At 43.1% G+C, this 72,089-nt stretch overlaps 3 protein-coding genes, 1 non-coding gene and 1 pseudogene across 12 annotated transcripts; 2 read left to right on the top strand and 3 right to left on the bottom strand.

The window, feature by feature from the left end:
- Positions 1-10,151: 10,151 nt before the first annotated feature.
- On the bottom strand, positions 10,152-10,257 carry LOC120962203 (small nucleolar RNA Z279/snoR105/snoR108). The gene has a single exon (XR_005753046.1). It is a non-coding gene; the product is annotated as a small nucleolar RNA Z279/snoR105/snoR108 (small nucleolar RNA).
- A 9,101-nt stretch (positions 10,258-19,358) lies between these two features.
- On the top strand, positions 19,359-20,560 carry LOC109769998 (uncharacterized; annotated as a pseudogene).
- A 779-nt stretch (positions 20,561-21,339) lies between these two features.
- Positions 21,340-23,547, bottom strand: LOC109769997 (uncharacterized protein At3g49055). Its single transcript, XM_020328701.4, has 5 exons — positions 22,917-23,547; positions 22,586-22,662; positions 22,364-22,475; positions 22,155-22,271; positions 21,340-21,825 (listed from the first exon to the last, which is right to left on the bottom strand). The coding sequence occupies exons 1-5, from the start codon at positions 23,457-23,459 to the stop codon at positions 21,451-21,453; spliced, it is 1,224 nt and encodes a 407-aa protein (XP_020184290.1). The 5' UTR covers positions 23,460-23,547; the 3' UTR covers positions 21,340-21,450.
- Positions 23,548-42,468: 18,921 nt separating this feature from the next.
- On the top strand, positions 42,469-44,253 carry LOC109769984 (GDSL esterase/lipase APG). Its single transcript, XM_020328691.4, has 4 exons — positions 42,469-42,918; positions 42,996-43,126; positions 43,252-43,485; positions 43,588-44,253. Exons 1-4 carry the CDS (start codon positions 42,660-42,662, stop codon positions 44,047-44,049), a joined length of 1,086 nt encoding a protein of 361 aa, XP_020184280.3. The 5' UTR covers positions 42,469-42,659; the 3' UTR covers positions 44,050-44,253.
- A 4,503-nt stretch (positions 44,254-48,756) lies between these two features.
- On the bottom strand, positions 48,757-54,061 carry LOC109770012 (uncharacterized). 9 transcript variants are annotated; one of them, XR_012205601.1, is made up of 6 exons: positions 53,449-54,029; positions 53,179-53,371; positions 52,165-52,368; positions 51,296-51,643; positions 50,122-51,205; positions 48,757-49,412 (listed from the first exon to the last, which is right to left on the bottom strand). XR_012205601.1 is itself a non-coding variant. In XM_073511060.1 (5 exons), the coding sequence occupies exons 3-5, from the start codon at positions 52,314-52,316 to the stop codon at positions 50,236-50,238; spliced, it is 1,428 nt and encodes a 475-aa protein (XP_073367161.1). In that variant the 5' UTR covers positions 52,317-52,368; positions 53,179-53,371; positions 53,449-54,031; the 3' UTR covers positions 49,763-50,235. The 9 variants fall into 9 exon arrangements, 7 of the variants coding, with proteins under 7 accessions (XP_073367161.1, XP_073367160.1, XP_073367162.1 ...); XM_073511060.1 differs by lacking the exon at positions 48,757-49,412 and having other exon boundaries at positions 49,763-51,163; positions 53,449-54,031; XM_073511059.1 differs by lacking the exon at positions 48,757-49,412 and having other exon boundaries at positions 49,763-51,205.
- Positions 54,062-72,089: the final 18,028 nt, after the last annotated feature.

Genomic DNA, 72,089 nt, shown 5'->3' on the forward strand with positions numbered 1-72,089 from the left:
TCTAACTCCGAGATGCTTGCTCTAGTCCATGGAAGGATCGCTGGAGCTAGCATACCTTTTAGCATCCTTAGGACAAAACCTTTCTGATTGTATCACATACAACCTTTCCGTACGAAAACTGGTAAGGAAACTTGTTTTTGACATCCATCTGCCAGATTTCATAAATGCAGCTAATGCTAACATGATTCCGACGGACTTAAGCATCGCTACGGATGAGAAAATCTCATCGTAGTCAACTCCTTGAACTTGTGAAAATACTCTTTGCCACAAGTCGAGCTTCATAGACGGTAACATTACCGTCCACATCCGTCTTCTTCTTAAAGATCCATTTATCTCAATGGCTTGCCGATCATCGGGCAAGTTCACCAAAGTCCATGCTTTGTTCTGATACATGGATCCTATCTCGGATTTCATGGCTTCTAACCATTTGTCGGAATATGGGCCCACCATCGCTTCTCCATAGCTCGTAGGTTTAGTATTGTCTAACAACATGATATCTAAGACAGGATCACGTACCACTCTGAAGTAGTACGCATCCTCGTCGTCCTACGAGGTTTGGTAGTGACTTGATCCGATATCAAGTCTCCACCATCCTCCCACTCAATTCTTTCGAGAGAAACTTTTCCTCGAGAAAGGACTCGTTTCTAGAAGCAATTACTTTTGCTTCCAGATCTGAAATAGGAGGTATACCCAACTGTTTTGGGTATTCTTATGAAGATGCATTTATCCGCTTTGGGTTCGAGCTTATCAGCCTGAAACTTTTTCACATAAGCATCGCAGCCCCAAACTTCTAAGAAACAACAACTTAGGTTTCTCTAAACGGAGTCATCTCAACGGAATTGCGTGGTGCCCCTTTTAAAGTGAATGCGGTTATCTCTAATGCCTAACCCATAAACGATAGTGGTAATTCGATAAGAGACATCATGGTATGCACCATATCCAATGATGTTCGGACACACCATCACACTGTGGTGTTCCAGGCGGTATTAATTGTGAAACACTTTCCACAATGTCTTAATTGTGTGCCAAACTCGTAACTCAGATACTCATCTCTATGATCATATCACAGACATTTTATCCTCTTGTCACGACGATCTTCAACTTCACTCTGAAATTACTTGAACCTTTCAATAATTCAGACTTGTGTTTCATCAAGTAAATACACTCAGCATCTACTCAAATCATCTGTGAAGTAAGAACATAACGATATCCACTGCATGCCTCAGCACTCATTGGACTGCATACATCAAAATGTATTACTTCCAACAAGTTGCTCTCTTGTTCCATCTTACTGAAAATGAGGCCTTTCAGTCATCTTGCCCATGTGGTATGATTTGCATGTCTCAAGTGATTCAAAATCAAGTGAGTCCAAACGATCCATCTGCATGGAGTTTCTTCATACCAATAGACATGGTTCGCATGTCTCAATCTTTTCAAAAACGAGTGAGTCCAAAGATCCATCTAGATGGAGCTTCTTCATGCGTTCTATACCAATATGACTCAAATGGCAGTGCCACAAGTATGTGGTACTATCATTGTTGGGGAACGTAGTAATTTCAAAAAAATTCCTACGCACACGCAAGATCATGGTGATGCATAGCAACGAGAGGGGAGAGTGTTGTCCACGTACCCTCGTAGACCGACAGCGGAAGCGTTATCACAACGCGGTTGATGTAGTCGTACGTCTTCACGATCCGACCGATCAAGTACCGAACGTATGGCACCTCCGAGTTCTACACACGTTCAGCTCGATGACGTCCCTCGAACTCCGATCCAGCCGAGTGTTGAGGGAGAGTTTCGTCAGCACGACGGCGTGGTGACAATGATGATGTTCTACCAACGCAGGGCTTCGCCTAAGCTCCGCAACGATATTATCGAGGTGTAATTTGGTGGAGGGGGGCACCGCACACGGCTAAAAGATCTCAAGGATCAATTGTTGTGTCTCTGGGGTGCCCCCCTGCCCCCGTATATAAAGGAGCAAGGGGGAGGCAGCCGGCCAAGGGGAGAGGCGCGCCACCGGGAGTAGGACTCCTCCTTTCCTTGTGGGAGTAGGAGAAGGGAAGGGGGAAGGAGAAAGAAGGAAGGGTGCGCCCCCCTTCCCTAGTCCAATTCGGACCAGACCATGGGGAGGGGTGCGGCCACCTTTTGAGGCCTTTCTCTCCTTTCCCGTATGGCCCATTAAGGCCCAATACGAATTCCCGTAACTCTCCAGTACTCCGAAAAATCCCGAATCACTCGGAACCTTTCCGAAGTCCGAATATAGTCATCCAATATATCGATTTTTACGTCTCGACCATTTCGAGACTCCTCGTCATATCCCCGATCTCATCCGGGACTCCGAACTCCTTTGATACATCAAAACTCAATAAAACTGTCATCGTAACGTTAAGCGTGCGGACCCTACGGGTTCGAGAACTATGTAGACATGACCGAGACACGTCTCCGGTCAATAACCAATAGCGGGACCTGGATGCCCATATTGGCTCCCACATATTCTACGAAGATCTTTATCGGTCAGACCGCATAACAACATACGTTGTTCCCTTTGTCACCGGTATGTTACTTGCCCGAGATTTGATCGTCGGTATCTCGATACCTAGTTCAATCTCGTTACCAGCAAGTCTCTTTACTCGTTCCGTAACACATCATCCCGCAACTAACTCATTAGTCACAATGCTTGCAAGGCTTATAGTGATGTGCATTACCGAGTGGGCCCAGAGATACCTCTCCGACAATTGGAGTGACAAATCCTAATCTCGAAATACGCCAACCCAACAAGTACCTTTGGAGACACCTGTAGAGCACCTTTATAATCACCCATTTACGTTGTGACGTTTGGTAGCACACAAAGTGTTCCTCCGGTAAACGGGAGTTGCATAATCTCATAGTCATAGGAACATGTATAAGTCATGAAGAAAGCAATAGCAACATACTAAACGATCAAGTGCTAAGCTAACGGAATGGGTCAATTCAATCACGTCATTCTCCTAATGAGGTGATCCCGTTAATCAAATGACAACTCATGTCTATGGCTAGGAAACATAACCATCTTTGATTAACGAGCTAGTCAAGTAGAGGCATACTAGTGACACTCTGTTTGTCTATGTATTCACACATGTATTATGTTTCCGGTTAATACAATTCTAGCATGAATAATAAACATTTATCATGATATAAGGAAATAAATAATAACTTTATTATTGCCTCTAGGGCATATTTCCTTCAGTCTCCCACTTGCACTAGAGTCAATAATCTAGTTCACATCGCCATGTGATTTAACATGAATAGTTCACATCACCATGTGATTAACACCCATGGTTCACATCGTCATGTGACCATCACCCAAAGGGTTTACTAGAGTCAGTAATCTAGTTCACATCGCTATGTGATTAACACCCAAAGAGTACTAAGGTGTGATCATGTTTTGCTTGTGAGATAATTTTAGTCAACGGGTCTGTCACATTCAGATCCGTAAGTATTTTGCAAATTTCTATGTCTACAATGCTCTGCATGGAGCTACTCTAGCTAATTGCTCCCACTTTCAATATGTATCTAGACCGAGACTTAGAGTCATCTAGATTAGTGTCAAAACTTGCATCGACGTAACCTTTTACGACGAGCCTTTTGTCACTTCCATAATCGAGAAACATATCCTTATTCCAGTAAGGATAATTTTGACCGCTGTCCAGTGATCTACTCCTAGATCACTATTGTACTCCCTTGCCAAAATCAGTGTAGGGTATACAATAGATCTGGTACACAGCATGGCATAATTTATAGAACCTATGGCCGAGGCATAGGGAATGACTTTCATTCTTTTTCTATCTTCTGCCGTGGTCGGGTTTTGAGTCTTACTCAATTTCACACCTTGTAACACAGGCAAGAAACTCTTTCTTTGACTGTTCTATTTTGAACTACTTCAAAATCTTGTTAAGGTATGTACTCATTGAAAAAACTTATCAAGCGTTTTGATCTATCTCTATAGATCTTGATGCTCAATATGTAAGCAGCTTCACCGAGGTCTTTCTTTGAAAAACTTCTTTCAAACACTCCTTTATGCTTTGCAGAATAATTCTACATTATTTCCGATCAACAATATGTCATTCACATATACTTATCAGAAATGCTGTAGTGCTCCCACTCACTTTCTTGTAAATACAGGCTTCACCGCAAGTCTGTATAAAACTATATCCTTTGATCAACTTATCAAAGTGTATATTCCAACTCCGAGATGCTTGCACCAGTCCATAGATGGATCGCTGGAGCTTGCATATTTTGTTAGCACCTTTAGGATTGACAAAACCTTCTGGTTGCATCATATACAACTCTTTTTTAATAAATCCATTAAGGAATGCAGTTTTGTTTATCCATTTGCCAGATTTCATAAAATGCGGCAATTGCTAACATGATTCGGACAGAGTTAAGCATAGATACGAGTGAGAAACTCTCATCGTAGTCAACACCTTAAACTTGTCGAAAACCTTTTGCAACAATTCTAGCTTTGTAGATAGTAACACTACTATCAGCGTCCGTCTTCCTCTTGAAGATCCATTTAATCTCAATGGCTCGCCGATCATTTGGCAAGTCAATCAAAGTCCATACTTTATTCTCATACATGGATCTCATCTCAGATTTCATGGCCTCAAGCCATTTTGCGGAATCTGGGCTATCCATCGCTTCTTCATAGTTCGTAGGTTCGTCATGGTCTAGTAACATAACTTCCAGAACAGGATTACCGTACCACACTGGTGCGGATCTTACTCTGGTTGATCTACGAGGTTCAGTAATAACTTGATCTGAAGTTTCATGATCATCATCATTAACTTCTTCACTAATTGGTGTAGGTGTCTCAGAAACTGGTTTCTGTGATGAACTACTTTCCAATAAGGGAGCAGGTATAGTTACCTCATCAAGTTCTACTTTCCTCCCACTCACTTCTTTCGAGAGAAACTCCTTCTCTAGAAAGGATCCATTCTTAGCAACGAATGTCTTGCCTTCGGATCTGTGATAGAAGGTGTACCCAACTGTCTCCTTTGGGTATCCTATGAAGACACATTTCTCCGATTTGGGTTTGAGCTTATCAGGATGAAACCTTTTCACATAAGCATCGCAACCCCAAACTTTAAGAAACGACAACTTGGGTTTCTTGCCAAACCACCAAATAACAATTATTTAGGTTTAACACCAATCTCGATGGTAGAGGGAGCATGCGATGCTTGATCACATCAACCTTGGAAACACTTCCAATACATATCGTCATCTCACCTTTAGCTAGTCTCCGTTTATTCCGCAGCTTTTATTTCGAGTTACTAACACTTAGCAACCGAACCGGTATCTAATACCCTGGTGCTGCTAGGAGTACTAGTAAAGTACACATTCATATAATGTATATCCAATATACTTCTGTCGACCCTGTCTGCCTTCTCATCTACCAAGTATCTAGGATAGTTCTGCTTCAGTGACTGTTCCCCTCATTACAGAAGCACTTAGTCTCGGGTTTGGGTTTAATCTTAGGATTCTTCACTAGAGCAGCAAATGATTTGCTGTTTCATGAGGTATCCCTTTTGCCCCTGCCCTTCTTGAAACTAGTGGTTTTACTAACCATCAACAATTGATGCTCCTATTTGATTTCTACCTTCGCGGTGTCAAACATCGCGAATAGCTCAAGGATCATCATATCTATCCCTGATAGGTTATAGTTCATCACGAAGCTCTAATAGCTTGGTGGCAGTGACTATGGAGAACCATCACTATCTCATCTGGAAGATTAACTCCCACTCGATTCAAGTGATTGTAGTACTCAGACAATCTGAGCACATGCTCAACGATTGAGCTTTTCTCCCTTAGTTTGTAGGCTTAAGAAACTTGTCAGAGGTCTCATACCTCTTGACGTGGGCACTAGTCTGAAATCCCAATTTCAGTCTTCGGAACATCTCATATGTTCTGCGACGTTTCAAAAACGTCTTCGGTGCCACAATTCTAAACCGTTAGCATTACGCACTGGACTATCACGTAGTCATCAAAACGTGTATGTCAGATGTTTCGCAACATCTACAGACGACGCTGAGGTTCAGCACACCGAGCGGTGCATTAAGGACATAAGCCTTCTGTGCAGCAATGAGGACAATCCTCAGTTTACGGACCCAGTCCGCATAATTGCTACTATTAACTTTGAACTAAATTTTCTCTAGGAACATATCTTAAACAGTAGAACTAAAGCGTAAGCTATGACATAATTTGTAAAGACCTTTTGACTATGTTCATGATAATTAAGTTCATCTGATTATTTAATGAACTCCCACTCAGATAGACATCCCTCTAGTCATCTAAGTGATACATGATCCAAGTCAAACTAGGCCGTGTCTGATCATCACGTGAGACGGACTAGTCATCATCGGTGAACATCTCCATGCTGATCGTATCTACTATACGACTCATGTTCGACCTTTCGGTCTCTTGTGTTCCGAGGCCATGTCTGTACATGCTAGGCTCGTCAAGTCAACCTAAGTGTTTCGCATGTGTTCCGAGGCCATGTCTGTACATGCTAGGCTCGTCAACACCCGTTGTATTCGAACGTTAGAATCTATCACACCCGATCATCACGTGGTGCTTCGAAACAACGAACCTTCGCAACGGTGCACAGTTAGGGGGAACACTTCTCTTGAAATTTTAGTGAGGGATCATCTTATTTATGCTACCGTCGTTCTAAGAAAATAAGTTGTAAACATGACAAACATCACATGCAAATCATAAAGTGACGTGATATGGCCAATATCATCTTGCGCCTTAGATCTCCATCTTCGAGGCGCGGCATGATCACCTTCGTCACCGGCATGACACCATGATCTCCATCATCATGATCTCCATCATCGTGTCTTCATGAAGTTGTCTCGCCAACTATTACTTCTACTACTATGGCTAACGGTTAGCAATAAAGTAAAGTAATTACATGGCGTTTTCATTGACACGCAGGTCATACAATAAATTAAGACAACTCCTATGGCTCCTGCCGGTTGTCATACTCATCGACATGCAAGTCGTGATTCCTATTACAAGAACATGATCAATCTCATACATCACATATATCATTCATCACATCCTTTTGGCCATATCACATCACATAGCATACCCTGCAAAAACAAGTTAGACGTCCTCTAATTGTTGTTGCATGTTTTACGTGGCTGCTATGGGATTCTAGCAAGAACGTTTCTTACCTACACAAAAGCCACAACGTGATATGCCAATTTCTATTTACCCTTCATAAGGACCCTTTTCATCGAATCCGATCCGACTAAAGTGGGAGAGACAGACACCCGCTAGCCACCTTATGCAACTAGTGCATGTCAGTCGGTGGAACCTGACTCACTTAAGAGTACGTGTAAGGTCGGTCCGGGCCGCTTCATCCCACGATGCCACCGAATCAAGATAAGACTAGTAACGGCAAGTAAATTGACAAAATCGACGCCCACAACTACTTTGTGTTCTACTCGTGCATAGAAACTACGCATAGACCTAGCTCATGATGCCACTGTTGGGGAACGTAGCAGAAATTCAAAATTTTCTACGCATCACCAAGATCAATCTATGGAGTTTACTAGCAACGAGAGGGAAGGAGTGCATCTACATACCCTTGTAGATCGCGAGCGGAAGCGTTCAAGAGAACGGGGTTGATGGAGTCGTACTCGTCGTGATCCAAATCACCGATGATCCTAGCGCCGAACGGATGGCACCTCCGCGTTCAACACACGTACGGAGCAGCGACGTCTCCTCCTTCTTGATCCGGCAAGGGGGGAGGAGAGGTTGATGGAGATCCAGCAGCACGACGGCGTGGTGGTGGAAGTAGCGGGATTCCAACAGGGCTTCGCCAAGCGCTGCGGGAGGAGGGAGATGTGTCACGGGAGGGAGAGGGAGGCGCCAGGGCTTGGATATTGCTGCCCTCCCTCCCCCCCACTATATATAGGGCCAAGGGAGAGGGGGGCGCAGCCTTGGCCCTTCCTCCAAGGAAGGGTGCGGCCAGGGAGGAGTCCATCCTCCCCAAGGCACCTCGGAGGTGCCTACCCCCTTTAGGACTCTCCCTTTCCCTTATCTCTTGGCGCATGGGCCTCTTGGGGCTGGTGCCCTTGGCCCATATAGGCCAAGGCGCACACCCCTACAGCCCATGTGGCCCCCCGGGGCTGGTGGACCCCCTTGGTGGACCCCCGGACCCCTTTCGGCACTCCCGGTACAATACCGATAATGCGCGAAACTTTTCCGCCGACCAAAATAAGACTTCCTATATATAATTCTTCACCTCCGGACCATTCCGGAACTCCTCGTGACGTCCGGGATCTCATCCGGAACTCCGAACAACTTTCGGGTTACCGCATACTAGTATCTCTACAACCCTAGCGTCACCGAACCTTAAGTGGACCCTACGGGTTCGGGAGACATGCAGACATGACCGAGAAGACTCTCCGGTCAATAACCAACAGCGGGATCTGGATACCCATGTTGGCTCCCACATGTTCCACAATGATCTCATCGGATGAACCACGATGTCGAGGATTCAATCAATCCCGTATACAATTCCCTTTGTCAATCGGTACGTTACTTGCCCGAGATTCGATCGTCGGTATCCCAATACCTTGTTCAATCTCGTTACCGGCAAGTCACTTTACTCGTACCGTAATGCATGATCCCGTGACCAAACACTTGGTCACATTGAGCTCATTATGATGATGCATTACCGAGTGGGCCCAGAGATACCTCTCCGTCATACGGAGTGACAAATCCCAGTCTCGATTCGTGCCAACCCAACAGACACTTTCGGAGATACTCGTAGTGCACCTTTATAGCCACCCAGTTACGTTGTGACGTTTGGCACACCCAAAGCACTCCTATGGTATCCGGGAGTTGCACAATCTCATGGTCTAAGAAAATGATACTTGACATTTGGAAAAGCTCTAGCAAACGAACTACACGATCTTGTGCTATGCTTAGGATTGGGTCTTGTCCATCACATCATTCTCCTAATGATATGATCCCGTTATCAATGACATCCAATGTCCATAGTCAGGAAACCATGAGTATCTGTTGATCAACGAGCTAGTCAACTAGAGGCTCACTAGGGACATGTTGTGGTCTATGTATTCACACATGTATTACGATTTCCGGATAACACAATTATAGCATGAACAATAGACAATTATCATGAACAAGGAAATATAATAACAACCATTTTATTATTGCCTCTAGGGCATATTTCCAACATCGTCATGTCGGAGTCGCAACCCCGGTTGATAGTAGAAGAGTATAACATGTACGGACAACAAATCATCATATGTGACAAGAGTCAGGACGACATGGCACCAGTGCCGGGACAACATGCTAGCGAGGAGGAACCGACAAATCCTATTTGATGGCCCATGGTGTCGATCGGGTCATGGAAAGCCCATTTTGAAAGAGATCTTCTTTCGCCAGTGCTATATCTCGCTTAGTGCGAGATGCACAATAGCTTCTCCAACAAGGTCAATCAAGTGGTCTGATCCAATAAGCAGTTTTGGGAAGCTTCTAAAGACCGGTTCGCGGAATCTTCCGCCCAGTTTTGGCTTGTTTTGGGAAGTTCCACCTAGTTTTATTCTTCTTTTCTTTGGTTATCTCTATCCCCTTTCTCCGACCTTGATAAAGCTGTGAATTCACTAAATTAGGGTGGTACCCTCTGCTATCTCGCGACCTCTACTGTAATCAAAAGACTGAAGGACCTTATGGAAGATGAAAAAAGCAAGGACTAAAATGAGAAAGGAAGGAGTTCAGGTATCATCTTCTTTGTTTTTTCTTATGTTTTTTTCTTTTTTTTCTCAAATACATGCGGCTTTTTATTGAACACACATTGACCATTTTTTATACAGGTCAAACATTTTTTAGATACATGTTAAACACTTGTCAACTACACATTGAACATTTTTTTAAAACATAGTGAACATTTTACAAAACATTTTTAAACACGCGCGCCCAGGAGTGCTCCATGGACTTGCTGCAGGAGGAGGGAGGAAGCGGAACGACACGCGCTGGATCAGCCGACTGTTCCTAAGCTTTTCCCCAAAACAAAACCAAGAAAAGCAGATAAAAAAACAAAGGAAAGAAGTTCAAAATAAAAAAAGAATTGTGCATTCAGGATCAGATGGTAAATCACAGGGATACCCTAGTGTCGTAACAGGCTTATCGGGGCGGGCACCCCTCTCGCATAATTAAGCGAGCCTATACCACTCCTCATTTCCCTTTGCTGCCTGAAGGATCATGCTTTCTACAGGACGCACCCCGTCCCATCTTAAAGACCTCGCATCCATGCGCTCGCTCCCTCGGACCGAGGTGGGACTAATATGTTGCTGAACCTGCCACGGACAAACAGGCCTATACAAGTGGGCTCGCCATCCGAAATCACAGATTGTCCCATCGTGATTAGGCTTGCCTTCCAGAAGCAAGTGTTAAGCAATATAAACAAAACGGGGATGTAGCTCAAATGGCAGAGTGCCCGCTTTGCATGCGGGAGGCACAGGGTTCGATCCCCCGCATTTCCATATATCTTCTAATCTTTTTTATGTATTTTGCCATGTATTTTTAGGCCACAGTCAAGTTTTTTCATAGCGCCCTTATATTATTTTTCCTATCTATTTCATCATGACACCATTCAATTTCTTTTTCTACATCGTTTCATGATGCCTCACAATCTCTCTTTTCTCATTCTCTTCTTCTTTGAGAGTGATGTTCTCACCATTATATTTTCCTTATCTATTTTGTCATGTGTGATGCCATCATTAGGTTTATTTTTTTCCCATCTATTATGTCCTATATTTTCATGCCACCATTAAGTCTCCTTTTTTCCTAGTTATTGTTGTCATCGTCGATTTTCTCGTGCTCTTCCTATTTGAGAGCGGATGTTTCCAAGTTTGATGGCTCCAACAGTTTTCCTTGGGAGGTCCTAATGGCAAGCATGATCTATTATCTCTTCATCATGACATCCTGCATTGATACATAGGGTCTATAGAAAAGAGATCAATCCACTTACATAAAGAACATATGTTATATATTGTCTACACAGGGGCGAATCTACTAGGGGGGCTTTAATAGGCTCAAGCCCCCCCCCCCCCCCCCTCCATTGCTGTAAAATTTGCATTTACTACTAGTTTTAAGGCCCAGCCCAGCTACTTGCAGGCCCAATCCAACACATATTTGCATGACCCAGGCAGCCCAGCCCCCCCTCCATTATTTTCTAGATTCGCCACTGGTCTACACCATCAAATGAAGTTTCTCATTTCTTATGTTTGTATGCCATCATTAAGTTTATTTTCCCATCTATGATGTCCTATATTTTCAAGCCTCCATTAAGTCCCTTTTTCCTCTTGGCGCAAAAAAAAACTTGTTTTTTCCTAGTTATTGATATCAACATCAGTTTTCTCATTTTCTTCCTCTTTGAGAGCACATTCTTTCCATGGTTGATGGCTCCAAAATTTTACTTGGGAGCTCCCAATGGCAAGAGCTATTCTTCCTATTCTTTCTCATCATCATAGCATCTTGCATTTATACATAGGGTTTGTAGAAAAGTTATATGTTTGTGTACCACCATCAACACTACTCATAGCCCGGAGAAACTAATGTCTAAACAGGTCACTCCAGAACGCTCAACTTTGACTACATCAACATGAGTGAGAAAGTTATCTCATTCTCCAACCACTTCAAATGACTGGTGGTTTCATTCCTTATTGTTTTTCATTTAAGCATAGTTTATATGGAAGCTAACATTGCACTCAGTATTGTATGTTTGTCATCTCTGATGATTGTTCATGCAATGAACGTCACGACTAGCATGGGATATCCCTTCGTAACTATGGGTGCTTTATGTGTAGCACTTTTTGAATCGTGCTTTACTAGAGATGTTGGTAACATTATCACATCACCAACTTGTGCCATGACCCATGGGGAGCGCTTGTATCTCATGGTGACAGATTACAAAGCTCTATCGATTGTTTATTTTCTGTCTACCCCATGCGTTCATGTTGTATACTCCATAAGCACGCTCCCGCTATCGCGGCGGACAAGTTTGACCGTACCACTTCTCATGATGTTGTCAATCGGTCAATCGCTACCCCATGGCTCAACTGTAACCTCCACATGAACCCGCATGATGTGGACCTAGAATGACTGCCACAACCATGTTAGGTTGCATTGTCTCCTTCCCTCATATGCTTCCTTTTAGACATCATGAGTGTTTTAACTTGAAGTGGCAATAGCATGTTGTGGAGGCCAAAAAGGCAAAAACTAAGGCACTTACTAATTTTATATTAGGTCGAGCTGATATGCTAGCTCATATCCTTGGGACAACCATGAAAAAAAATAGTACTCAAGTAGTTGCCTCCAAAATGTTTCAGTGTAGTACTCCCTGTTTTGTTGGACTCCGGTACAAATCTGACGTCGGATTTTTTTACCATGGCAAATCGAACGTTTTTCATGGCAAATTATGTTCTTGAACAATAACAAGTTTAGTTGGCTAGCATGGCAAATCCGTCTCAGTTCATATCTTTTTTTTTGGCAAGAAAAACCGTGCTTGCAAACTAAATTGCCATCATGGCGACAATATAAATTTCCCTAAAAACGTTGGATTTTTCATGCTTAAAAATCTGGCATCAGATTTTGGTGTTTTCGTTTCTTTTTTACTTTGTGTATATGGTTTGTCTGAAATCAAACTTCATAAGGTTTGATCAAATTTGTATTGAATATTATCAATATTAGACAAATACTTCCTCCATCCTAAAATATAAAACCATTTTTAACACTACATAGTGTAAAAAATGGTCTTACATTTTAGGACGGAGAGAGTGTAATATAAAAGTATATTTCATGATGGATCTAGATATTGATTTTGTATTGTGAATGTTAATAATCTTTTTATAAACTTTCCATGTGCTTTTACTTACTTGAGACAAAATTAATATGTGAAGTTTGCGCCGGAGCTCCGAGTCGACACCGATTCCAACCGGAGTCCGATTGGCCCTGATCGTGTCCGACTCGGTTCATGTCTCCACCGAACCGTCTGTGAAATTAAGCCTGTGTCCGTGTTTCCTTGTTTGATAGCCATTGCCTAATAGGATTGGAAATAATACTCGTGTAGGTTAGCCTAATATGTTTCCTGTCCCGGAGCCCCGCCGCTCCGGCCGACGACGGCGCCAACAACGGCGACTTCCTCCCCGTGGACGAGCTGCGGGAGGTGTTTCTGCGGCTGCCGTCAAAGTCTCTCGGCCGCCTACGCACGGTCTGCCGGTCGTGGCGGTCCATGCTCTCCAACCCGCTCTTCGTCGCCGCACACGCGTCCCGCTCCCGCGCGGACTCCATCTTCGCCGTCGCCGTCCACTACCCTGGCCACGACCAGGCCCGGCCCGGATGGGGGGGCAGGGGGGGCGGCTGCCCCGGGCCCCCGAAATCCAGGGGCCCCCTCCCAGATGTGGTACGAATATAGCCCATAGGCCCATATCATTTCCTGAAATGAAATTAGCTCAAACAAAGGAAAGAGGTAGCAGCCTAGGCGCAAGTACGCAATCAGGAATTCATTACTTTCTTCTCCCGAAACGAATTAGCTCAAGTAAACAAAACTAGGCCCACATTGATGTACGCACGCAATCACGGCGTAACTCTTGCGACGTGAGATCGCATCCCTAATCCACTGCCCTATTCTCTGTTCCCTGGTCCCGAATTTTAGATCAAAAGTCGCTGGCCACCGGCAGCTCGAGTACATGGACGCAGCCACGCAGGACTTTATTTTAAGAGACAAGATCTTATATATATTGTTCTCCTTGACTTGCTTAGTCGTTCTGTAGCCTAGTTATTCGAATGTTTCTCAAGATAAACGGATGTCTAACATGTTTCGCCTACAGAAGAATGACTGATCTCTTGACACGAATCATGGCCTTACTACTAGGTTCCGGATGGCCAGCGGGATTCTAGAAGAAACTTCTAGAATAATATGTAGAAAGTATTGAACGAAAATAGTATCAAAATTGGTTGCATTAAAGTATTACTGGTTATATATATTAGGGGGGCCCCAATTTTTTGTCTTGCCCCGGGCCCCCAAAATCTCAGGACCGGCCCTGGCCACGACCGAGTCGGCGTCAACCTCGTGGACGTGTCCACCGGCGCCGTGCTGAGGTGCATGGACGGGCTAGCCCTAACCAGGCGTCGATTCTGCGTGGGCGGCGAGCTCCTCTGTTTCGTGGACCCTAGACCTGGTGGCGGCGCAGGCGCAGTCCAGGTGCTCGACCCGGCCACAGGCGCCACCACCAACGTCCTCCAATACGGCGAAACCACGACGCCAGAAAATGACATTGGCTGCGGCGCCTCGTTGTACTTGGTCGGGCACGTGCGTTCCACCGGAGAGCACAAGGTGCTCCACATCACGGACGTCAGCGGCAAGCAGCCGTGCGAGGTCTTCACCATCGGCGCCGGCCGCGACAGCAGCCGACAATGCCAGCGCTGGAGGCCAGCGCAGAGCCCTCCGATGCGCGTCGACTCGATCCCCCGGCGCATAGCGGTTCAACGGCGTGGCCTACTTCCTGCCCTCCCACAAGAGCGGGCGCCGCCTGCCGGACTACGACAATGTCGCCGCGTTCGACCTCGACAAGGAGGAGTGGAGGCCCACTGAGCAGCGAGGACCCGGGCCACCGTGGCCAACTCCTGCATTTCAGCCTGGCCGAGCTGAATGGCCGCCTCATCATGGTCCATCACAACTACCAATGCAAAACCATCGACATGTACTCCCTCTCCCTAACGGACACGGGGGAGGGGGTAGAGTGGTCGAGGGGGCCATCTCTGTGTCTCGACTCAGTTCTCAACCGTAACTGTAAAGGGGAAATTCTGGCACAACCATTGATGGAGCTCGACGACGGGAGGATCATACTCTTTGTACCAGGGACAGAGCACAGCGTCGTGCGGGTGTATGATCCAAGAAAGGAGACTAGGACGGACGTGATGGAGATGCCTATGGGTCATATTATTGTCGGGTGCTACAAAGGTAGCCTCCTTCCGTTTCATGGGGTGTGTAAAGCCGGGTGTGTTTGTGGATGAACTTGCACTCCAATTTGGTTGTACTTCAGTTTAGATGAAGCTTTAGTTTGACATTTGGTTCGTCCGCATCCAATTTATGTGAGGCCACGTGTGACTTCTCCTAGTGAAATTCTTAAATCCATTGTCAAAAATCAATAATCATGAGTAACAGTTATTTTCTTTGGGTGTTTAATTTTTACATGAGTTGCACACAAAAATCAAAAAAGAAAACACAAAATATAAAAATAAAAAGAAAGAGAACAAAATAGAAAATGAAAATAGTAATAATAAAACCATAAAGGCGAACACAAGAACGTGAAAACTGGACATAAAGCGCAACAACTGGGACATGGAAAGCTCGTGGATTTAACGAAGAAAAAAACCCAAGGAAACCGGGTAAACCGCCTAAGCTGCCCCGCTATTGGGCCTTGGCCCATATCGGGTGCCGGTGGCTGTGGGCGATTGCCATGCCATATATTTTGTCTAAAAAAATTAGTTAAGGGTTAAAGGTCACTTCCCACCTTCTCAGACATTGTTTTTTTCTTTGCAATATGGGAGTTACTCATTGTAAACATCTTATCTCTTGAACCATGCGCCCAAATCCTGAACCATTTTTACCGTTTGATTTTCTCTAATAGATGTCTTCCAAATCAGATCACATGACATTTGATTCCTCCACATCTAATTTCTGTGAGGCCGCATGAAACTTCTTATAGTGAATTTCTTAAATCTGTTGTCAAGAATCAATAATCACTAGAAGGGTCACACTTCGCTGAGCCGTTGGTGTTGTTGGGTTTCTTAAAAATAATTAGTCACTGTGTTTTAAAATATAAGGTGTATTACTTTTAAAAATTCCTAACATTTTTAGTTTGATTAAATTTGTAGAGAAATATATATAAATTCATAATACCAAATCGGTATGATTAGATTCATCATGAAATGCATTTCCATAACTTCAATCAGTATGACCCAATCCCAATTGGAAACTTCAATTGAATGTGAGCTTTTTTTAAACTAGGAAGCGTAGTGTTATAGAGGATGAGTAACATTTGTTTTTGGGTGTTTAATTTTTCAACCAGTTGCACACAAAAAGAAAAAAACACAAAATATAAATATAAAGAAAGATAAAAAATAGTAAATGAAAAGAAAAAAAAATAAAACATGGAAGACTAACGCAAGAACCTGAAAACTGGACACGTGGAAAAAAATTAAGAAATAACCAAGGATGCCCGTGGCTCATATCGGGTGCCCGTAGGCGATTGCCTTGCTATATATATTGTGTGAAAAATTAGTTAAGGGTTACTTTGTCTCAAAGAAAACCTACTTAAGGGTTATCTTTGCAAAGGTCACTTCCTCATCTTCATAGACATTGACAAATGGTGCACTGCATGTGCTTCACTCGTTGCAACCTGAGAGTTTTTTTTTGTATATTCGTTTATTTCAAACTTTTTATCTCTTGAACTGTGCGTCCAAATCTCGAACCATTTTCACCGTTGGATTTCTCGCGTCGAGATCTTCGAAAATAGATCCCATATTAATTGGTTGCGACAGTTTTTTTCACGAAAACTCCGGGAAAAATCAGATAATGAGAAAAACCGGAAACATAAAACGAATACGGAAACAACCCAAAAAAGTGAAAATAAAAAAGGCAAACAAAAAAACGAAGAAAAAATTCGGAGTCGGGAAGCACCATTCCTGGTTTTTTCTTTTTCTCTTTTTCGGGAAGCACAACTGCGCTTGCCACGAAAACAAATATGTGCTTCTTGTAGAAGCATAATTTTTTTATTGAATAGCACATCGAGAAGCAAATATGTGCTTCCATGAGAAGCAAGTATGTGCCTCCCGTGGAAGCATAATTGTTTTTCCTTTTCGAGAAGCACAGTTGTGCTTCTCATGGAAGCAAATATATGCTTCCATGAGAATCAAATATGTGCTTATCGTGGAAGCACTGGCTTTTCTTGAAGAAGCATAACTTTGCTTCTCGCGGAAGCAAATATGTGTACTTCTCATGGAAGAACATTTTTTTTCAAGAAGTGCAATTGTGCTTCTCGCGATTTTTCTCCTTTTCAAGAAGCACAGTGCTTCGCAAAAAACAATTTTTTTTCTGCAAAACTAGGGGAAACCATGCGAAACTCAAAAGTTGAAAAAACCCCAAATGAACCATATAAATCCTGAAAACACGTAAAAAGATCAAAATCTAAAAGAAGCGCCTAGCATGCGACACATGGCAACGCCTGACCGCACCACTTGGCACGCTGCAAGGCCACAAAAGTGGGTGGGTGGGGGGGGGGGGGGGGGGTCTCACCTGTATGACTGGTTTTCCCACCGCATTTAAGCCCACACTATATAACACTATCACTTCAACAAAAATATTCTTTCATAAAAGAATATCGCTCTTATATTTCTTTAGAGAGGGAGTACTACGTAATGTATTACACGGTGTAAAACTGTAGCCCAATAGGTAAAACAACAGCCCATTTGGCCGTGTACACCCATAATTTCTATTCCGTTCGCATGTCTGGGATAACCCAATGTGGGAAAGACAGTTTTCTTTTTCCATTTTAAGTTTTTTTGTTTGATTTTACTATTTCCTTTTATTTTTGGATCAAGCAATGTCTAATTTTTTATTCGTGCCTGTTTTTTTGTGCATTTCGTTTTTATGTCTTTTCTTTTTTCACATTTTTGTTCTTTTTTTTTCTATAGCTTCATCGTTTTTCTCTTTGATATATATAGCATGTACCACACATTCATGGACACGTTTTTCATTCTAAAAGCTTTTTTCCAAATATATGGATTTTTTCCAATATGTGATAGACATTTTTTAAATACATAATAAGAATTTGTATACATGTAATGAACAATTTTTGCAATACATGATGAACACTTTCACATGCGTTGTGAACATTCTGAATACGCGATGCACATATTGCAGATACGGGATGCATATTTGTAAATACCATACAGATTTATACAAGCCATGAGCGTAAACATTTTTTTGTTTCTACAATACTCGCTCCAATTCATAATAAGTGTCACCGTTTTTAACTGACGTTGAACTAACTTAGTTCAAAACTGCGACAGTTATTTTGAATCCGGAGGGAGTATCTGTTTTTTCCATTATTGGACTGTTTAATGAGACCTCCTATGTGACGCGCTCTGCGTCGAGTTGTTGCCGTTTCGCTCACACAGGGGGAACTTCGACTGGGCCGGCCCATGAAGACAGCAACAACAACAGAAATCGAATGCACTGTAGCTAAAAAAAATATACGCGTTGGCGGGGATTCAAACACGCGATGCTCTGCTATAGAGCATGTCTTCCTGCCAACTGAGATAGCGTTTGTAGCTGATCAAACAGCTAGCATCAAACTTAAAGAACAAACAAGCCGCGCAAATCCGAATTAGTTTAGGAATTTCGGAAGCAATATTAAAAAAAACGGAATGTTCCGTGAAACGCAAACACTTACCAAATTTGTGAACAAATTTAAAAAAGCTATAAAAATTTCGAAAAAGAAGAAGATTTTTTGAAAATCTTGAACAATTTTTTTGAAACCAGAACATTTTTACAAATTGCAAAACAAATTTGGAAAGGTGAAAATATTTTGAAATCCCTGAAAAAAATCCTAACATGATTTTTTAAAAACTTGTGAACAATTTTTTAAACTGGAACACTTTTTGAAACTTCTGAAAAAATGAAACATGAACAATTTTTTAAAACAGGAACATTTTCCAAAAATTGTGATTTTTTTTGAACAAAAACATTCCGAACAAATTTTGTAAAAACAAGAACATTTTTTGAAATGCCCGAAAACTATTGAAAAATGCAAACATTTGTTGAATTTTGAACAATCTTTTAAACACGAACATTTTTTGAAATTTGGAACTTTTTTGGAAACACGAACAAATTTTGGACTTTCTGAACAATTTTCGAAAGAAACAGAAAAAAAGGAAAAACAAACGGAAAAGAGAAAAAAAGAAAGATAAAAACGGAAAAAACAAAAAAAAAGAACAAAAAACGAAAAACGAAAAACCCAAAGAAGAGAAAACGGTCAAAAAAGAAAAACGGTTCAAGGAACCTTCTAGAGGTTTCCTAAAACCGGATGACTAGCTCTGTTTTAATGGGCCGGCCCATTGCTAGCGATGCGGGGTATTGCCTGTGGGTTCTGTCGACAATTTGACGCAACGAGCGGCGCATAGGGTTTTCCTTGTTTAATTTTGTATTCTTTTAAATGTATATAAAATAAAAAATCCGAGTTGGGTCGCGGCCCACTGACGCTGGGGTGCGCGTTAGCGCTCCAATATCTCGCGCCATACGCGCGGAATAGGAGGTCTTGGTCGTCGTGGGAAGGAATCTCGTCGCCGCCACGCCGGCTCGCCGCCGCAGCCGCCGCCGCCGCCTCCTCGCCCTGACGCTTGTAGCGCCTCGCGCTCGCACCGCGCCGCCGCCCTGTCGCAGCTTGGTAGCTCCCGACCCGAGTCCTCTTTCGGCGCGCTTCGTGTCCAGCTTAGCTCCTGAGCCGGCGATGGCAGCGGAGCAGCCGTCAGGGAAGAAGAATCCGCCGCCGGAGAAGAAGGCCCCGCTCCCGAAGGTGGTCACGCTCAACAGGCCCTCAAACTGGTGAGCTCCGCATCCCCCGACCCTCGGTTCCTCCTCCTCCTGTTACCCTTCTCTGTTCATGTTTCCTCCTGTCCAAGATGTGTTCGATGCAAATCCTCTGCGCTAAGATTAGTCACATCCTGGCAAATGCATATTGTACACGGAGCTGCTATGTCTCCGAAGCAACCGATGCTGCGCCGAGAAGCGTCCGCGGCCATGGCCCCGATGCTAGATAGGTTTTCGTTAGTGCATTTGATGAGTGATTGATAGGATTGTGTCATACTAAACCCATTGCATATGTAATTTTCAGGCCCAGACATGGGTGGACAAAATGAGTGCGCTAGAGCCGGATGAACTGGATGATAAGGATTTTGAGGGTCGGCCTTCAGGGTATACATTTTTTTTATCCTTCTTGTTAGCATTAATGGGTAATTGGTTTATGGGGCTTATAAATTTGGTTGTAGGCTTGGCCTTGGTGCTAGAGTGGCGCCAAACGCGAAGCGGGCAGCTCCCACCGATCCAGTGGAGAGGAGGTTGCTCGGGAAGGTGAATGCGCAGAAGAGGAAGTCTGCAGAGGAGGAGAAAACAAATACTCAGGAGGTGAATGAGGCGAGTGATGATGATAGCGGCGAGCCTCAAGGTAGAACCAGTGCTTGTAGCAAAAAGAGGGAATTGCCTTCAGTTACTTCAATGCCATTAGGGAAGAAGACCAAGTGACAGTTTGTATGCATGGAACCATCTGAATATTCATACATGGCTTGATGTTCAAGTCAGATTTTGACAAACCCCAAGGCGATTCTATTTTACCAGCTTACACCCTACAGTGGGTATTTGTTAAATGTAAGGGCATAGCTGGGCTGGATATTCTTAATGCTTATTGATAACTCAATTTGAGCAGTTCCAGTGTTGTCCATCTGAAGTTGAATAGAGCCTGATTTTCCATTTGATTCCCTGAAATTTCTGCTTCATTCATTCCAACTTCATGTCAGACTTGCTCTTACTTTATATATCCTAGAATTGTATTTCTATTGACAAAATTTGTTTAGATGTTGCCTTATTGTATAGGGGAAAGAAATAAACCCTTGTTTCTCAAGACCAAATGTTTAAAGGTGCATCCAGTATTCGTTATTATGACTGTTTAAGGAACATAGTTTGTAAGGTGTTTCTTAAAATTGTTTTTCCGCTACCAATCTCATTTCCTAAAAGGGGAACCCATGTGGAAATGAAGGATGAATGGTTCCTTCAAAGTGGACACCTCCTACAGGTTAGTAGTTTCCGAACCTTCTTGATGCAGTATTGTGGCTGGGGACCACAGGATGCTAGAGAACCCCTACGAGTACATTAGCAGATGGCCCTCTTAAGGCTACCAGTGCAAGGTTTCTGAATGTTTTGAGTTTTGACATTATGTATGAGTGTCAGGCTTCAAATTAACGGATGAGTCCATGCTGCTGCGCCGCACAACGCCAACCCTGTAAGTATCCCATGATGTTATATTTTCTTGTCCATTTCATAAGCTGCCCAACATCCTGGTTTCTCTGCACTGTTCCATTAATGCATTTCATTTATTTTTATTTTAGAAGGGGGGGGGGGGGGGGGGGGGCTATTCACACTCAAAAGAGCTGCAAGTTGAATGACTTCTCCAGATGGCAGTAGGCAGACAAACTAGATTCAGTGAGTAGTGAGAAGACCATATGAATTTATTGCAAAAACCTTAGGTGCATGCTTACATAGAGAAAATAGGGGAACAGGGAGGGATATGTCTAGTCTGGGAAATTGTGAGAACTTAGTCAGATCCTTATTTGAAGTAGTGCTTCTGTCCTTGGTAACAATCTTCCGTTCTGATCAACAAACCATGTCCTAGCACGAGAGGATGCTGATATGACTTGAAGTTGCTGCCATGGCCAGCAGGCGTATCTTATTCTTCTTCGAGCACTGTCTCTCCCTTTTCTTGCTTGTGTATCTTCTTGCTCTATCTGCCTTGTCAACTCTTCTATTCTCTGTTGTAACCCAGCAGATCTACTGTCAGCAAGCTTAAGGCATGCATCTGCAGCAGCTTGCGCTGCCATTGCACTGGCAGCTAATTTCTCTTTTAGCTGTATCTTGCTGTTTGCAGCATCTGAATCTGCTTTTACTCTTCGCAGTTCTTCTCTGAGCAAGGTCACCTGAAAAGGTAGCTCGTTAGAGCTCCTCTCATGAATGACTAAATGAGAGTATGAGATCGTCCGCACTAGAGATGTTTTCCTCTTGCATTTACTGCAAAGTGCAAACTCAAGGATTTCAAACTTGCAATTTTTGAATTAATAAAAGTTGGACATGCTTATATCTTTCAATTTTGTTCTAATTACTTTGAAGGAGCATCATATAGTCATATCAATTCTCTAATGACGTTATGCTCAATTAATTGTCATTTATCAGTCTGAGAAGCGCATTTCTTGACCTCAAGAGGTTCATTTCAATGAAGCTTAGGTCAAACTTATTCCTCTTGGGTTACCTCCTGGTTTAGTTCTTTAATGGCAGCTTTTCCAGCTTCCACCTCCAACGCACATGCCTCTTTCCATCGTGCAGCTTCCTGTTCTACTTCCTTTACCCTGACATTGAGCTCTTCCACCTTAGGTATGAGAAAGAGACTTCAGATCCTTGTCAATTACAGGGCTAGAAAATAAAAGAATGTACATAAATAAATAATAGATATTGTTATACACTTTGAAGTAGGAGAATTTCCCGTTCTCTCAGATCCTGTATGTGCGACTCATATTTGATTATCTTCTGAGCCTGTTGAGCAGCGAGAAGTTGCAAATGATCGCAGTCTGACCTGTTGGAGCAGTTTAATATTATCAGTTAGCACATATTTCAGGAAGGCCCTTTGGTGATTTATCAAAAAAAATATCGTAGACATCTTTGGTCGATGACTTAATAGTTTACCTGGACTCGTCTAAGGCCTGTCTGAGGTCATTGATCTCATGATGCAGGTTTTTCAGTATCTTACCAACTATTGAAGCCTGAAAGGAAACAGCTTGAAGTAGTTTATTAGCTGACAAGTTTTCCAATGCATGACGATTTCGGTGGACAACTTCTAAACATAACAAGATCAATAGTTTCTAGCTGCATTGCGTGCATAATCATAAAATAGGGATTAAATGACAATTACTTCACAAATAACAACTATGTACTGTATTTTGTAGTTGGCGCTTGGGGCTATTATCTAAACAACAGAAACATGGCGGCTACGGAGGAGTGATGTAGAAATACTTACCAGACTGTCAACCACTTGTTTACTTTCTCTTCCATTAGATGCTGCACTGGCACTGGAGCTGCTCATCTCATCTCCTTCTGATTCTCCACTTATCACCTCCATGATGAAGCCAAAGCCAACCTTCTGCAACCCCTTCTCAGCAATCTGCAGGATTGAACTTCTTCTCTGATCGCCATCGCCCTTCAACACACGAAGGCTATTCTCCGCTGCCTCCTTCTCAGTTACAGCAACTTCCAACATGCTCCTAATATCCTGGTTCTCCTTCTTTAGGCTTGATATCATACTCTCCATCCTGCTCTTCTCCTTCCTTTCCTTCTCCCTGCACTCTGAGATCCTGATCTCCACCTCCTTGGCCAGATCATGGATGTGATGAGCCTCCAATTCCAGGAATCCCAGTCCATCCTTGGGATCGAGCCTCGATCGGTCAGAAATCCTTACTGCTTTCTCCTCAGAAGCTCTGTCCAGGATATTCTCCAAGATGTCTTGCGATGAATGGAGCGAGACGACAATCTTCTGCACGGCAAACTTGGTTTGATGATCCATGGCTGGTATCTGCAGATATCTGGTACAAGGGAAGATAAGGGATAGTTTTTCTGGAAAGGAAAGCAGTACATAGCTGACAGTCAAGGGAAACCTTGAAGGGTAGTTGGCTGCTCCACTGGCCTGTTTTTCTTCCTTGGCACATGTTCAGGTTTGGTTCCCTTGTACAGATGTGCCATGCTCTATGTCGCAAAGACGCAAACTCGTTGGTTTTTTGCTTCTTTGCACTGCCTGAATTTGTGCAGATTTAACTCCTTTTTAACAGCAGAAATGCAGCTTCCGTGGCATTGCTGTAAACTGTATTGTCTGGTTTTGGTTTGCATGCAGCTGGAGTGCGGGATGCTGAGTCGAGGTGATCTTAATTAATCCTGCTCTGCTTCCAGTAAGAAATGTTCGCAACGGCATTTCCCTGTTGATGCCTTCAACAGCGGTAAGGGTTATATTCTTCCAGAACCAATTATGCTCCCCAACTTACTCTCATGTGATGATTATGTAGCAAAACAAACCGCCAAAAGAGTTTTGGCGACACATTTTTTCTGCCGAATAATTAATTATGCTTTTGACTCGCTCTCATTGTTCCTTTGAGTGATTATGTGCGATGGTTATCTAGGAAAATAAATTGCCGAAGAGAATTTTGGTAAGATATAGTACTCCGTAGTAGTAGTATTTTCCTAGCTGAATTAGTTATGCTCGCTAACTCCCTGTGGTTTCTTGTAATGATTAGACCTAACGGCTATCTAACAAATTAAATTTTCCGTGTCCCCTAAAGTTGGAAGCGACGTATAGAATGCTACTGCATGTGGTGGCCGAGCTCCACGGAGTTGTAGAAAAAAAATTATATTTTCTGAAGCTTTTAAATATATTTTGATTTCCTTTTTTAAAGGGCTCCCTCGGGCCGTCTTTTATAACACCGCTGTCGCTACTTGGAGTACACTACTACTAGCACTGCGTCCATTTCAAAGTGGATGATGCCCTTAAATACGTCCGGTCGTTTTCTTACCGGGAAAATACGTCCGGTCTAACTCTCATAATGGTGTTATTCTATTTGCCCCCCAAAGTGTTCCTTTTTCTTTCAAAAAAGCTTCTTTACAACATGTTTACGTTGGGAAATAAACGTGAAAGTTGCATCCTAGAGACTGTCCATATCTCGAATATCATGTACTTGAGAACGAACAAATACCAGTAATTTGTTGGCGAAATTTGCTGCTGCGGTAGTATATATTTCTTTTAATTTTTTTAGAGTTATATTCCCTTTGAATTTGGAGAGCTAGCTTCATCGTTTTCTCCTTTTGTTATTCAGCATGTGACAGCTAATCTGTCGGCCCATCTTTGTGCGAAACATGCCTCAGATGAACTCAGCACAACCATTCTTGGCTGATTGTCCTAGCAGCTCTTTTGTTGAACTAAAGCTCTCTTATTATCTGAAGAAGAAAAAAAAACAGGATTGATCATATCAATGTAGATTTCTCCGTGTCATATTTTTCAGCGGTTCACAGTTGAGTGTCATTAACTGACGAGGGCTACATTTTCAACTGGAGTCAGAGGTCTTGAGTTACGGCCAACTGCAAGCTTCATGTCTGACACCCTCCATGAAAAATACTCCCTCCGTTCCTAAATATAGGTCTTTTTAGAGATTTTAACAAGTGACTACATACGGAGTAAAATGAGTGAACCTACACTCTAAAATATGTTTATATACATCCGTATGTGGTAGTCCATTTGAAATCTCTAAAAAGACTTATATTTAGGAACGAAGGGAGTAATGGACAGGAGATCTAGACCTCTGTCTACCTGGCAATAACTACAAGGCTAAAAAATATTCAAAAGTTTGTGGTGCGCATATTTCGTACTGCACATGAAAAGAAACTGTCAAGATATCTGAGGTCAATTCATAGTCGCATTCAACACTTACAAGTAGCCCAGTGGAGTCCATAAAAAAGTAGCCCACTGGAGAGAGCAGGCCACTCAATACTATTACCTCCGTCCCGATTTACTTTTCTTCCTCATATTTTGGATCATATTTTGATTATGATTTTAATTAAAAAAATATGAGCTATATGCAGCAAAAATAATATTATTGAAAACTACTTCAAATATGAATCCAACAAAAAAAACTGTCGGTATGCATTAAAATTTTGCTAAATATATGGTCAAACTTACGATGAGGACTAATAATCCCAGACAGAGGTAGTATTTCATGGAGAAAAATTGTTCAGATATCTTAGGTTAATTAGTGCTTCCTTGGTCCGAATTTATCAGACCCCCTCATATTTAAGGAATTTATCAGACCCCCTCATATTTAAGGTTAAACTTTGTTTATAAAATTGAACTAATAAAATACAAACTACATATCACAATAAATATATAGTTGGAATCCTCTTTCATAAACAAAATTCAATAGTATATTTTTATAGCATATACTAAATCAGTTTTTTGGTCAAATAGATGATCAAAATTTGACCCAAAATACGAGCTTAGCATAATAAACCTGAACGAGGAAGAGACCATGCCATTAATTCCGCAAAGAAATAGATGGACATCCATACAGAACTTGAAAAGGCTCGTTCTCTTTTTTTTGCAGGCAATTGAAACGGTTCATTCGTGGGGTGCTTTTCTATTCAGGGAACCTTTTCAATGTGCATACATGACTTTTTCAGTGTTCTTATGTTTCTTAGTGTGCATACGAATTTTAAAGTTTGTAAACGTAGTTTCTGAATATTTCAACGTGAAGGAAGCAAGTAGCATCTGTAATTAAAGTTGAATGGTGTCAACATTCGGCAGTTGGGAGTCAAGAGTGAGATGGTACGTGTATTTAAACGTGCATCACGTCGGCACGGCTCAGGCCGCATGCATCACACTCCGACGTTGGACAGTAGTCTTAATTAAACTAGATGACTCGTTGCGCCAATGGCCCAAAGGGCGAGAGCAAACCATGTATGTAAGAATGTTTAAGACACTAATTAGAACATAAGAAAATAGATATTTAAATATGATGTTCATACATAAATTTATAAGAAGTTTATGAGAGCTTTTGTACTATGATTTTAACAGGCAAGCTATACAGGCAGAGATTCATCATATAGATATAGTTTACTGTGAGGGGATTCAAATATATAGCAGATGCAAATATTACATTGGACAGAGAAAGTTATCAAAGCAACTGCAAATAACACAGGGAATACAAGACGTTCTATAGCGGGCAGAATACATGTTGACGATACATCAGGCTAGAGCATAACAGAGTGCCTAATATTAATTTACATCCTTTGATGAGGGTGTGCACAGTGGGACCATAGGGGAAGATGTGAGAACAGGCAATGCATCGCACAAGATGACGCTTCGGAAGCATGTGAAGTAGCACCAAATCCCAAATACAAGGCTTGAAGGCATGATCAATCCTGTTAACTTGGAAGGACATCTGCATGGTTGTAGGCTGAAATTTTTTGTTGGAAATAGAAACCACAAGCCTAAACTTTTGGCTAACAATGCGGGCAATTTCAACGGGAATAGACACATCAGCCAAATATGAACAAAAACAGGTATCAACGGGAAAGACATAGAAAGAGAAAGTACCTAGCATGGAAAGAATTGATCTCTGGCAAGTCCTCGTCAATATACCAACGGCATGCAGAGCTGCCACTCAGCCCTTTAACACCTATAGACGAACACAAGCAATTCCTTTTAAACTTTGATAATCAAATTATAAGTAACCAATTCATACTCAATTCACTGCTTGCATCAATTGTACACTACTCACCCGCAAAAAATAAAAAAAAAATTGTACACTACTACAGTTTCTGCTGATTTATTATGAAATGAAAAGCAGTCTACTTGCTTGTTTCGAGCATCCATGTATGTAACGTAGAGCACCGTATTCATATAGGAGATATAGACATATCACAGAAACACACTCATGCTTGCACGTATTAGAACCTAAAACCATTCGACTTCCTATATTAACACTACAATCAAACGAAGGATACAGACACACACTAGTAGAAAACAGGGCTTTCGTTCTGGCATGGCAAGCCCATTAGTCCCGGTTCAGTCACGAACCGGGACCCATGGGGGCATTCATCCCGGTTCGTGAGCCCAGGGGGCCGGCCGGGGCATCGTGGGCATTGGTCCCAGTTCGTATGGACCCATTTGTCCCGGTTCTAGGCACGAACCGGGACCAATGGTCCTTGCTCCTGGCCCACAACCATTGGTCCCGGTTCGTAGCTCGAACCGGGACAGAAGGCTGAGCTTTAGTCCCGGTTTCTACCATGAACCGGGACAAATGAGTTGCCTATATATACCCATCACCACAGCAGAGCACTCCACAGTGCTCTGTTTTTTCTGGCCGGCGAGGGGAGGGCATTTGGGTGCTCTAGCTCACCTCCTATGCACATGAGGTGTTTGATGAAATGTCTGAGCCACACTAGTTAATCTTTCTCTTCTCGAAACTCGACCTCCGAGCTCCATTTTCCCCGAGATTTGTCTAGGTTTAGCGGTCCGTCACGTCCCGTCCCCGTCTTCACCGCCGTCGATCGCCCGCGCCGATCTCGTCGCCAGCACCACCGTGGTGAGCCTCTTGTTCTTATCTTCTTTCTGAAAGAAAAAAATTCTTACTTTACATAGATACTTGTCTAATTTTGTTACTTTTATTATTCCTTCTTATTACATAGTGCGATGGTTTTGGTATCTGCCCCCGTCGGCCCTCGTCTTGTCTATGATTCGGATGTGGTATATATTATCTTTTTATAACTATTTGGTTCATTTATTGTTTATGACAAATATGCCGACCAACGTGACATAGATTTTATTTATCTAGGAGGTGGTTGAACCAGAAATTCCAACCGACCCTATTGTCGAGAGGTTAAATTTAGTTGACGAAGAAAACAATTACTTGAAGGAAAAAATAAAAATAAATGAGGAGGAGAAGATGATATTGGAGTTGCATGTTGCGGATGTCGTCGATGATCACAAGATCAAGATGGATGCAATGCGCTTGAAGATTAGAAAGATTAGAAAATCTGCCATTCATACCGAGGCTTGGTATCATTATGCCGTTGGATCAATTGTTACCTTGGTTGCGATTATGATTGCATTTGTTTTCGCATTGAAATGTTTTACATAGTTTCAATGTATGGTTTAATTAATTAGATGCTCTGGAGAGCTATATGTTGTTAGATGAGAACTATGTATGTACTTTGGTTTTAATGTGATGATGAACTTCTATTAATTTGGTCACTTAATTATCTATTCATAATGTTCTGTAATGGTTTTTGACACACTTAATTATATATAATGCACGCAGATGAACCGGCAATGGATGTACGGTGACAGACACACCTCCGAGTACATTAAGGGCGTGCATGATTTTCTCGAAGTGGCTGAGGCAAACAAGCAGAATGGTTTTATGTGTTGTCCATGCCCTACATGTGGGAATACGAAGTCTTACTCTGACCGGAAAATCCTTCACACCCACCTGCTTTACAAGGGTTTCATGCCACACTATAATGTTTGGACGAGGCACGGAGAAATAGGGGTTGTGATGGAAGACGGCGAAGAAGAGGACGATGACAACTATGTGCCCCTGAATACGGTGATGCTGCAACGGGGGAAGCTGCTGAAGATCAAGAGGAACCAGACGATGTGCCCAATGATGCTGCAAGGGGGAAGCTGTTGAAGATCAAGAGGAACCAGTGCCCGATGATGATGATCTCCGCCGGGTCATTGTCAATGCAAGGACGCAATGCGAAAGTCAAAAGGAGAAGCTGAAGTTCGATCGCATGTTAGAGGATCACAAAAAAGGGTTGTACCCCAATTGCGAAGATGGCAACACAAAGCTCGGTACCGTACTGGAATTGCTGCAGTGGAAGGCAGAGAATGCTGTGCCTGACAAAGGATTTGAGAAGCTATTGAAAATATTGAAGAAGAAGCTTCCAAAGGATAACGAATTGCCCGACAGTACATACGCAGCAAAGAAGGTCGTATGCCCTCTAGGATTGGAGGTGCAGAAGATACATGCATGCCCTAATGACTGCATCCTCTACCGCGGTGCGTACAAGGATCTGAACGCATGCCCAGTATGCGGTGCATTGCGGTATAAGATCAGACGAGATGACCCTGGTGATGTTGACGGCGAGCCCCCCAGGAAAAGGGTTCCTGCGAAGGTGATGTGGTATGCTCCTATAATACCACGGTTGAAACGTCTGATCAGAAACGAAGAGCATGCCAAGTTGATGCGACGGCACAGTGAGGACCGTAAGAAAGACGAGAAGTTGAGAGCACCCGCTGACGGGTCGCAGTGGAGAAAAATCGAGAGAAAGTACTGGGCTGAGTTTGCAGCTGACCCAAGGAACGTATGGTTTGGTTTAAGCACGGATGGCATTAATCCTTTCGGGGAGCAGAGCAGCAATCACAGCACCTGGCCCGTGACTCTATGTATGTATAACCTTCCTCCTTGGATGTGCATGAAGCGGAAGTTCATTATGATGCCAGTTCTCATCCAAGGCCCTAAGCAACCCGGCAACGACATTGATGTGTACCTAAGGCCATCAGTTGAAGAACTTTTACAGCTGTGGAATGGAAACGGTGTACGTACGTGGGATGAGCACAAATAGGAGGAATTTAACCTGCACGCGTTGCTGTTTGTAACCATCAACGATTGGCCCGCTCTCAGTAACCTTTCAGGACAGACAAACAAGGGATACCACGCATGCACGCACTGTTTAGATGACACTGAAAGTATATACCTGGACAAATGCAGGAAGAATGTGTACCTGGGCCATCGTCGATTTCTTCCGACCAACCATCAATGTCGAAAGAAAGGCAGGCATTTCAAAGGCGAGGCAGATCACCGGAAGAAGCCCGCCATGCGTACCGGTGATCACGTACTTGCTATGGTCAATGATTTACACGTAATCTTTGGAAAGGGTCCCGGCGGACTAGCTGTTCCGAATGACGCTGAGGGACACGCACCCATGTGGAAGAAGAAATCTATATTTTAGGACCTACCCTACTGGAAAGACCTAGAGGTCCGCTCTTCAATCGACGTGATGCACATGATGAAGAACCTTTGCGTGAACCTGCTAGGCTTCTTGGGCGTGTATGGGAAGACAAAAGATACACCTGAGGCACGGGAGGACCTGCAATGTTTGCACGAAAAAGACGGCATGCCTCCAAAGCAGTATCAAGGTCCTGCCAGCTATGCTCTTACGAAAGAAGAGAAAGAAATCTTCTTTGAATGCCTGCTCAGTATGAAGGTCCCGACTGGCTTCTCGTCGAATATAAAGGGAATAATAAATATGCCAGAGAAAAAGTTCCAGAACCTAAAGTCTCATGACCGCCACGTGATTATGACGCAACTGCTTCCGGTTGCATTGAGGGGGCTTCTACCGGAAAATGTCTGATTAGCCATTGTGAAGCTATGTGCATTCCTCAATGCAATCTCTCAGAAGGTGATCGATCCAGAAATCATACCAAGGCTAAGGAGTGATGTGGCACAATGCCTTGTCAGTTTCGAGCTGGTGTTCCCACCATCCTTCTTCAATATCATGACGCACGTCCTAGTTCATCTAGTCGACGAGATTGTCATTCTGGGGCCCGTATTTCTACACAATATGTTCCTCTTTGAGAGGTTTATGGGAGTCCTAAAGAAATATGTCTGTAACCGCGCTAGGCCAGAAGGAAGCATCTCCATGGGCCATCAAACAGAGGATGTTATTGGGTTTTGTGTTGACTTCATTCCTGGCCTTAAGAAGATAGGTCTCCCTAAATCGCGGTATGAGGGGAGACAGACTGGAAAAGGCACGCTAGGAGCGGACTCAATAATATGCAGGGACGGGAATTCTTGGTCTCAAGCACACTACACAGTTCTACAGAACTCTACCTTGGTAACCTCGTATGTCGATGAACACAAGAACAGTCTGCGCTTCAAACACCCGGAGCAGTGTGACGACTGGATTACATGTGAACACATAGGACTTTCAGCAGTTGGTTGGAAACACGTCTCAGAGGTGACACCACTGTTTGTGATGAGTTGTACTCGTTGTCCAGGGGACCATCTTCGACTGTATTGACTTACAAAGGATACGAGATAAATGGGAATACATTTTACACGATCGCCCAAGATCAAAAGAGCACCAACCAAAACAGCGGTGTCCGCTTTGATGCAGCAACCGAGAGGGGAAATGACACATATTATGGTTACATAATGGACATATGAGAACTTGACTACGGACATGATTTTAAGGTCCCTTTGTTTAAGTGGGAATGGGTCAATCTGTCAGGAGGCGGGGTACAGGTAGACCCACAGTACGGAATGACAACAGTGGATCTGAACACTCTTGGGTACACTGACGAACCGTTCGTCCTAGCCAATGATGTGGCACAGGTTATCTATGTGAAGGACATGTCTACCAGACCGAGAAAAAGAAAAGATAAGGAAGCGAATACATCATACGATGAGCCAAAGCGCCACATAGTTCTTTCAGGAAAAAGGGACATTGTGGGAATGGAGGGCAAGACAGACATGTCTGAAGATTATGAAAAGTTTCATGAAATTCCTCCCTTCAAAGTCAAGGCTGACCCAAGCATCCTGATAAACGATGAAAATTATCCATGATTACGGCGCAATAAGCAAATGACACAAGCGAAGAAAAAGTGAAGACTTTCTCCCGCAACTATTATGATGATACCATGCCAACTTTGTAACAGACGAGTATGATACCATTGTCAGTTTTGTACACGAAGTGCATCTAATTTTTGCCGTAACCCTCTCAACTTTCTTGCAGATGCTATGTGGATGAAATGATGATACCATGCCAACTTTCAACCTTTTCAGAGTTCATTTGAAATGCTTTTCAATTTTAGGGTCTTATAGCTCAAAATAATTAGTAAATGCATGAAAAATAACAAATAAAATAAATAAGTAATTAGAAACAAAATAATATAAACTTTATTAAAATATATAAGTAGAAAAAAATAAAATAAACTTTAATAAAATTTATGAAACTAAAATTAACAAAGTATTTTCTGTTCAAAACATTATAAGAAACCTCTAGTATTATTGAAACTAAAATCATATAAAATTGATGCAACTAAAATTATCGAAGGATTTTCTGTTCAAAATCATTAAAGCAAAAAGAATTTTCATAAAAAACTTTTTTCGATAGAAACTTTAATAGCAAAAAGAATTATCATAAAGTAAAATAAATAAGTAATCAGAAATAAAATAAAATAAAATAAATAAGTATTTTGTTGTAAGCAGAACAAAATAAAATAAATAAAGCAAAAAAGAAAACAAAAAAACTGGGAAAAAATAAAAAATGCCGCCTACTGGGCCACCACGGCCTGAATACGACTAGAAACCCATCAATGGGCCAGGATTCAAGCCCGCAGAAGGCCCAGCAGGCCCACAGGCATAGCAGTGCAAGATTAGGCCCGTAAGCCTGCAATGGAGAGGAGCTCGAGAGGGTTGGCGCAGCAGCGCTTATAAACCACTCTCGAGCTCTCTCAACTAGCGAGGTGGGACTAAACTTTGGCCGCGACACGGGCAACACATGTCCTTTGGTCCCGGTTGGTGGCACCAACCGGGACTAAAGGGGTATATTGGTCCCGGTTGGTGCCACGAACCGGTACCAATGCACCCCTTTAGTCCCGGTGGGTGCCATCAACCGGGACCAAAGGCCGCCGCTTCCCGCCCTTTGGTCTGCTGAAAAGAGACCTTTGGTCCCGGTTGGTGGCACCAACCGGGACTGAAGGGTGCATTGGTCCCGGTTGGTGCCACGAACCGGGACCAAAGCTCTTGGTATATAACCAACACTTGTGAAAATTTTCATCTTCATCTCGCAGTTGCCCCTAACGACCCCTCGACGACATCGACGCCGCCAGGCTGCCCCGACGCCGCCCGCCGCCCCCGCCGTCGCCGTCGCCGCGCCCTCGCCCGACGTCGTCACCGCGCGCCGTCCCTGCCCCGACGCGCGCCGCCCCTGCCCCGCGCCCTCGCCCGTCGTCGTCGCCCGCGCCCGTCGTCGCCGTCGCCCGCGCCCTCGCCGTCGCCGCGCCCTCGCCCGACGTCGTCGCCGCGCGCCGTCCCTGCCCCGACGCGCGCCGCCCCTGCCCCGCGCCCTCGCCGTCGCCGCGCCCTCGCCCGTCGACGTCGCTCGCGCCCTCGCCGTCGCCGCGCCCTCGCCCGTCGACGTCGCTCGCGCCCTCGCCGTCGCCGACTGTAATGATGTTTTAAATATATTTTTAGATATATGTATTTTTTAGTATGTTCATATATGTATGTATGTATTTTTTACATGTTTTTTGTATGTATGTATGTATTTTTTCAACTGTAATGATGTTTCAAAAATACATATATGCAAAAGTTAGATTTTTAGAAAGGAATTTGAATAGGTTTTCAGCAAGGAATTTGAATCTGGTTCAAATTTCAATTGAATGAAATTTGAAAATTTTGAACTATGGATCAGAAGGTTTTTGGTGAAATGGAGTGTGGGTACTGTCATGAAGTTGGAGTAATTTTTGTTGTTGTAAAAGAGTTAGGAAAAGTTTTATATATGCAAAAGTTACATTTTTAGAAAAGTTTTATGTATCTAGCTAGGAAAGGAAGAAGAAGAAAAAGGAGAGGAAAAACGAAAATAAGAAGAGGAAGAAAGGAGAAGAAGAGGAGAGGAAGAAGAGGAGAGGAACAAGAGGAGAAATAAATAAGAAGAGGAAAAAAGAAGAAAAAGAAGAGGAGAAGAAGAAAGGAATAGAGGAGAAGAAGAAGAAATAGATAAAATAGATATATCTATTTTTTTCTTCGATCTTCTCTTCTTTTTCTTCTTTTTTTCTTCGATCTTCTCCTCTATTCCTTTCTTCTTCTACTCTTTTTATTTCTTCTTCGTCTTCTTATTTTTTTATCGGGTATGTCGTTGTCGATATACCCCCTCCCCGATAACATTATTTTTCCATGTATGTATGTCGTCGTTGTCGATATATATAACTCCCTCCCAGATAACTTCGACATGATGGACGGTCGATATTTATACCCCCTCTCGACCGTGATAACTTATACCACGGGAGCACCCCCCGGCCCTCTCGCTCGACCAAAACTCTCGAGGACACCCAAACCCTAGAAAAAAAGATGTCGGTCTCCTACCCCCTCCCGCCACGCCCCTACCCTTGAAGCGTTGCCGAGGCCACCCCAAACCCGGAATAAGGTAGGTCTACGTTTGCACTAATATATCCACCTGCTGTCATGTTTGTGTAATAATTGCCATGTTGTAATATTTGCAGAAACAATGGAGCACGGACGAGACGAGCAAGCAGAAGAGGTGTTGGGGGACATAATCTTAGCCGGAGGTGATATCTTGTCGTATCTTAACGACAATGATGGTCTGGAAGAACAGGGTGAAGAAGCAGGCTACGGTGATCGAAGAGTGGAGGAGGAAAGACATGATTATGATGGCTCCGGTGACCCAATGCTGGTGCAAGAAGGAGCCCGTGGTGACGGCTCCGGTGACCGAACAGAGTCCGGCCAGGTAAATATATTAGTTAAGCATGTGCTGACTAGCTAATTGATGCATTCATTGTTTTGGTATGTACACATATTAATTAACACTCGTCTTTCTTCTTTTTTCTAGCCCTCCGGATCGAGCACAACTTCGGTAAAGAGACGAGGCCCGAAGAGAAAGTTGCGCTCGGATGAAAGGTTTGAGATCACAGCAATCGCGCGCGACGGCCAACCGATTGAACCCATCCGGACAAAGGATGCATTTGCTGCTCAGTGCGGGGTTCTAGTTAGGGACAAGATCCCGATCAGCATCCATCAATGGTATAAGCCTAAGAAGGAAGACCCTGAGGTGTCTTATGTCAATGATATGCAGAAAGATGATCTTTGGACTGAGCTGAAGGCAAATTTCACCCTACTGCCAGAGGAGGATCCGGAGAAGCCAGTTAAAGAGCAATTAATCAAGTCTCATGCTCTTAAGAAGATGGCAGACCTATTCAGGAGGTGGAAGAATGAGCTTAAAACGTTTGTCGACAAAGAAGAGACACCAGAATTCATCGGCTGGTATGAGAAGATCAGAGATCACTGGCCCACATTTGTGGCCCACAAGACATCGGAAAAGAGTAAGATGTCAGCGACAAACAAGAAGAATGCTGCGAAGAAGAAGCTTCACCATCGCATGGGGTCAGGTGGCTACCTCAAAGCCCGGCCTAAGTGGGCCAAGGCTGAGAATGATCTGCTTGATAAAGGGATCGAACCACAGACAATGAACTGGCCAGACCGTTGCCGGACTTGGTTCTTCGGGGCTGACGGAAAATTGGACCCTGTATCAGGGAGGTGCGTTTGGACGGACGAGCTTTTGAGAATACCAGTCAAGAGGCTTCAGCAGTATATCGATGCAGCGCAGGAAGGGACGTTCGTTCCAGACATAGAGAACGACGAGCTCACAATGGCCCTCGGGAATCCTGAGCACCCTGGACGGACACGAGGCACGCCAGGCTCCGTTCCGTGGAAGGCTGGTTTTCCGGACGCAAGCGGTTACAAAAGCTAGGAGAGGAGGAAAAAAGTGGAGCAGACCCAAATTCAGAAGCTGCACGAAAGGGTTCAAGCGCTAGAGGAACGAGACGGCAATCGACATGCCGAAACTACCCCCGAAGCTACCCCGCCATCTCAGCGGAGAAGCAGCGTGGCTTCCACCGAGCTGCTTCAGCCGGAGCATGTCTTGACGGCTCCTACTAGCTACCCCGTGGATGCTATCACGGAGTCTCAATATTGCCACCTTATGACGCAATGGCAGAACTTCAAAGTCAAGGCGGCTGTTGGCTCTGTTTTACCTCCTGAACACGGCGCAACCTACCACTGCCGGCCGATTCCAGAAGGATATGCTAGGGTGATGGTGGATGAAATAATGGAGGGATTTGAGGACCTCCGGCTTGACCACCCTACCGGTGAAGGGGAGACTCGGCTGGGTTCTGCTCTGAAGACTCCATGCCTATGGCGGAAGGAGCTCATCAACCTTCCGAACTGGACGCCTCCAGCGAGTAAGGGCACTCCGCCTCCTCCTCTGCCTCCTCCTCCGGCGAGTGATCAGGGCACTCAGTCTCCTTCTCCGGCGCGTGGCGGCACTCCGCCTCCTCCTCCGGCGAGTGATCAGGGCACTCAGCCTCCTTCTCCGGCGCGTGGCGGCACTCTGCCTCCTTCTCTGCCTGCGCCGGCGCGCCAGAGCAGCCAGCCTCCTCCTTCTCCGCCTCGTCAGCAAGGGCGGAAGAGACCCGCCGCCGCTCCGGCTGCTCCGGCGAGTCGTAGTCCTTCTCCTCCGCCTCGTAAGCAAGGAAAGAAGACAGCCGCAACCGCTCCGTCTGCTCTGCCGGCGTCTAGCAGTAGAGCCAGAGGCGGGAGGCAACAGATTCGGTCCTTCTCTGAAGGCTCCAAAGAAGTTACCATACGAGAGGACCGAGGAGGAAACCACGAAGATCGTGCGAGCCGAAGTGACGAACTTCTTTGAAGGGGTGAAAGCAAATAAACATCCACCTCCGGAGGAGAAGGTAGATCCGGTGAAAGCGAAGCGCACTCTGGCTGCCCTGACAAAACCACCAAAGTCTCCGCCGAGAGGCAACTATGAGCGCATTATTGCAAAGACATTTGTCGAAGCGGAGCAGTCGGGAAGTACTGTTAGTGATCAAAGGTTAAAAGAACGACGAGCTGGGGAAAAAATTGCCCAGCTCGGCGAATAAGCGAACCAATCGTGCCCCCCGCTCAAGGTGTCTAGCGACATCGTCGCTAATGATCCGAGGATGGTGCCCGGTTATAGCAATCTTGGAGATTACCTGCCCGACGATGTACATTATGATATCTTGGAGGTGGACGAACACAAATACCATTACAGGAAGCCTCTCATCAAAGATGAAAGATCTCTAACAACGATGATGCGAAGATTACATGAGTGATACATGAAAACCTGCAGAGAGTATGAGGGGAGGGATACTTTGACGCTGAGAGTTAAACCGGAGCATGACCTCGTTGGAATTGAACTGTTGAATGTTCCATTTGAGGAGTTCTTCCAGTTTTTCAATCAAAAGGCCCTCGATAAATCAACGATCACTTGCTACTGTCTGTAAGTAGTACTACTTCTATCATTAAGTCTCTCTATATAGGTCAGCTCTTTCATTACATGTATTTATAATTATTCTCACTATATTATGCAGATTGAAGATCGCCGAATTGAAGAAAAGACAAATCGGTGATATTGGGTTCATTAACACAAATCTCATAGATGCAACTCAGGTTAAATATCATGCCGAAAATACCGAGGCCAACTTGCTACGATCGTTGATAATAAATGAAAACAAAGATATAATACTCTTTTCTTACAACTTCAAGTGAGTGTTACTGTCTTGTGCATATTCGGTTTCCCTTATTAGTCCAGGTTATAGTAATGTAATTGATGACTTATGCATGCGTGCGCAACTTCCACTATATTCTCCTAGAGATTAAGCTTGAGCAGGGAGTAGTAACCGTCTTAGACTCGAGACGAAAAGATCCCCAGGACTATGCGGACATGACTCAATGCTCGAGAAGTAAGTTAAATCGATCATTATCCATCATATCAGCAACTTTGTTCATTTCCTGATATCAAGTAATTGTTTTCTTTGTCTGGCAGGGTTTGGAGAAAATTCACCAAAAAAGCTCCGGGACTGCCGAAGAAGCTGCAATTTAAACACCCGAAAGTAAGTACTATAGTAGCATGTTCCGCGCATCTCCTAGTGATTCAAGCGCTAGTTTCATCAATACCATTTAGCATGCTTGCTTATCAGTTTGATTGACCTCTATTTCTTGTAAAGTGGTTGTGGCAGGAACCCGGGAATAATTACTGTGGATATTACGTTTGCGAGTCCATCCGCTACATGACCTGTGAGCGGGGCTACTCTGACGAACAATATGAAGTGCGTAAGCAATAATATTCACAATTTTATTTTATTACCATCATTTGTGTTGAGTTTCATTTATTCATATATATATATATATATATATATATATATATATATATATATATATATATATGTATTGACCCCTTCTTCAAATTAGATCTTTCCGATGCGGGATGAACTACTAGCACCAGATCGTATGCGAGCAATTCAAGAGGAATTGGCGGCATTCTTCCTTGACCACGTGATCGCTGAAAACGGAGAATACTATGTGGACCCTGTGTTCTGACAATTTAATTAGAAGATTATATTGTAAGAGATAATTATTGTATATATGTAGCCGGTAGTGTCGGATAGATATACGAGAACTTGTTGTTCGACCAATCTCTCGGAGAAGGAGAGGTGGTCGATATCACTTCTCTCTGTATGCATATGTTGATGACGATCTTCTGTTTCCTTCATTTGATTACTAGCTAGCGTGTCTAGTCCTCTCCATACGTATATAGTACGTAGCGTCGACCAAGCACGGAGATAAGAGAGGACACTTCTCTCTATTAATTAGCTAGCTAACACAATATATGAAACACCTAAATTAACCCCCCAAAACCCCCAACCCCCCTTCAAAACAAAAAACAAAAACCCCAGCCATTGAAATGCTGACGCGTGGATGCCTATTGGTCCCGGTTAGTGCCACCAACCGGGACCAAAGGCCCTCCTGTCTGGGCTCGCCGCACCGGCCACGTGGAGGCCCATCTGTCCCGGTTCGTGTAAGAACCGGGACTAAAGGGTTAGGGCATTAGTAACGACCCTTTAGTCACGGTTCAAAAACCGGGACAAAAGGCCCTTACCAACCGGGACAATAGGTCATTTTTCTACTAGTGACAGAGGGAATTTGATTCCAGTAATTCAAGCAGATTCATCCATAGAACTGAAACACTACCAATAAGATGAATTAGTACGCTAGGCTATGCTCACACAGTACCAAGCAACATCAAAAAGAAATAAACCAGAATAATGCAAGTGATAGAAGCCATAGATAAGAGAATTACCACGGTACATTTTTGGCAGTGTTCCCACAAAGATGGCACAGAAAGCTCCTGCCTCACTTGCAGCACGCACTTCCTCTGCAATAAACTAACATGCTCGAGCGCCGTAAAGATACAACAACTCTTGGATCAGATTTTATGTAAAATAAAAAGAACTTCTTAAGGCATTCAGTCACAAGTTATGCTTCTAGCAACCTACCATTTTTACCCATTCTGTAAAATGACCATGTGAACACCCACTTTATATGAAGATACATAGAGATAATAAAAGAGGGATTGATGCAGGGCTAGCTTGGTTTGCGTCCTGGTGATTTCCAGCCTTGCCGGGAACTTGCCTGTATTTCACATGGAGGCATTTGGTTCGCTTCCTCGGCTAATATTACAGCAGAGAGAAATACAGGCAAATGTAACATGTCTCGAGGTCGGATTGGTTTCTTCAGTTAAGAAATTCAGAAAATATGGAAAGCATCTAAACTGAAAGACTAAAGATACATTCCTGCTAGTCATTGGAAATGCCATTGCCCAGGATTTTATCAGGAGAATGCCTTCTCAAACTCAAGGAAAATATGAAAACCATATATAAAATAGATATTGCTAGTGTATTACTTGGGGTATATACACAGTAAGGAAGGGTTGATGTAAAGCAAAGCACAAAATCTCCAAGGAATATGCTGAAGAACATGTGCATCGAAATCATAACTGAATTAGAACATCAAAGATATATGTCATTCATATTGAATGCACCGTCGATATGCATCAAATGGTTAAACATCAAATGGTTTGACTTCTAAGAAATCTAATATGCAAAGTAAAAAGGACCGGAGGGAGTATAACGATGATTTTAATGGTATTGTGAATGTTAATAATTTTTGTATACACTTGATCGATGTTGGAATAGTTCACAGTTGAGTGTCATTAATTAACTGGGCAGAGCTGCATAATTTATGCACTTCCGTTGCGTCGGCACGGCTCGCACGGCGGGTCTTGAATTACGGCCAACTGCGAGCTCCATTCATCATGTCTGAGTATGACACCATCAACAGTGCGCCCCAGGAGATCTAGACCTGTGTCTACCTGACAATTAATCACAAGAGAGCATTGAAAAGTTTGTGGTGCACAAATTGTAAGATATCTGAGGTTAATTAATAGTCGCATTCAATACTTGCAAGGAGAGTTTCTCATAAACAATACAGTACCAACCAATCTGAAATAATGCTACGACATCTGTACTAAAATATAACATGTTTTTGTTTAGCCTAAAAAACGTCTTATATTTAATTTTGATATGGAGGGAGTACAACATCAAAATATTCCATCATCACGAGCTGGGCCGCCGCTCGAGTTACCTGTGGTTAGATGGTTATGTTTATTCTTTTTGTGGTGACCCATCAGGATTCAAATTCTAAACTTGACATTGATGCTCATATTTTTAATCTTTTCGCCGCTGTTCCTTCAGCGGAAAGAGACGTTCCCGACTGACTACAAGGCCCTTGTGATGACTTCATCAATCTCAAGATGACGCTTGTGATGACTTCATCAATCTCAAGATAGTTGTGCTAGCTCATTCTCTCGGGAGCGCTTATAAGAGTAAGGTGTACGTGCGTGCGTTTATTACGATGAGTGTATGGATGTATACGCAAGCGACTTCGATCTTAGCATGTTATAGAGAAATGAATATTTGAAGCTGAAGGCGAAGGAAACAAGTAGGCTGTGTAGAAATGGTACGTGTATTTAAGCGGGTGAAGCTACTGGGTCGTAAACGTGCGTCACGTCGGCACAGCTCGGCCGCATGCATCACACTCCAACGTTTGATCAGACGGTCCCAACAAAATTGCGGCAAGCTAGCCAGCCAACCGCGAGCAAAGCTAAGCTAGATCTGCTTCATGCATGCACGCGTGCGTGTCTGACACCTTCCACTCCATCGGCCAGGGAAGACGAAACAAAATAAAATGAGCAGTGCTATTCCTACGTAAAGTTTTTACAAAAAATTTACGTATTCAGTCTAATGACGGTTAGCTATATAGATAGGGTATTTACGATCAGAAATATACTAGTGCACAGATTGTTCGTACTAGGAATTTAGTAGGAGCAGCATTTTCGAAATAAGATAAGACGGCAGGTTTAGTTACCAAGCATGTCAAACCGGCATCAGCTTAGTTTTTTTATCAGGATTTGCCGTACTTGCTAACTAAATATATTACCTTCACCGCGGCTATCATAAAAAAACATTCGATTTGTCGCAGCGCAATAACATTACTGCAATAAAAACACCCAATATGGAAAAATATAATATATTTTTTTTGCGGGATAAACTTCCGATCTATTCATCTTCGAGAACAGCAACCACCGCCGATGAAGAGTGTAGATAAGAAGGATCCAACCTGAAGACGCACGAACAAGGACGAACGACGAATAGATCCGAGCAAATCCACCAAAGACAGATCCACCGGAGACACACCTCCACATACCCACCGACGATGCTAGACGCATCACCGGAACGGGGGCTATGCGGGGAGACCTTTATTCCCTCTTCAGGGAGTCGCCGCCGTCTCGCCTCCCTGAGTAGGACACAAACCCTAATAAACCTCAAAAAAATCTAAAAACGGAGCCCTCCCACCGGCAAGGGCCGGGATCTACTCCGCCCCCGTGACCCTAAGGCCACGGGAGACGGGACGGATCGGCGCCGGCGCCGGCGGGAGGCAGAAGAACCCTAGCTTTTTGGGTAGACGGCGGCTGGCTAGGGCGTCTTAAAATATAATTTGGATAGCTGTCCACCTGACACTATGGATAGAGTAGTCAATGGTCTAGGACAAGTATGAACCAAATTTATGGTATTTTGATTTACACCGTCCCAAAAGAATGGAATGTCTTTTTTGGTTTTTCTTGTAAAAGGTTGGATTCTTCCTGCAAAATTGGCTATGAATCGCCTGATGTATGCCAGGCGTCCTTGAAGCGAACGCAGCTCCTTAAGGGTCACGCTCACGCACGGTCTGGACTTGCATGATAATACTGTATACATAACCATTTGTGATTCTTGCAGTGTTTCGTAAGCGGTCATCTTTATAAGTTTTAAAAATTACACGAGCATACGAGTGTATCCACCCTGTTTTGTGCATTTTTCTTTAGAACAAAAACATAGTACCAGCAATAGAGATACGGACTTTTCCACGTATGGCTAGCTCTATATATACGGTGCCATCGGCTCGGTGTTTGGCTACGCGCGGTGCACGTACGGAAATCTAAGAGCATGTCGTCGTACAAGAGCTCACCGGCGATGCAACGGAGGCTTGTGCTGGTGGCACTGCCTCTGCTCCTCTCCTGCGGCGTCCGCGGGCAGGTGGTGCCGGCGGTGATCTCGTTCGGCGACTCGACCATCGACGTCGGCAACAACAACTACCTGCCCGGCGCCGTCTTCAAGGCCAACTACGCGCCGTACGGGGAGAACTTCCGGCGCCACCGGGCCACCGGCAGGTTCTCCGACGGCAAGATCGTCACCGACATCACCGGTACCATGTCCTTACATGCACAGTCATGCGTATATATCCTGCAACTGTCACCCTTAGTGTGTAACATGTTGGTGCAGCTGAAACACTCGGCTTTGAGGGCTACGCGCCGCCGTACCTGAGCCCGCTGGCGTCGGGGAAGAACCTCCTCACCGGCGCCAACTTCGGCTCCGCCGCGTCCAGCTACTCCGACGACACGGCGGCCATGTATGTAAGTATACAACGGCCACATCTTCAGAAGCAGCTTGTTTTGGACTACACGAGATGGAGACATGTCAGTGGGGAACACGGTTTTTTTTTAATAGTTATCAGCTGTGCGTACGTATTTATTTGTAGGATGCAATCACGCTGTCGCAGCAGCTCAAGTACTACAAGGAGTACAGGTCCAAGCTGGCGGCGGTGGCCGGGCGGCGGCAGGCGCGCACCATCCTCGCCGAGGCGCTGTACGTCGTCAGCACCGGCACCGGCGACTTCATCCAGAACTACTACCACAACGCCTCCCTGTCCGCCCGCTACGACGTCGACCGCTACTGCGACCTCCTCGTCGGCATCTTCTCCGGCTTCGCCAGCGTCAGTACTCCGACTCACCGACATCGCCAGCCTCACCTCGCCTCGCCTGCTCATCATATATGTACCTTATGTGACCTTGTTGTGGGTTTGGACATATTGCAGGAGCTGTACAGGCTGGGGGCGCGGCGGATCGGCGTGACGACGATGCCGCCGCTGGGGTGCCTGCCGGCGACGATCAGGCTGTACGGCAAGGGCCGGAGCGGCGGCGGGTGCCTGCCGAGGCTCAACCGCGACGCGGAGACCTTCAACCGGAAGCTGAACGCCACCGTGGGGGCGCTGCTGAGGCGGCACGCGGGCCTCAAGGTGGCCGTCTTCGACGTCTACACGCCGCTCCGGGACCTCTCGGAGAGGCCCGCGGCGCAGGGCTTCGCGGAGGCGAGGAGGACGTGCTGCCGGACGGGGAAGGCCGGGACGAGGGTCTACCTCTGCGACCCGGCGACGGCGGCCGGGATGTGCCGGAACGCCAGCAGCTACGTGTACTTCGACGGCGTGCACCCGTCGGAGGCGGCCAACCTGGTCGTCGCCGAGTCCCTGGTGTCGGCGGGCATCGACTTGCTCACCTAGTAAGCGTGAGGCAACAAGGGCGTGCGTACGTGCAGCTGCAGCTGCAGCTGCAGCAGATCGACGAACTTATCTGCCAACTACTAGTAGTGTACGTGTATCCATGAGTGTAGCAATTAATGCTTCCAATATGTTTCCTACAAAGTGTGGGCCCTTGTTGCTAGCTATGTAATTTGTTGAAAAGCATAGGCGCTGTTTGGTTCATAATTCCTAGGACTTTCTAGTCCCAACTAAAAAGTCCCTAGTCCCTAAAAAATCCCTCCTTGTTTGTTTTCAGGGACTAAAAAGTCTCTAGTCCCTCCCTAGAGGTTATTAAATGACCATGTTACCCCTAGTATACAGAAAAATAACAACCAAACAACACCATGGGGCAGCGGGGCAATGGGTGCAGGGTGGGGCATTGTTGGAAAAGTCTCAAAAAGTCCCAAAAAAAGACTCTCCTTAGAGTCTTCTTCATTTAGTTCCAAAAGCAACTTTTAGTCCCTAATAGTCCCTCCTGTTTGGTTAAAAAGTCTCTAAGAGGGGAACTTTTTCTAATCCCTACACCAAAAAGTCCCTGAAAACAAACACCCCCATAATTTGTGGAAAAATGTATGTTAATTTATTTTTCAACTCAAGTGAAGCTCTAGCTTTAAGCTATATATACTACTCCCTCTGTTTGCAAATATAAGATGTTTCTTATATTTTAATATAAACTATATATGGACTGAAATGAGTGAAGATGCGTCTATATACATCTGAATTAGAAGAAAGTTTGAACATCTTATAATAGTGAACGGAGGAAGTAGCTTTTTGACCGGGAACAAATTGTTTAGCTCTTGCATGGTTGTCTTCTGCTTCTTAGGGAAAAACTAGTATGCGAATTTGGATTCTGAAAGCATATACAAATTGTATCCAGTAAAATTGAACATGTCCCTGTAAAGGGATGTGTAGTTGCCAGTTTATCATATGCACAAGGAGAGCATATCTAGTGCTACCGTGGTCCAAGCAAAGGCAGTGTAACAAAATCAACAGAAAATTTCCCCAAAAAAAGTAGTCTGGCTCTGGCAACAAGTATATATATGTTGTTACAAACTTCCAACTCATCTCATACGCCAAGAAACAAAAGGCAAACTTTAGTAAATAACCCATAATCCGAAACCCAGAGTGCTCTTTTTTTTTCAAAACATTGGCATAGGAGCACTGCCTATCCAATTAGGAGTGAAATAACAAGGTTTGGCCGAGGGATATGTACACTTGGGCTTTGCCTAGGAAAAAAAGAAAAACGAGCTCAATTAACCGGTAAAAGTATACTAGTATTATAGCAGAATTTCAATATGATACTATTCATAGCTGGATTTTTGTTCCTTGTTTCCAACATGTGAATCAAATCGGAACTGAATCTGCATGATTGATATATGTTGTGCCAATCTACATGACCTTTTTGAAACATTTTAGCTGTGGCACCATGACCTGGGAGCACGGTAGCACCTCAAGCCATAAGATCACTAATAGATATCTTCTCAATTGACACTGAAAGGGAATTGTAGCTACAAACCATATGCTTCCCAACTGCCAGAGGGAAAGGCGCGGTGTTGCACAATAAATCTTCCCTGGAATTCACACCACAAACCCACAAGTCATGTCTCATTGTACTTCTCTTGGTTGTTTGTATATGGCTCCGGAGATAAAATTGGGGTTTCTGCTCACATGACGCCATCACATCTCATTTTGTCTTGCCATGCCTAGTAAGGAGTACCGACAAAGGTGAGGTCTCTCCTCTCTAGCTCCGGCCCGGGTACAAGGGTCTCCCCACGGCGCCTCATTCCTCTTCAAATAAATGTCTGGGTGCTAGTGTCCTGTGGGTCACATTTTATTGGGTAACTTGGCATATATGTGGGATCTGACCCTGAGGATACTCACTCGTCTTCGAGAACCAATTCATGTTCTTCAAGGTGAAAACCATTGGTTTGGCCATCAATGATGGATTCCGCAACGATATTTTACGTACTTCATTCCCTTCTTAAAATCTACAAGGACATGCCGGTGTCCCATCTACCGGCCCCTAAGCCCCAGGATGAGAAGTCTTGCAATTTATAAAACCCTTGATTTGGCCCCCTCTTTTTTCCATATATTTTTGCCATCTCCTTGTTGGTGTTTTATTGGAAGATGGTAATATATTCACTCAATGAAGGACATTGTAGGTGTTTTTGACTTTACATTCACTCAATGAAGGACATTTCATTTTTTCTTTTTACAAACCGATTTGTTCGACTTTGATGCATATGTCATATTGTACAGTTAAATTGAAGGTTGTATCTTTACACAAGTCACGTCCATAGTTCCAATGATTCAACACAATAATATGGTGTTATGGCGCTGCTAGAAGGAGGGCGCGAGAGGGCCGGCCGGGGGCCTTTGGGCTGGCGGTATAGCCCGTTAGTCTAGGCCATTAGGCCCATTACGTACTCTAACATATGGACAGCCTAACTTAATTGATAACCCATGGTCCACTAACTGCTTAATCCATAATTCACTCTCATACAACTATGCGCCGGTGCATGAGCCGTACCAGTCCAACTTGTTGGATCGCTATGCCTATGCAGGTAGGTTCCAGGGCGTCTTCAGTGGTGCTATTGTGTGTTAACGATACCCGAACATGCAAGGCTGTACCATTAGTTGATTGGCACAATAAAATTCACTAGATGAATGACATTGAAGTACGACGTGTGAATCTTGTGCTTCAAACATTTATTAAACATCCAACTCCACAATTATTTATACTTGATGTGTGAGATCTATATGTAATTTTTTTCCGCAAAATAACAAATGCAATAGGTTTTAGCAACTGCCTCGTAGCACCATTATTAGGTTTTAGCAAGATATGTACTCCCTCTATTCCTAAATATAAGTCTTTTTATAGATTCCAATATGGACTACACACGGAACAAAATGACTGAAGCTATACTCTAAAGTACGTATATATACATCCGTATGTAGTCCCAATTAAAATCTCTAAAAAGACTTATATTTAGAAACGGAGGGAGTAATTTCTACTGCAAGACCATAACAAACAGAACAACCCTTGATCTAATTTGATAAATCTATCCTACTATACATTAAAACTGAAGGTAATGTATTTACACAAGTCAGAACCATACGTTCCAATGGTTCGACATATGGCTGTCTTAATTGATGATTTATGGGCCACTCACTGCTTAATCGTATAGTTCCCTTGTTTAATTGCCACCCGTCCAGCTTGTTGCATCGCTATGCAGGTAGGCTCCAGGGCGTCTTCAGTGGTGCTATTGTGTACTAATGATACCCTAATTACCTACCTGCAAGGCTGTGCCACACTAACTGACTAAAAACAAGATGAACTTGGAGTAGAATTTATTAGATCGGCTACACAAAAGCATGACATTTTAAAAGTACTTTTGGTAAAAGAAATTAAAACTTTGATAATAACCTTTTGAAAATAGTTCAATCAAATACGGAAAAATTAATGTTTGTTTTCGACCAGTCAATCCATAACAAAAATAACAGTTTCATTGGGTTTGAAAAATTGTTTTGCAATATAAGCAGATGTGCAAGATATCGGTGTCTTTTTCTTAAGACTGCCCAAAGTAAGTACATGTTTGAATGGCCGTCATCCATGTGTCGACGTCACTAATTAATACGGGTGAGCCTTAACCATGGGATATACAGTACAGTTAATGGTTCCTAGTCTTCCGGACACGATCGATGTGATGCAGCAGCTGCCCAGATATGAACGGTTACAAGTGGCACCGGTCGCTGCGTCCATTAATGTGCAACTTGTGCAGCCAGGCACTCTCCACAAACATATTTGGCACTGTGGTTGCAGATGCATTTTTCCTTAACAACCAAAAACAAGCAGCTACTATAATTGTGATTTTGATGTATTGTTGACTGGCATTTCGGCCACATAATATGTGCAACTTGGTCAGAAGAGGCTACTATTCTAAAAATTGATATGTATCCGAGTGTTGACTAACAATAAAAGGTCACCTAACCCGAAAAAGCAGCTCAGTTTAGGGCTTTCGAAGCATGCAAGTACGAACTACTCCCTCTGTAAAGAAATATAAGAGCATTTAGAGGAAAATACACAGGAGCTCCTGGGTGCTTCACACCCCTATACGAAAAATAATCGTAAAAAATACCAAAAAATCAAAAAAAAAAAAAACTGAAATTTGGGGATATCAAACCTGGGTTCCCAATCTACTCCCGTGTGAAATTTCGTGAAATAATTCCCGAAAACGTATCCGTGGCGAAGGAAATATTGTCCAAACAAAAATCTACCCAAACAGTTTTTTTCTATACATAGGAAATTTTTGTCTTTTTTGCCACGAATATGTTTCCTGGTATTATTTCACGAAATTTCACACGGGAGTAGATCGGGAACCCAAGTTTGATATCCCAAAATCCCAGATTTTTTTCAAATTTCTCGGTATTTTTTTGAATGAATTGTTCGTATAGGGGTGCGGAGCACCCGAGTGCTCCAAATCCTCGTCCAGCATTTAGATCACTACTTTAGTAATCAAAACGCTCTTATATTTCTTTACGGAGGGAGTACATAATAACTCCGGTTGTGCGACATTTAGATAAAAAGCAGTTATATCTTAAACTGAGCAAAGCCCCCAAAGTTAATGAATTGTACTTTCCAAGAAATGTAAGGCCTGTTTGGATCGTTTTGTTCTTTTCAAATACACCTGTAAAGAATACAGGTCTCGGCTCATCATTTTATTTCCGTCGGAGAATTGCTAAGCGGCCGGTAAGATACAGGTGTAAAATATACACCTCCGTATTTAATTACAACAAATCCAAGCACGGCCTAAAGTAGAGGAGGATGCAAACTTTCGAAATTTTGTATTCTCTCTTTTTTCTTTGCGGGAAATTTTGTATTCTCTATGCATACATATATAAAAATATTTCAGAAAAACTATGCCCTACAAAATAAACATATTATTATACTTTTGTCCATCACATCCAGATACCTTAATAATATAATCAGGAGGTAAGTATTGTCATTCATAACTTTTTCTACTTTACATATGTAACAAGAGAAGCATACATAAAAAAGTTCTCCAGCGTGGTCACAAGTCTACTAAATAGGCTGTGCAAACATATCAATGTCTTAGTTGACCATATCCAATCACCGAGTAACAAATTTGAAATACTATATAATTAAGAGGAAACATTAACTCAAGAAATTTAAATTCAGAAATAAATTACCTGGAACTGCTGTATGGCACAAATAGCACTAACAAACCAAATTAAACTATGATTCCATTTCTTGCGTCTGATATAATATATGAAGTTTCCTTAAACTTTGTTTGAGTTTTTCCTTCTTCTCAGTGGTCTGCAATCTGCACAGCAAAGAAAATGATAAAGTTCACCTACAAGGTTACAAATTGCTTTATAGGACCATAAAAAGGCAGGCGAGAAGAATGTATATTGAGGTCATTTCTATCTATTACAAAAGCAGTTTGATCACCCCAAGCAGCTCAAAGCTGCAATAATGCAACACCAAATGTTTGCACTGGAACTGGTACAGTGAAGTAGTTAGTGCACATCAAGAATAGTTGGCTCAGTAACAGCAGTGCAGCAGCAAGAGATGCAGAGTAGCATGTGCATGTCATGTAAAATATAGTACATCAGTGGCTCAGTCTAGATAGAAATAGCTAATATCTCTTGCAGACGGGTAGAAAATTGATAGTAACTGATGATAGCTTTACTAAACATAAACTGGTGACTACAACCATTTAATTTCTATAATTCAAACACAAGAATCTATATTTAGCCATGACAGAAGAAATGAACTGGAAACATCCGGAATGGAGTCGACAGCTAAATTTGCACATGAATGCAGTATTACTACTTTGCCTGGCCCAATTTATGTTTTGCAGATGCTACTTTACACTATCAAGACCTGACAGATGTTACTTTACAATATCTAAACCTGACAGATGCTACTTTACAACAATATCTACACGGGTAGAACTGATCAGAATTGCTTGTACAGTTGCACTGCTTGAATAGCTAGGACTTGTGGTACAGAATTCTGATAAGACTGACCAAGAGCTGAATGGATATGTTTTAACTCCACAGTTCACATCCAGCAGTACAGTCACCAGGAGACCAGGAACCCATCCGGACACAATCACAGTTACATAAAATCCCTGATAACTGCTATGAAGAGGGCTGAATTTTTGCGTTCATTTGAACGATAACGTCTTTGAATGCCTCACAACCATCAAAACTCTGCCCTTCATTAATCCAGTCTAACAATCTGTCACGAAGATCGATTACAAAATCTTTATCATGACCCGCCTCATTCAGAAATAAATTTACACACTTCAGCAGGTATGGGCCTGTCTTGGTTCTGAGTTGACTGACAAAATGACGACATGTATCTTCACATTCAAAGATCACTGCGGACATATCCTCAATAATGTCAAGCCAGCCAAAGATGAGGCATGCACCACTGAAAGCCGATCTTTCAGTAAAACCTCCACGACTGGATGAAAAAACATCATTACCAGCCTGATCTTTCCTTTTTGTCTGCACTTCCTTTGACTCCAGAACCAGACCAGTGCTTGCGTAGTGCAGAAGCACGTTACAGTCTTGCTCACTAATACAAGCAGAGGACACAAGCAGAACCCCTAGAGGAACCCGTAAATGCAGAAAATTAGGGCATGAGAGAGGGACGTCTAATTGTTCTGCACCTTGCACTTGACTGACAGCAGTTATGCGACAAAACTTCACACAGCGATCATCAAAATCTCTAATAAAGGAACTGACAGGGTTGGTTGACGCATGAAGTTTCTCTGTATCCCCAACTGTGGGTACGCGCAGTCTCCTCCGGTGATTTACTGTACTGCTATGGTGTGCATTACTTGGGCGCTTTTTGTTGTTCCTGGCCCAAGAATGTGATAACTCCACCATATTGTTAGCTAGCATCTGGCACTCATCAACATTAGAAGGGCATAACACCCATGAAAGGTAAAATGCTGCCTTCTGAGCAAGACTGATATCGCTTATTGATTCAGCAGTTTTCTCCTCAGATAATACTTCTGATAAATAACCTTGTGAACCTTCCTGGTGAAATAGTAGAGCACTGGCAAAAATGAACCAGTTAGGGAAGTTCGTAATTGTCAACCTGCAGCACCACAGAGCAGGAGCAACTAGCTTTGAGTTGAACAGCATGCTCAATATCTGGATATTATTGTTTGCATGTTAATAAGCATACCAGGCAGAACTGTATTTGAATTTGACCAATCCCTTTGATGGTTGTTTCATGCGAAAGTGTGACCCTTTTGATGTTTGTGATTGTATTTTCAATGAAGAGTTGTCACTGCTTGCTTTACCCAAGAAAACCATAGCTTCTATGCAAGAAACAAGATCCAAAAATCGTCTGCATGATATGGTTCCAGTTAGTATGGCAAGTAAGTCCCTTTGTTGGCTTGGGAAATAAGCATGTGTAAAGGGAAATTTCTGTCCCAGTTCCATGGATATTCCCCATCCCATAGGCTCGAGAAGAATATCTAATACTGATGATACCACTGCTGTGCAAAGTCCTAGCACAGAACCCATACCCCTGCAAACAAAAATGATATACACCAATAAGAAAAAATTGTAAAAGAGATCTCCACAAACAAGAAGCCCAGAATGTGTAATGCATTCAGACAACATGCAGAACCGTGTGGATCCATAATAGTGCCGTGGGTCTACCATTTAGAACAGGAGGAAGGAATGCTACAGAAGATTAAACAATGAACTCTCTGGTTAATAAAGTTTCCATTTACAGAAGATTAAATAACTAACAGATGATGAATTTCAAAATGTTACAAAACATGAATCTGTTAATTCAGCTTTGAGGTAGTCTAAATCCAAGCTTTGAAGAGTTCACTTGGCCATGCACATTACCCTATTTTCTAATAATGAACTTCAACTTTGCTAGCTGCATGCTCAAGACATACACCTTTAATTGTACCGTGTGCAAGTTTAATTGCAAGTGTGAAAATTATTCGAGATGCCAACTGACATAAACACAACAAACTCAGAGTCACAAACAAAAAATAGAGAAGCTAGTACAAGTATTATGAGGTGTGAAGTTACGTCGCAAGAAACCATATATGGAATAATGATCGCATCTCCAAGAACGCTGGTGGGGAGCAAACTAAGCATATTACAATCACACGCCATGCTACCCGATCATGTAATTCTTTTCTCATACAAAGCAAAGGCCTTGTGATTGCTTCTCGTAGCATCTCTGAAAGATCATGTTTCAGAATTGATGGGTCGTAATGCCACAAAAGGGCCCTGCCACACACAAACGAAAAACAAAAAACAAATCAGTGAAATATGTAAAAGAATGGCAGGATTTTTTTTTCTCAAATCAGGCAACAGGATAAATGACCACCTGATGTAAGCACGGATAAGGTAAAAAAGAATGCCAATAACTCAACATTGCACTAGTGACAAAACAGTACGATTTTTCTGATAAGAGAGGGTTAAGATCGGTGTACATTTCTGGGATTCATGTTGGACTTTAGCATATATTGCCTTATTATTCTATATCATGTTCGCAGCCAAAACATCACTAGAAGACAGCTCAATGTAAACGAATATCATACAACATCCTTAAAGCTAATGCTAGTACTATGTTGGTCCATGTATAACTGTACCAAGCATAACTCGGCGGGATTGAGCCATCATTGGGAAGCACTTGATAAGATGGATGGGTTGTTACATCCAGAGAAATGGTACCCATCTCGCAACTGCTTTCTCCATCTTCTCTGTAATATGGCGAAGGAAAGAGACACTGGTAACGAGGGGATAACAGGGCTGTTTTCACAGCAGCATGCAACAGGTCATAGGAATGCCCCGCAGCTGCACAATAGAAAGTCACAATACATGAACATCAACACCAACACGTAACATATTGTTGACCTACAGCCTGAGGAAGTGAGGGGGGCGAACACAAAATTTCATGAAGTGAGCACTGAATTGCAAGGAATGTAGATCTGAATGTTAATTATACAGCAGCCTCCTAAAGTTCGTTTGAAAGTGGCAGCATTGCAGTCTACTGCAAGCTATTCGGGGAGAACAGAGGAAGGGGAGAAATCTCACCATCACGGCCCCACAATTTCTCGACGAGGGCGGCGCAAGAGCGGACCAGCTCGCGGCAGTCCCGGGGCGAGACGGAGCTCCCGACGCAGAGCATCTCGGCGCGGTCGTCGGTCCGGGCCACTCGGCACGAGGTCGGATCGGAGAGCGCGGAGACTGCGGTGCGGACGAGGCAGTCCAGGCGAGCCCTATCCACCTGCAATGCGAACGCACATCAGCACCAACCAAGGCTCGCAGGGAGGGCAAGGAGATTGGGGGAGAGGGGGGGATTGCCTCCTGTGGGTCGAAGCACATGAGGGAGAGCGCGGCGTCGAGGACCCTGGTTCCGGAGGAGGCAGGGGCGGCGGCGCGGGGGTTGAGGGCAGCCGCGAGGGAGGAGACGGAGGCGGAGAGTGAGTCGCCGGCCACGGAGGAGGGGCCCGCGCCGCCGGGAGGGCGGGAGAGGCAGGAAGCCACCTCGGCGAGCAGGTGCGTGAGGTCGTCTAGGGGAGGAGGCGCCATTTTTTGGGGTTTGCCGCCGCGACGGCGACGGCGGGGGGAAATCCGAAGCCTGGGAAGAGAGAACGGCAAAGTGGGCTTTTGTGCTTCGGTTCAGCTGGGGATGGGCTTGGATTCGGAAATCTACAAGCCCAACTGTCCAGGTGCGCGGGCCATCTCTCGAGGCAATTCATCGAGTGCCCGAAGTCCTAAAGCAAAGAGCCCGTGCACCATAGTGAAGGACATTTCAGAAGGTACGGGAGGAAGAAATGAAGCCATAGTGAAGGAGATCATAGCCCGAAAAGCTGATTTTGGGACATGCTTGTTCCGCTTTGAAAGTAGGAGGAGTAATTTTGAGGCACGTGCTTTAGCATGTGTGGTTTGGCACCCCGCACGACCCTGTAATTATCCCCATGAACGTTATGAGTTAATATATGGGGGTTTTACCTCAAAAAAAAAAGCAAAGAACCCGTGCATTGCAATGAAGAAATGGATTTCAATTTTGATTCTGACCGAACCCTTCTCGTGCATTGGCGAAAGACGACAACTTGTCCAGCAAGGCGGGCATTTACGAGGCATCACCTAGGATTTGAACGTGTTGGTGATGGATGCTGACTGCTCATCATGATTGTTATTGAAGACGTGAGGCGACGCCACACCTCACACGCACCTCATACACGTAATCCATGGGATGACGGCCCAATACTAAATGGGTAGGCATTGCCACATGAATCAAAGCATGTTTTGATTCAATATCCCGCAGGTCGTCACTGGTCATGTTCTCTTCTTTGAAGATCAACTTTGCCCAGCCTATTCTCCGAATATTTTTTTTCCCACAATCCCGCTTAAGTTAGAGCCAATCAGCCATGAAATATTTTGATCTCAACCTATACCATCCCATAAATATTTTCATGGTCCCGCTTAAATCAGAGCCAATCAACCATACATGCTCCACACATCATCCTGTTTTATCGTAATTTTTTTCTTTCCTTCAAAGGGGCTTATTAATTATGTAACCGCAGACATATATAAATTGGTGAGATCCAATGTAAAACAAAGAGGTGAGACTATTGATTAATAAGTGAATCATGTCTTTTAACACAATAAAAGCTAGGAGAATTGGTTGAACCCTTGTGAACCGAAGGGAGGCCATAAGAGTTTGATCCTCCATGGTAGCATTTTTTGGTTTTGGCCCGGCGTGGTCTAGTTCGATGACCCCTGAAAAAGGCCCAACAGGGCTGCTCCTTAGTTTAGGCAAAGGACAAATAGTATGCACGTGGGCGGACGGGAGTATCATCGCGAGCGATGGATTTACATAATCGAACTATGAAACACCGCTTCTTTTTAGACAAAATGCTACGTGCAACGAAATGATGTATGGAAAAAATAGAGAAACAAATAGTCCTTTATTATTAGATATAGATTTTGTTAACTGTCCAGCTCACGGCACTAGGTAGAAAAAGGACCGGCCCATGTATGTTTTTATTTTGTCGGGTTTGTAGGTTCTTTTTTTTTTCGGGCGGTATTTTTCCTGTTTTTGCACCGGTTTCACTTGTTTTTTGGTTTATCTTTTTTCCCTTTTTGTTTTTTTTCACCTTTTGTTTCTGTTTTCTTTTCCTTTCTTATTTTTGTTTATATTTTCTTTTTCCTGGAAGTTTTCAAAAATCATCAACTTTTCTCAAATCCATGAACCTTTTCAAAATTATGAGATTTTTCCTCAAATTTGTGAACTATTTTCAAATCTATGAACTCTTTCTCTAACTTGCAAACTTTTTTTCAGAATCATGAACCTTTTTCAATTTTTGGTGAACTTTTTTTCACAATCATGGTTTTTCTCAATTTTTTGAAAAAGTTTTCAAATTTACGAACATTTTCCAAAATAGTGAACCTTTTCAACTTTTTATGCACTTTTATATAAGAAATTGTGAATTTTTTTCTAGATTTAAGAACTTCTTTTCTAAATTTTGTGAACTTTTTCCGAATTCGCATTTTCAGATCCATGATTTTTTTATGGAAAGTCGATGATCAATGGTCAATGGTCGTGTTTAAACAGAGACCAGCAACTAGGAGGGATTGAGCGACCCGAGCGAGGCAATCGCTATTTTTGTGCCGCGGTCCATTAAGGCGTCTGCTTAGGCGTTGGTTGATGTAGTAGCGTTGTAAGCGCCATATAGGAGCTCCCATCATTTCCCCATCCTTACTTTGTCTAGGCAAAAATGCCTCACCTTAGATTGCAATTGATCATATGTCTCATCTTTGCTTCGTCTCTAGACAAAATGGCATACACTTAATTTGATGATGTATCTTTATCATATGATAAAAATGTGAGGGTATACAAGATATGTAAAAAAACAAAATGTTAGTACCCCATGCAATCTTGTATGAATGCCAAAAAATGACCAAAAACTAACCTGCCTAGAAAAATTCTGAACGTTACAGAAAGACAAGTATAATCATAATAGTCTACTGTTCAGCAGACTAAAGCATAGCCTAGTTGTGGAAAGGGGCTGATGCCTTTCCACCCACCCAGGTCAAAGCATGGTACCTAGAATTTGGGTTTGTTGCAGCAATTATACTATTGGGGCCTCCTTACAGTCTTTCTGTTAAAAAAGTTTAATGTTCAAATTTCAGCCAATTTTGAACAAGGAGCAAAGAGAAAACAAGATTTCAAACTTTATCAAAATTTGTTCAAATTTGAACTGCCCAAAAAACTAAAAAATACAGAAAACAAGTATAATCATAGTAGACTAATGTTCAAATTTCAAACCAATTTCGATCGTTGTCGTGGATGAGAGGGGGTGGGGTCGACGAGCGCTAGATGTGGACGCGGTGGGGGCGCGGGAGGAGAGGGAAGGTTTCATGCAAAGGAGCTCTAGACGTGGGAGGAGAGGGAAGGACGCGAGACGTGGGACGAAAGAATAGTCTATGCTTTATTCGCGGTTTGTTCGCGCTACTTGCAGTGACCCTTCCGTCCTTTTTCATGGGCTTATCTTTTCCTCCCTCGATTTCGACCTCCACCAACACCTATAGTGGTTCTTGTGGATACCTAAGTACACATATGTATCCACTTGAGTTAACAAGCCATTCATACATGGTGAAAAGTCGCACGTGTTCAGGAATAGAGTCACCTCGGCTCGTAAGCTTTAGCTTTTGTCAAGGGGCCAATGGAGGTTGTTGAAGTAGTCGGTGACGTAGTTGGACTTAAGGAGGTGATGTCTGAGGGCCACATGGGTATCACATCATGACCTCGACTTAGATCCATATCTTTAATATATATTTTTGTAATCAACTTCTCAAGATCTTGATCCTTCATAGCCTAACATATAAGCTAGAGCATGCTTCATTTGAGTTCCACATAAGAACTCTTGGGGCTGCATGCACTTTCCTGATCACAGTCGCACCAAGTGCCAACTTTTCTGTGCGTCAGATGGTCCTCCTCAAGCTCAAAATGCATGCCCAATTCATTGTGGTCAAACGTATGTGCCTGAAGATCTCCTTCTTCAAGTTCTTTGGACCTTTCAAGATTGCAGAGCATCTCAGCCTTACAGGTTGGAGTTGCCACCAGACGACCATGTGCACCGATCTTCCATGTGTCGCAGATCAAGCCGTTCACCGCTAAGCTATACCGAAAAAGGCTTTCGCCCCGCTTATATAAAGCAAACCGCCACATAGTTCGACGCTGGGGCAAACAGCACAATCACGCCCAAAAGAAAAGCAAGAGAAAAGCAAGAGAAAGAAATGCCAGCAGCACCGGATCAACGAAAGCTGAAGCATCCCGCAACTGCTGCGCCCACCGAAAACATCCACCACACTTCAAAGCCACCGAGTCGTCGCGTACCAAGCAACACCTTCAAGAAGGACCGCGACGACGACGACGCTGCTGCCCAGACGAAATCCTAGGATTTCTCCAAGTACACGGAGGGAAGCGAAGGAGAGGTACTCCCGATGCCCTTCAAGAAGGTTGATGGCGCCCGCAGGCGTCATCGTGTCGGTGCCGGGCAGACCCGAGAGGGTTTTCGCCCTACCCCTCATACCCACAACCCAGGACCAACCGGCAGCTCCACCATGCCACCTGCGCCACCACAGTCACGAGGACACCACCGTCGCCTCTCCACCGCATACGCGGCGAGGCCGGCCGAACCAAACGAGGTCACCGATGATAGGGACCGGGAGCTGAAGGAAATATGCCCTAGAGGCAATAATAAAGTTGTTATTTATATTTCCTTATATCATGATAAATGTTTATTATCATGCTAGAATTGTATTAATCGGAAACTTAGTACATGTGTGAATACATAGACAAACATAGTGTCCCTAGTATGCCTCTACTTGACTAGCTCGTTAATCAAAGATGGTTAAGTTTCCTAGCCATGGACATGTGTTGTCATTCGATGAACGAGATCACATCATTAGAGAATGATGTGATGGACAAGACCCATCCGTTAGCTTAGCATAATGATCGTTTAGTTTTATTGCTATTGCTTTCTTCATGACTTATACATGTTCTTTTACTATGAGATTATGCAACTCCCGAATACCGGAGGAACACCTTGTGTGCTATCAAACGTCACAACGTAAATGGGTTATTATAAAGATGCTCTACAGGTGTCTCCAATGGTGTTTGTTGAGTTGGCATAGATCGAGATTAGGATTTGTCACTCCATGTTTCGGAGAGGTATCTCTGGGACCTCTCGGTAATGCTCATCACTATAAGCCTTGCAAGCAATGTGACTAATGAGTTAGTTGCAGCATGATGCATTACGGAACGAGTAAAGAGACTTGCCGGTAACGATATTGAACAAGGTATGATGATACCGACGATCGAATCTCGGGCAAGTAACATACCGATGACAAAGGGAACAACGTATGTTGTTATGCGGTTTGACCGATAAAGATCTTCGTAGAATATGTAGGAGACAATATGAGCATCCAGGTTCCGCTCTTGGTTATTGACCGGAGATGTGTCTCGGTCATGTCTACATAGTTCTCGAACCCGTAGGGTCCGCACGCTTAATGTTCGATGACGATTTGTATTATGAGTTATGTGATTTGATGACCGGAGTTTGTTCGGAGTCCCGGATGAGATCACGGACATGACGAGGAGTCTCGAAATGGTCGAGAAATAAAGATTCATATATTGGAAGGCTATATTCGGACATCGGAAAGGTTCCGAGTGATTCGGGTATTTTTCGGAGTACCGGGGAGTTACGGGAATTCACCGAGAGAAGTAATGGGCCTTATTGGGCCATACGGGAAAAGAGGAAGTAGGCCAAGGGGAGGTAGCGCGCGCCCCCCTCCATGGGTCCGAATTGGACTAGGGGAAGGGGCGGCGCCCCCCTTGCCTTTTCCTACTCCCTCTCTCTTTCCCTCTTTCCTTCTCTCCTACTCCGAAAAGGAAAGGGATTCCTACTAGGACTTGGAAGTGATACGTCTCCAACGTATCTACTTTTTCTCACGCTTTTCCTATTGTTTTGGACTCTAATTTGCATGATTTGAATCAAACTAACCCTAGACTGATGCCGTTTTCAGCAGAACTACCATGTTGTTGTTTTTGTGCAGAAATAGAAGTTCTCGGAATGGAACGAAACTTTGCGAGGATTTTTTATATCAATAATAAGAATTTATGGAGCCAAGACCTACCGGAGAGGGGCACCTGGGTGGGCACAACCCACCAGGGCATGCCCCCCTCTCCTGGCGTGCCCAGGTGGGTTGTACCCACCTGGTGGCCCCGCAGACGATCCCCATGATACTATAAAATCACATATTTCCAGAAAAAATCAAGGAGAAAGAATTATCGCGTTCCACGAGACTGAGCCGCCGCCAAGCCCTGTTCTTCCCGGGAGGGCAGATCTGGAGTCCGTTTGGGGCTCCGGAGAGGGGGATCTTCGTTCTTCATCATCACCAACCCATCTCCATCACCAATTCCATGGTGCTCCCCACCGGGAGTGAGTAATTCCTTCGTAGGATCGCTGGTCAGTGAGGAGTTGGATGAGATTCATCATGTAATCAAGTTAGTTTTGTTAGGGCTTGATCCCTAGTATCCACTATGTTCTTAGATTGATGTTGCTATGACTTTGCTATGCTTAATGCTTGTCACTTTGGACCCGGGTGCCATGAACCCAGATCTGAACCGTTTATGAATTCATCATTATATCCATGTTTTAGATCCGATCTTGCAAGTTATAGTCACCTACTATGTGTTATGATCCGACAACCCCGGAGTGACAACAACTGGGCCCACTCTCGGTGATGACCGTAGTTTGAGTAGTTCATGTATTCACTATGTGTTAATGCTTTGTTCCGGTTCTCTATTAAAAGGAGGCCTTAATATCCCTTAGTTTCCAATATGGACCCCGCTGCCACGGGAGGGTAGGACAAAAGATGTCATGCAAGTTCTTTTAATAAAGCATGTATGACTATTTACGGAATACATGCCTACATTATATCGATGAACTGGAGCTAGTGTTGTATCGCCCTAGGTTATAATTGTCATATGATGAATATATCTTATATTGTTTCTGCTAAGTTACTACTGCTATCATCACCGTTACACTTGCTACAAAATTACTGCTATCACTGTTACCGTTACCGTTGGTGCTGCCACTATTATCAAAACTATCATACTACTTTGCTACTGATCACTTTGCTGCAGATAATTAATCTCCAGGTGTGGTTGAATTGACAACTCAGCTGCTAATACCTTCAAATATTCTTTGGCTCCCCTTGTGTCGAATCTATAAATTTGGGTTGAATACTCTACCCTCGAAAACTGTTGCGATCCCCTATACTTGTGGGTAGGGGTGTAAACGGATCAGATCGGATCGGATAATGCTTTTACCATATCCTTTACCATATTTTTTTGTCGGATTCGGAGCGGAGCGGATATTGACCGGATGCGGATTCGAATGTGGATTATATCGGACTACGGATTCGGAGCGGACTCGGACCGGAAACGGACAAAAAATATCAGGTGATACATGCAAAAAAAGATGAACCTTTTTCTACTTATCCAAACAATATGAAAACATGTTTTGATCCAACCGCATTACACTAGAGATTGACCAAATTTTTTAAAGTCATAACTCACACCCATATGGCAACAATAAATAGTACCGGTAAAATAATGGTAGCATTACACAAATCCAAAACAAAGGTCATACATAAGAAATACTTAATTCAATGTTCAATTGAAGTTTGTATATATTACAAAAGGCAAGTGGTCGGTCAAGTAGAAGCCCATAGCCCATAGCACATCCTTGACTTCTCTTCAACATGGTATTTCTTCCAGTCCACTTGCAACTTCCTGTGAGAATGATAAGAGATATTTAGATGCTATACTTGACAATAAGAAATGATAATTAGTTGTGGACAATTAACAATCAATTAGTTCTAACACACACGCATTATTCTAAGGTGTATGCATCCACCTGATTAACTTGCAATTTTTTAGCGTGTGTATATATAGAGAGAAGAGAAACATGAGGCATCACATATTATATGCACGCACTATATATACATGTATTGATGTATACACACGACATGCACACACTTATGGCTGTTATATCTTGTATGCTTTCTCACATGCAACAAAAACTAGCATGAGATGATGCATGGCTAATTAAATTATATTATAAAATCTGATCGGTAAGTAGGAACACACATATTCACTGTCAGGACTAGGGATTGGTAACCAGCAAGTATATATACGTGATTGGTAACTAGCAAGTAGCAACGGCAACGCACATATTCAAGCAACGAGTAGGTATATATTAGTAAAAGTAATCTGTATGTGCAAAGAGGATAAAAGCTAGGTAATATATACTTAATATATATTAGCCGATCGCCGGTATAACTGCTACCTGAATTACTTGCTGATGATGCATTTGATCAGCCACTTATTCAATATTCATTCCTTGTTCTCCTATGTACCAGCAGCATGCAAATTTACGAAAAAAAAATGTTATAACTTTACATAAATAAAATAGCAGTAATGATCAAGAGATAAACAGACATACTTGCATAGCTAGCCTCTCCCTAAAGTTGAAGTACTCATGGTATAATCAGATCTGTCATCATCACTAGCATCTTCTTCTCGTTGCTGCGAAGTCCAGGAAATATATTTAATAATATATACCTACTGAGTTGAACCAGCTGGGTACGTCGGTTCAATGTTTAAGTCAGGTTGTGTTCGCAATCGATCTTGTATAAATGTTCAGGACTTTGTTGTACAGAAAAGGCTTACTGAAACTTTAACAAGAAAAGGGCATGTGTTGCCCGGAACCAAATACTACTGTCTCTGTCTGTCTCATCTGTTTTTACGTGAAACTCTAAAGCAAACAATCTTTCTGAAACACAGCATGTGTGTGAGTCCAAAGAAAACAGACAGATATGAGAGAGACCAACGGTCTGACCATAGTTACATCGATTCAGCGAGACGTGTAAGTGCAAGAAGCTAACCCAAGGCCCAAGCAAGCAAGCAGTTGAATTGATTTCTAGCTACTAGATTCGTTGCTTTCAATCAAGTGAGTGTAGAGGAGTACGTGCATACAGCATACATGCTAGACTCCTAGTAGTCACGTTCCTATCAGATTTTACGGCCGCGCCGATGCAAACCCACGTCAGATCCATGGCGGACCGCCGTCCCGACGTGCGTGGGTCGCCCGGGCGGACGCTGCCCGTCATCGTATCCAGGCTGCCGAGCATGGCCGCCGTAAGCGTCGGCCACGCCTGTCGGCCGTCGAGGCTCTACGAAGTTGGCATGCCTGATGTCGTGGCGCAGGTGTGCGGCTGCTCACGGCATCAACTGACAGCCGGACATGATCACAGATCATCGGGCTCTAAACTTGCGCAGGACTCCATGCATCTACGAAATCACTTACCTCCGTTGTTGGGACGAACTGATCGGCCACGCGCATCTTTGACCATCGTTGAACCGTGAGACTATTAGAGAGAACAGAGATGCAAACGGCGGCCGGGGAGAAACAACAATGCAAGATGGCGATGGAAAGAAGGATATGTACGCACTATCGCCGCTATGCTACCAATTTTGGATGCGGTGATTGCGTACGATTATGGTAGAGTATATGGGGTGACTGCAAATCAACAATCACTAACCTAAATGGGCATACATATGGACCGGACGTTTGGGCTTATTTTGTCAGATATAATCCGGTTTACATACCTCGGATAATTCACAAAAAATAGCGGATAATCCATATCCGCCGGATAGTAGGGATACCATAGCCGCTACCATATCCGCCGGATATCCGATTGATCAAAATCCGTATCCGGCGGATTCACATAATTGCATACCATATCCTCAAAACGGGTGCGGATGCGGATTCGGAGCGGAAATTATCCGTACCATTTACATCCCTACTTGTGGGTTATCAAGACTTTTTTCTGGCGCCGTTGCCAGGGAGCATAGCTATATTTGTTGAGTCACTTGAGATTATTATCATATTATCACTATGAAGAATTTGAAGGATCCAAAGACTAAGATATTTCCCTCAAAGACGAGGGGAGGTAAGGAACTGCCATCCAGTTCTGCTTTAGATTCACCTTCTGTTATGAGTAAACTTGCAACACCACCACATGCTATCAATTCTAATATGTCACAAGTTATTGATGACACTACTTCTTCTATGGATGATGCTTATGATGATGCTAGTACCTTGCTTGATAATGATGATGTGCCACTTGGTGAATTTCTTGATGAACAAATTGCTAGAGTAATACAACATGATGTTGTTGAATATGATGATGAGGTTGAAACTGAAACTCCTGAAACACCTGCTAGAACTAGCCTTCCTAGATATGAATTGCCTAAGATACCGGAAGGTTATGTTATGAATGAGAAGACAACTAGAGATATTCTTGCTTGTAAGGATAGAGATGATCTAGAGAAATTATTATGCAAGTATAAAGAAAAATCTCTGAATGCTAGAATGAAATATGATCCTAGGTTTGCTACTTCACCTATCTTTATTGATGATAAGGATTATGAATTCTCTGTCGACCCGGAGTTAATTACTTTGGTTGAATCTGATCCTTTTCATGGTTATGAATATTTGCCTGTAAGGATAGAGATGATCTAGAGAAATTATTATGCAAGTATAAAGAAAAATCTCTGAATGCTAGAATGAAATATGATCCTAGGTTTGCTACTTCACCTATCTTTATTGATGATAAGGATTATGAATTCTCTGTCGACCCGGAGTTAATTACTTTGGTTGAATCTGATCCTTTTCATGGTTATGAATCTGAAACTATTGTGGCACATCTTACTAAGTTGAATGATATATCCACCCTTTTTACTCATGATGAGAAGACTCGCTATTACTTTATTCTCAAATTATTTCCGTTCTCATTAAAGGGTGATGCTAAAGCTTGGTACAATACTCTTACTCCTGGTTGTGTGCGTAGTCCCCAGGATATGATTTATTACTTCTCTGAAAAATATTTTCCTGCTCATAAGAAACAAGCTGCCTTACAGGAAATATTTAACTTTGTGCAAACTAAAGAAGAGAGTCCCCCACAAGCTTGGGGGAGGCTTTGCCAGTTACTTAACGCTTTGCCTAATCATCCTCTTAAGAAAAATGAAATACTTGATATCTTCTATAATGGACTAACCGATGCTTCTAGGGACTTCCTAGATAGTTGTGCTGGTTGTGTTTTCAGGGAACGAACTATTGCTCAAGCTGAAGAATTATTGAATAACATATTGAAAAATTATGATGATTGGACTCTTCCTGAACCACCGGCTAAACCCACTCCGAAGCAGAGGGGTATATTATATCTCAGTCCTGAAGATATGCAAGAGGCAAAGAAATCTATGAAGAAAAAATGTATTAAGGCTGAAGATGTTAAAAATTTACCTCCTATTGAAGAAATACATGGCTTAATACACCACCAATGCCTAAGGTGGTAGAGGTAAATTATTTTATGAAGTTCAATGAAAATGATAATCCTCATAATATGCATCCTAGCAAATGCCTTTATGAGTTTGAAAACTATATCAAAAAACAAGATCACTTCAATGCAAATGTCAAGAAACAATTGAAATATAACTCTGATATGATTGCTCGCTTGAGTGACTTGTTGTTTAGAATTTCAAATGATGTTGGAGGTGTTAGAAAACATGCTTCTATGGTTCAAACTCAACTAGAACAGGTTGCTAAATCACAAAGAGAATTACTTGATGAAATGAATCATAATATGCATGACTTTGTTGTTAGAGTTGCAACTAGATGAGGTAAAATGACTCAGGAACCACTTTATCCTGAGGGACACCCAAAAAGAATTGAACAAGATTCACAAAGAGCTAACATTAGTGCACCTAGTCCTTCTAAAAAGAAAAAGAAGAAGAAAAATGATAGGACTTTGCACACTTCTAGTGAACCTGAAGTAGAAAAACCTCCTGATAATGAAAATGAAACTTCTATCTCTGATGTTGAAACTCGGTCTGGTAATGAACACTCACCTAGTGATAATGAAAAAGATAATGATGAGGTTCATGAAGACTCTCAACCAAATAATGAAAAAGAACCAGACAATGATGTTGAGATAGAACCACCTGTTGATCTTGATAACCCACAACCTAAGAATAAAAGATATGATAAAAGAGACTTTGTGGCTAGGAAACACGGTAAAGAAAGAGAACCATGGGTTCAAAAACCCATGCCTTTTCCACCCAAGTCAACTAAAAAGAATGATGATGAAGAATTTGAACGCTTTGCTGAAATGCTGAGGCCAGTCTTTTTGCGTACTCGCTTGACTGATATCTCGAAAATGCCTCTTATGCAAAGTATATGAAAGACATCGTCACAAATAAGAGAAAAATTCTGGAAGCTGAAATCTCCACTATGTTGGCTAATTATACTTTTAAAGATGGAGTACCTAAAAAACTTGGAGATCCGGGAATACCAACTATACCTTGCTCCATGAAAAAGAATTATGTGAAAACTGCTTTGTGTGATTTAGGAGCTGGTGTTAGTGTTATGCCTTTCTCTTTATATAAAAGACTTGTCTTAAATAAACTCACACCTACTGAAATATCTTTGCAAATGGCTGACAAATCAACTGCCATACCTATCGGTATCTGTGAGGATGTGCCCGTTGTTGTTGCTAATGTTACTATTTTAACGGACTTTGTTATACTTGAGATGCCCGAGGACGACAACATGTCGATTATCCTTGATAGACCCTTTTTGAATACTGCAGGGGCTGTTATTGATTGCAATAAAAGCAAGGTCACTTTTTATATTAATGGTAATGAGCATACGGTGCACTTGCCGAAGAAAAAATTTCAAGTGAATAGTATTAATGTTATTGAAAAATCTCCGACAATCATTATTGGAAGTTTTCAGATACCTCTACCTACTGTCAAAAAGACATATGAAATGCTTATTTTTGGGGTCATTCATATCCCCATTGAGGTAACTTAGTGATTTACAAAGTTCTTCGGTTTCATGCTAATCGAAAGTGGTTGTTAATAAGACCTGATCAACCTTATTAATGAATCATTTTTGAGCGGCATGAAGTTGATGAATTTAGTACGCACTACCCTCTGTCCCTACTTTTTATTCTCTGTTTTTATTAGTTAAATAAAATAAAATGTCATGTTTTGTCTGTTTCCTGAATTTCCCGTGCAATAAAAAATGACCCAAAAATAAAAGTTCTCAGAATGCCCTGAAAATTGAACATGATTTTTTTTTCTGAATATTTGGTGCAAATAATACCAGAGGGAGGTGCACTAGGTGGGTACAACCCATCTGGGCGCGCCACGACCCCTAGGCGCCCCCTGGTGGGTTATGGCCCCCACGTGGGCCCCCTCACTTATCTCTTTAGCCCGCATCATCACTTACCTTCAGAAAAAAAATCTCCATTGCTCTCTCTCCCGTGTTCTTGAGCTCAAACCTGCGGATTTCGATCTCTTTGCTCGAAGCTCCGTTTCTGAAACTGTTGCGGGGGATTGTTGCTTGGTATGTGACTCCACCGTTTGTCCAATTAGTTTTTGCTTTAGTGGTTTATACTCTAAATAATTAGCTACTCTTGGTGCTGCTGTAGATGTGCTTGCATGTTGAATTCTTAGTGTTCTAAGTAGTTTGAATGCTTCCTATGGCCTCTATGTATCCCTATGAGTAGTTGCTATCAAATTTATAAAGTTTTGTTTACAAATTTTTGTCACCCCAAAATTTTTATTTTCAGAAAATTGTACGCGGACATGATGAACCTATTTGGAAGGAGTTCCTCAAGGAGAAGATCCTCGGGGGCATCTTCTAGTGACAGTTCTGCTCGCCGGTCTTATGTTGAACCAAGTGAAAGTTCCACACGAGATGCCACCACCAAAACATGCTTATGGCCTTGCGATGATTATATGGTGCGTGTGGGCATCAAGGAGGAATTTGAGCAATATGTTCACAATGCCGGTCTCAGTCCCTACCTTTCAGATAAGTGTGAACAACGTCAACTTCTCACTGAATCATTTGTTAAAGGATTTAAATATTTTCCACGTGAGTCTAGGGTGTTGTTTATGCTTTATGATAATCCATTTACTATTCCACTGGAGAATTTTGCTTACCATTGCAAACTTCCATTTTGGGGTTCGCTTGATGAGCCACCAACGGCTGAGTTCGAGTCTTTCTTGACTAGCCTTTGTTACAGTGAAAATAGGGGAGTGAGACAAGGAAGAATAAAGAACATTCACTTTCCCGCAATTCAGTATTTTGCATTATTTAACGGGAAATGCATAGTAGGCAAGCAAGACTGTAGCATACCTTGTGCGCCAGACTTGAGCCTCATTCGCACCGCTCTCACTGGTGAAAGGAATTATAACCTCGGAGCGATTGTTGCACGTAGACTTCAGCATAACGCTAACAGTGGCTGGTTCTATGGTGGAATTTACGCCACGCATTTAGCACGAGGGTTGGGTGTTTCACCTTTGCCCTTTGATCCTATCCTACCCACACAGTATTTAGATTTTGACACCTTAAAGGAGCATAAGATTCTCAAGGGAAAGGCTGCCAAACTTCTGTTGTGCACACATATTTGCCTACGCCTGCTCTTTTTGACTATCACAACAATGGGAGATATTTTGTTCTTGAGAGCGAGGCCCACGCTCACAACGCAGCAGTAGAGGCAGCACGGCATGCCGAGGCATCCGCACCAAGAGCCTCCGTGAGCTACCACGCCGACTACTACCCTCCAGGCTACTGATTGATTACCAACTTAGGCCAAAAGCTTAAGCTTGGGGGAGTACGTGTTTCTCACCGACATTATATTCATATCTACATATCATTTCATTTGTCGGTGTTCACACTTATCCATTGTATCATCCATGCTTAGATTTATTTTCCTGTTTTCTTCTTGTGTGTTTGAAAAACTTTAGAAAAACAAAAAAAAATTAGTTGTAGCAATTTACTTTCTATGCATGCTTAGTAGTAGTACTAAAAAGAAAATTCAAAAAGATTTCCTTGTTCTTCTTTTGCTTTTTGGGAGCTTTCCCGTGTAAATAGTTTTTCTGGTTTTTGATTTTTATTTGCTTGTTCAAGAAAACCAAAAACTCCAAAAATATTTCAGTGTGTTTCTCTGAATTTCTTTTTCTTTTTATTTGAGTTGTACAGAGGAGAAAACCACGATGAAAATGTCGAGTGGCTCTCATATGAATAACTGTTGAACTAAGAAAGAGCCCATTTTACCTTGTCTTCCCCTGTCGAATAAAATGTTTGCAGATTCCAGCTTAGTCCATGGCACTCTTGCACAATTATTATTTTCATATCGTTCGGTCGTGCAAGTGAAAGGCAATAATGACGACATTCGATGAACTGGCCGTGGCAGAGAGAAACTGGTATGAACTTGACTTATTCTGTTTGTGTAAATATGTTTAACCTAGTATCCATGATTCAGCCCATTAAGATTAAACATGCTTGCAATGACAATTAGAGATTATAGTTTCTCATGCCATGCATAAGTAGCTGGGAGTTGATAATGATTTATCTTGGATATCAACATAGCGTTAAAATGATTGTGATGTAGTATGATGATATGGTATCCTCCTCTGAATGTTCGAGTGGCTTGACTTGGCACATGTTCATGCATGTAGTTGAATCAAAACCAACATAGCCTCTATGATATTTATGTTCATGGTGTCCATATCCTACTCATGCTAGTGTCCAATGTTACTTATGCATAATGCATGGTTATGATCGTTGTTGCTCTCTAGCTGGTCGCTTCTCAATCTAATTGCTAGCCTTCGCCTGTACTAAGTGGGAACTCTACTTGTACATCAAAAACCTTAAACCCAAAGTTATTCCAAATGAGTCCACCATACCTACCTATATACGGTATTACCCTACCGTCCTAAGTAAATTTGCATGTGCCACCTCTAAAAACTTCTAAAAATTATCCTTTTTGTGTGCCTTGATCGTTCATGGAACGACAGGAGGTGGTCGGTATCTTCCATGCTAAGCGGGTTATTCTCAGGTCGAGTGTTTATTCAATCGCCATCGCACGAGAAAAGGGCGGTAATAGGGATGCCCAGTCCCAAACTGCAAAAATGAAAAAGAGTTCATCTCTGAAATAATCAAGCAAAAACTCCCAATGGAGTCAAAACCTTTACTTTTATCACTTGGGAACCGCCACTAGCGTGTTTAGCATGGAAGATGTTGATAACTGATGGTCGTGAAGTGAATAAGAGTGGTGCATGTCTCAAAATAATCATTTATCTCTATTTTAAAAATTGAGCTCTGGCACCTCTGCAAATCTTTGCTTCCCTCTGCGAAGGGACTATCTATTTACTTTTATGTTGTGTCACCACCTTCTAAAACAAGCGCCAGAAACTGAGTAGAGCACAGCTGTCATGATTTATGCATTGTGTGTAGCTAATGTTGGGTGCATCATGACTGGATCTTTTCTACCATGAATTACAATGTTTAGTCGTTGCTTGAACTTTGGAGGTGCTCTGCATTTATGTTTTGCGGTCTCAGAAAGCGCTAGCGAGATACCACTTTTGTCATATTATATCATGGTTGTTTTGACAACATGTTGCTGTTTGAGATATCTTATTATTGCTCGCTAGCTGATTATGTCATTGATATGAGTCATTATAATCTTAAGAGTTATTGTTGATATGGTTAGTTATAATGTTGGCTGAAAACCTGGGTGCTGTTTAAGCTTATTTATGCAAACAAGAGCAAAAGAGTTCGTAAAAGTTTTTCTTTCTCACTTTCAGTTTATCAACTGAATTGCTTGAGAACAAGCAAAGGTTTAAGATTGGGGGAGTTGATACGTCTCCAATGTATCTACTTTTTCTCATGCTTTTCCTCTTGTTTTGGACTCTAATTTGCATGATTTGAATCAAACTAACCCCGGACTGACGCTGTTTTCAGCAGAACTACCATGGTGTTGTTTTTGTGCAGAATTAAAAGTTCTCGGAATAGAACGAAACTTTGCGAGGATTTTTTATATCAATAATAAGAATTTCTGGAGCCAAGACCTACCGGAGAGGGGCACCTGGGTGGGCACAACCCACCAGGGCGCGCCCCCTCTCCTAGCGCGCCCAGGTGGGTTGTACCCACCTGGTGGCCCCGTAGATGATCCCCCTGATACTATAAAATCACATATTTCTAGAAAAAAATCATGGAGAAATAATTATCACGTTCCACGAGACGGAGCCGCCGCCAAGCCCTGTTCTTCCTCGGGAGGGCAGATCTGGAGTCCGTTTGGGGCTCCGAAGAGGGGGATCTTCGTTCTTCGTCATCACCAACCCATCTCCATCACCAATTCGATGATGCTCCCCACCGGGAGTGAGTAATTCCTTCATAGGCTCGCTGGTTAGTGAGGAGTTGGATGAGATTCATCATGTAATCGAGTTAGTTTTGTTAGGGCTTGATCCCTAGTATCCACTATGTTCTTAGATTGATGTTGCTATGACTTTGCTATGCTTAATGCTTGTCACTTTGGGCCCGGGTGCCATGAACTCGGATCTGAACCGTTTATGAATTCATCATTATATCCATGTTTTAGATCCGATCTTGCAAGTTATAGTCACCTACTACGTGTTATGATCCGACAACCCCGGAGTGACAACAGCCGGGCCCACTCTCGGTGATGACCATAGTTTGAGGAGTTCATGTATTCACTATGTGTTAATGCTTTGTTCCGGTTCTCTATTAAAAGGAGGCCTTAATATCCCTTAGTTTCCAATATGGACCCCGCTGCCACGGGAGGGTAGGACAAAAGATGTCATGCAAGTTCTTTTAATAAAGCACGTATGACTATTTACGGAATACATGCCTACATTATATCGATGAACTGGAGCTAGTGCCGTATCGCCCTAGGTTATAACTATCACATGATGAATATATCTTATATTGTTTCTGCTAAGTTACTACTGCTATCATCACTGTTACACTTGCTATAAAATTACTGCTATCACTGTTACCGTTACCGTTGGTGCTGCCACTATTATCAAAACTATCATACTACTTTGCTACTGATCACTTTGCTGCAGATAATTAATCTCCAGGTGTGGTTGAATTGACAACTCAGCTGCTAATACCTTCAAATATTCTTTGGCTCCCCTTGTGTCGAATCTATAAATTTAGGTTGAATACTCTACCCTCGAAAACTGTTGTGATCCCCTATACTTGTGGGTTATCAAGAAGTCCAAGTAGGACTCCATACTCTAGGCGCGCCCCTAGGGGGCCGGCCTCTCTCCCTCCCTCCTTTATATACGTGGGCAGGGGGCACCCCAAAGGCACACCAAGTCTTCTCTTAGCCGTGTGCGGTGCCCCCCTCCACAGTTACACACCTCGGTCATATCGTCGTAGTGCTTAGGCAAAGCCCTGCGCCGGTAACATCATCATCACCGTCGCCACGCCGTCATGCTGACGGAACTCTCCCTCGTTCTCAACTGGATCAAGAGCTCGAGGGACGTCATCGTGCTGAACATGTGCTGAACACGGAGGTGACGTACGTTCGGTGCTTGGATCGGTTGTATCGCGAAGAAGTTCGACTACATCAACCGCGTTACTAAACGCTTCCGCTTTCGGTCTACGAGGGTACGTGGACACACTCTCCCCTCTCGTTGCTATGCATCACATAGATAGATCTTGCATGATCGTAGGATTTTTTTTTTAAATAATACGTTCCCCAACAGTGGCATCCGAGCCAGGTCTATGCGTAGATGTTATATGCACGAGTAGAACACAAAGAGTTGTGGGCAATAATAGTCATACTGCTTACCAGCAACGTCTTACTTTGATTCAGCGGTATTGTTGGATGAAGCGGCCCGGACCGACATTACATGACCGCATTCATGAGACTAGTTCTACCAACATGCTTTGCACACAGGTGGCTGGCGGGTGTCTGTTTCTCCAACTTTAGTTGAATCGAGTTTGACTACGCCCGGTCCTTGTTGAAGGTTAAAACAACAC

This window comes from Aegilops tauschii, chromosome 3, assembly GCF_002575655.3.
Source record: "Aegilops tauschii subsp. strangulata cultivar AL8/78 chromosome 3, Aet v6.0, whole genome shotgun sequence".
NCBI classification, from domain to species: Eukaryota; Viridiplantae; Streptophyta; class Magnoliopsida; order Poales; family Poaceae; genus Aegilops; species Aegilops tauschii.

What these genes read in the sequence shown, in the direction of transcription:
- LOC109769997 (XM_020328701.4), bottom strand. Translation starts at nt 23,459, where the DNA reads ATGGATCATCAAACCAAGTTTGCCGTGCAGAAGATTGTCGTCTCGCTC. An exon ending in AACAAGTGGTTGACAGTCTG is followed by an intron (nt 22,663 to 22,916) that starts GTAAGTATTTCT and finishes GTTTCCTTTCAG; the next exon opens with GCTTCAATAGTTGGTAAGAT. An exon ending in CAGGCCTTAGACGAGTCCAG is followed by an intron (nt 22,476 to 22,585) that starts GTAAACTATTAA and finishes CTGCTCCAACAG; the next exon opens with GTCAGACTGCGATCATTTGC.
- LOC109769984 (XM_020328691.4), top strand. Translation starts at nt 42,660, where the DNA reads ATGTCGTCGTACAAGAGCTCACCGGCGATGCAACGGAGGCTTGTGCTG. An exon ending in GATCGTCACCGACATCACCG is followed by an intron (nt 42,919 to 42,995) that starts GTACCATGTCCT and finishes ATGTTGGTGCAG; the next exon opens with CTGAAACACTCGGCTTTGAG. An exon ending in TCTTCTCCGGCTTCGCCAGC is followed by an intron (nt 43,486 to 43,587) that starts GTCAGTACTCCG and finishes GACATATTGCAG; the next exon opens with GAGCTGTACAGGCTGGGGGC.
- LOC109770012 (XM_073511059.1), bottom strand. Translation starts at nt 52,316, where the DNA reads ATGCTACGAGAAGCAATCACAAGGCCTTTGCTTTGTATGAGAAAAGAA. An exon ending in CATATATGGTTTCTTGCGAC is followed by an intron (nt 51,644 to 52,164) that starts GTAACTTCACAC and finishes TTTTGTTTGCAG; the next exon opens with GGGTATGGGTTCTGTGCTAG. An exon ending in TTCAAATACAGTTCTGCCTG is followed by an intron (nt 51,206 to 51,295) that starts GTATGCTTATTA and finishes GTGGTGCTGCAG; the next exon opens with GTTGACAATTACGAACTTCC.